Genomic DNA, 72,089 nt, shown 5'->3' with positions numbered 1-72,089 from the left:
TTTTTTTTGCAGCATCCCCTTAGCCCTAGCTGCATCTCTTTAAAGAATATCACTTGGCCATGCCCACAGCCTCCCCACCCCTTACTAACCTTCTCCCTCTTTCACGATATTACTCGTACGGATAACAACGTTAACCATGTCTTGAACCGGACTGAGATTATGATAATCATGCAAGACTCAGACTCTCATGCATTGATAGAGGAATGTTGTTGTTCGTTATCACCTATTCTTACCCTTTGTAGGTGACTGGGAGCAACCATACTTGTCGTTTCGTATTCACATTCAGCATGCACACTTAACTTCCATAAAGGAGGGTTGGCTCAAAATCCCTCCATATTTCATCATCAGGCCATCCCTAGACATACCAAGTGTTTACAATCTATTGCTCAGACCCTGCTTTTTATTTTTCTACATCTATTCAGTGACTCCTCTTCTCTCATTATACTGTTTATATAAACTCTTAAATATCTAAATGAATTGGATGTTTCCATTCTTCTTCTTTTTTATTCTTTAGACCACAGATAATTGGGAAATAATCCATAGAACATTAAAAAATGAGTCGAGAACACTATAATGAGAAAGATAGCGCTTTTAAAGACGTGTCATTTTCAATTGAACTGAACTACAGAGGCAGTGATGAGGATGAGCACTAAGTAAAAAGGTCTGAATAGAAAAAGATTTAAAGTAAGTAATGAATAAAATAAGTCTTAAAAAATAGAAAAGGATTAAATACAATATCTAATCTTTTTACAAGACTGTGCTCCTAGTGGCTGTATGTTTTTTTTAAATCCAAGATTAGTAAATTGCTTTATTTTCATTGTCACTGCACCATCAGTAATACTATGAAACTTTTCCTCCTCCTCCTTTTCCATTTTTGGTGGCAATATCTTTCCCATTTGTGGATGGGCAGGGTTGGGTGTTTGTACCATCTTGAGGTGAAAGGGGTAAGTTTTAGCTATCTGGATTGGCGGAAGGGGATGGGGTTTCCTTCCTTTCCTGTCTACTGAATTCCTCCCTGTTATGAGCAAGTTGCACAGAAAAAAATAACTTTGTGTTGTTGTGAAGAGTAAATTTTCAAAATTATGTTGATAGATCATTTGTACAAATTATAGCATGAGAGAGAGTTTTCTTTGACACATCTTTGATGAAATTCAGAACTTTCATGAAGGTTTCCAGTAGCTATGTATATTGTAGTTTTTTATGTTTGTAGTGTATAGATAACAAAGTTATGTTTAGCATAATATATAACTTTGGACACTTGTATTGCAAGTCTGCGCAGGTAAAAGAAAAAAAAAATACATTGAAAGAAAGTTAGTCTTAGTATAACATGCATACTCTACTAACATTGTTTGCTTATGTGAAAAATCAATTTTCTTAAAATGTCTTGCACAGTACAATAGCTTTCTTTCCAATTTATAAAGCTGGTGTAAATGTTAAAATATGTTGGAATCATCCTAATGTGTGCATAAAGAGTTCCATATGGCAGCCAAAGCTACACCCACTTTGATCACATCAGAAATAACAGATTTAGACATACCAAACTTGTTGAGGTTTAATAATTCCAACTAAAAAGTGAGCTGTTGTAGTATATTTTATGTTGTTTTTGAAGAGTTTAATTAGTTTATCAACGAATATTAGATGAATATTCCATATGACCCAATACCTGTGTGCACAGAATTCAGGTCAACTCATATTTATTCAAATTTTACTTGAATGTCAAAAATCAACCAGCAATTAACATTATTTTTTTGAAATACCCAGAAATTTTGTCTTATCATATGGAGTATCTCAATGATTTACTCGGTGTGGCTAAGTCTAATTTACTTGTAATAGCAGTCGATTTAGTTCCTCTGTAGATATTAAGTGTATAGTAGTGTAGATATTCCCACCACTTGTGTGCACTGATATTGCTCACCAGGCCACCTTACCACATGTCTATACGATTAAGCTAAATAATTTTAACATGATTAAAATGTCTTTATTTTAAATAATTTCTAAAGTTAAATTCTTTTGAAAGGTTGCGTAATGAGTTTTTCTGAGAATATAGACTCAACATTTATGAACATCTCAGAACTCTCATGACTGTTATTATAAGGAGCTTCTGTTATTAAATAAGATAGCTGAGAAAAATGAAATATTTCTGTAGGATTGAAAATGTGGAATTGAGGTTTGTTCCTACACGAATACAAACCATTTCAATGTACTGTATGTTAATTAAAGGACAATGGTTTGTATAGTTAGGAAAAAACATGTTACATATATATTTGTTTTTTTTTCCGTTCGTATCCGCTGTACTGTAGTTAAATTCTAAACTCTGTTTTTGTTCTCTATTCCAGGGTGTTACCGTCGACAAGCTCAGAGACTGTCTTGAAGTTCTTGGTTTGAAGGATTGTCTTGCTGTCTTAGATGCAGCATAAACTGGAATACATTTCTAGTTCTTTTATTAAGGGGGCATCTAGATTTAAGGAACTATATGAATGTGCTCAGAGATGGAGAAAGTTAGGTAAAGCATACTTGTCACAATAGGATTTCTCAGGTATGTGCTTTGTTGTGTAAAATGTTTGTGCTGTGCTATGTCAGAGTTGTCATGCCATTCTTGCTTAGGCAGATTAGATAACTAAGGTTGATGTAAATGCCTATTGGATTTGATTGTTGAGAATTGCTACATCAAGGTGTTGTCCTTGCCAAGGTGAACTAGAGAATGGACGTTAATGGTGGAGCATGTTTTGAGGGTATGGCTGAGAAGAAATCAAAAAGAAAGATCTATTTTCAATATGGTGTTCAGTACTAGTTTTTGATGTAGTACTAGCTTTTGATGATTGACCTTGCAAGTGGGAAGTGAGTGCCTTTATGCTTATATATCTGTGGTATATTGTGATCTTGAATAAGAAAGATGGGGTTTATTCCATTTTGAGAAATATTTTTGTAATTTTAAGGATTTTTTGTCCTTTAAGAATATCTAAGTTACATTGCCAGCTATTTGTCAAATGGTTTTGTGATGAGATTTTGTATATATATAAATAGATTTTATATATTTTTATTGGTAACTTTAGAGTAACTTCAGTTAATGGTACATTTAAGTTAGTCTTATGTTTTTAAGATGAAAGCAATCAGCTGATTAATAAGGTAACTTTGTTAGCTGATTATTACATTTTTTTTTTTAATGTATGACTATCAACCGAATAATTACTGTATATACAAAATTTCTATTGATTGTTGCTTTACAGCAAGGTTGAATTTATAAGGCATACAGTATAAAGTGAAGAGTTTAAACCATTAGGGTAATATTTTATAATATTTTCCAATATTTTATATCGGCAATTTTTCAAATATGTAGTAATATTTTAAAATATGGACCGTGCATAAAAATCATTCCATATTCATGTGTAACTGTTACACATTAAATTGTGTAATACTGAAAGTATTTTACATTTTTTATTTTTCAAGCTAATTTGTACAAACAAATACTTAGTTTATTCCTTACATATTCCAGAAAGAAATTTTTATTTATGCTTTGACAGTGTAGTTCTAGGCAGTACATTCATTTCCATTAATTACTAAATATAGTTCAATAATTATTTTATAAAATTTATGAATAGTCAGTGAATTTAGTAGTTTTATCAATTATGCATTTCATTCCACTTGAAGAAATTTGTCACTATGTTGATTTTATAATTGCAATATTTTTTCATTCCCTCTTAATTGTTTATAGTATATTCATTTTAGGTAGTTGTCAAATTCAAAATACCTATTTCATTATCTAATTGTTTTGAAAAAATATATCGTATATATAAATTCTTTGGTAAATGTTTTTATGGAGGACATTCCAAAAAGCTTTAAATGATTTTTTTTCTTTGTCTTCTCTTTTATATTAGTTTTTACTGTTGTTATACTGCTAAAAGTTTATAAGTTAAATTTAATAAACATGTTTTATGTGTTTCAAGTATTTTTCTATGCCTCAAGTTTGTTTAACTTACAATTATCAATTAACAAAAAATCTCAAATGATCAATAATTTCCTCAGCTCCTTGGCAGCCATATGAGAGCTAAACCCTATTAAGATTTTCAGCTTAGTGTTCTAGTTCACATTTTTTTCAATGTAAAGATATGTCTACTCTGTACAATATACACAATTCTGTATAACTCCGATGTTTACAAAACTGGTAATTTTTGGAGGGAAGATGAAGGACAATGAAGAACTGCCTTATGTTCAAGCTAGTAAGTTTCCTGCAGCAACTAGGGGCCCATCTACATGGCCGAGTTTTGTATGGTAAACTTTGACACTCTTAGGGGTAAGCTTGTCAAAGGCATTTATGCTGGTTGAGTAGTCAAAGCCTAGCAGTAATTGAAAAAGGATCAAGTACTGTAATAGACGGACACGAGTACTGTATACAGTACATGAATACTTGCTGCCCTAGAGTGGGTAACTCATAACCTATCAACTCAGTGCCCATTGCCTATGCATGGTCAACTAAAACATAAGAAACTCACTGTATGGCCTAATATTGTTTTTACTTGGAAATCTTTTACTTGGAAATCTATCTCGGTATAAGTACAATATTGTGTTAATGAATAACATATTTCAGTAAGTATACAGTGCATACAGACACGTGTACACATAACATGAGTCATTGTCATACTTATTTTTTCTTACAAGCTAAGCTACAACCCTAGTTGGTAAAGCAGGATGTTATACCCCAAGGGCTCTAAAAGGGAAAATAGCCCAGTAAGGAAAGGATATAAGAAGAGATATAATAGTGTACCCTTAAGCAAGAGAATTCTAACCCAAGACAGTGAAAGACCAGGGTATAGAGGCCATGGCACTAACAAAGATTTAGTGAACAAAGATTTGATTTATGAGTGTCCTCCTTGAAGAGTTTATGTCTCTTCTACCCTTTCAGTTGGAAAGTAGCCACTGAACAATTAGTTAACCCCTTGAGTGAAGAGGAATTTTTCGTTACCATAGTATTGGCAGGTGTATGAGGAAAGAGGTCAATGTGTAAAGAATAGACCAGACTATTCAGTGTATGTGTAGGCAAAGGAAAAATAACCCATAAACAGGGAGAGATCCAATGTAGTAATATCTGGTTAGTCAAAGGTCCTAATAAATCACAAGCAGTAGTACAAGGTGTATCTCAATGGATGGCTGATGCCTTGCCAACCTACTACTTACATGTACATGTAATAGGTAAAGTAACAATAAAACACTGTTGTTCCTATCTAAGAACACTCACTGATACTGTAGTGTATATTACTGTAATATAGGTACAGCACTACCACTACAGTACAGGTTAATTAGTTAAGGTAATCGTGAATGACCGTTGTGTTTGGCAGGTTGACTCGCACCATTCAAACTCACTGTACTTGTAGCCTATACAGCATTTACATTACTACAGTAAAATACATTATTTTGTATTCAGCACTGTACAGTACCAGTTAATATAACAATAACACTAATATTGTATACAATGAATACATAAACAACATAAAAACTAAAAGAAAAAGAATCAATACAACACCAATAACCATTCACGTACAAAGTTCTACCCTCTTAAGTCTAAAGTATGATACAACACTTGAGCCATTGACTGTTTGGCTCAGGGGGTTTCGTAATATACAGTACATATCACATTTTATATTAAGTCACTAGAAGCACGCTGGATATGTTCAGGTTTTTTACATGTGATTCTGCACAAAAGGACTGAAGCGGGAGATACACACTTGAGGGGAAACAATGCGAAACTGAGGCTGAGTCGGCGAGAGATGGTGTGTTGTGCTGCGTGAAGAGGGAAACAGCATGAAGCATGCCAGGTGCAAAAGGAGCGCAGTCGGCTTGAAATTGTTACACCATGAGAGTACTTATCACGAAACTGCGAAGAAGTGATTTACTTTTATTCAATAGGTTATACGATTCTCTGTAACGCAACTGACCAAATCTGCAAATAATGAGGGTGTTTTGAAAAATAGTTTTCATATCTAAAAAAAACTTGCCATTGATAGTTTATGACCATGATTTTGCAGACTTTGCCTGCTACTTTGCTTGATTCAACCATATTGGTAGCTATTATTGTACGCATACCTGCAGTTGTGCTTGCTTCTGTGGTAATAATAACTGTAACTCCTGCTTCTGAGACTTGCAGTAACACCTCAATTTGGTATCACTGCTTCTACTCTTGTTGAGCGATCCAGCTGGCTCACCTTACTTGAAATCACTTAAAAGCAAAAACCGTTTACCTTGGCATCCCCCACCATTCTTACCCTTAGCTCACTTTTCAGCAAAGGTCTGAGAATTGGGGCCAAAGAAATTGGACAACTGTCCCTCACAGAGTTTGGACAAAGAGAAACAATTCCATAGGACCAATGTTGCAAGCAATGCTTACCCTCAAAGGCATAGCTGCAGCCTTCTTAGTCATTTGAAAAATGTTGCATGGTGGATCGGTTTGTTCTGACCGTTACTATACGTACATTTCTCTTCAAATAGAACCAGGAGTACCCCAATACTGACACGGAGAACTATGCACTGCTTAAACCCTCCATACCAAACTCCTAGATCAATAAAATTGTAATGCAAGTGAAAATCAATCATGGCCCTAGAAAGGCTTGAACTCTAACCCTAGTGTGCGAGTCACCAACAATTCTACTGCTCTTACTCAAAACTTGCTGAGGATGACCACAAATGGCATTATGTCTTCAAAACTAACTTAGCCAACTGGTAAGAAAAGTCAACACCTGCTTTGAAAATTTCACCTTGTCCTCTCTGGAGTAAAAGGCAAATCTGTCAACGTGATGATTCAAAACTCCCACAGTGAAGACACAAAGGAGGAAACCATGGCAATTGACTCAGTATACCTGCTTTAAATTGGATTTATGAATTAGGGTCAGAAGGCTCAATACAGGGAACTGGGAGGCCATTCAGCACTCATACCTATTATGGAATTCTGAGTGGTAGAAATGTATCATTTCTACCTATTTTTACAGGTACCCACATAAAAAAATACTACCAAGATTATGCACCTTGGTATTATTTGAATTCATGTTTTTTAGGTAAAAGAATCCAATGGTAAACTTTTTAGTCACCTATCACTTTTAAGAAATTTGGAGTTTCGGTTGCAAAAACTCATGCACCAATTTAACACCCATCATTATCACAATCATAGTATTGTGAGAAAGCATCTTATCATCATCATTCCTGTCATATGGCAGGTCCTGGATGTTGATAAATTATTTAGGTAGAGTGCTACTATCAAACCACAATGGCTTCAAATTCATCAAGAGTCCAAGCATGACTCATTGGCAACAGGAACATCAGGCTTCAGAACATGAGATCGCTTCCATATACCCACCTGGTAATTAACCAACTTTATATGTTGCTTCAGGCTTTTGCAACATTATGGTACCTTCCTCATGTGCACGTTTTATGGTTTGCTGAGTTCTTCGCAGTTGTAGTCGTTCAGTTGCAGGTAGAGAAGTTCAACATGTTTGATGTCTGGTCTACCAAAGACAGCACAGGTGAAAGGATCCAGTTCATCAACCAAATCTGATGGCACTTTCTAGGCATCACCTAATCTGAAAAGGAAATTTCAAAGTGCACCGTCTTCTGAAGGAGTTCCAGAGGTTTAAACTTTACGATCCCCTTAAACCAGATGGTTAGATTACACCCTGTGAATGCATGTAGTGATAACAATGCTTTATGTATAAAAGACATGGCCTTAGCCAGTTCAGATACACTCATCAGCCATCTCTTGTTTCCCGTACCAGTGTCAAACAAAATACTGACATCTTCCATCTTCGATGCTTAGTACAACAGCAGGAAGACATCATTGTCCAGGCTCTTGACTCTGTGCGGTAACCACACCTCTTGCCATGTACACAGTATAGGATATCCAGAAAAATTAGAGATACTTTCAATATGCTGTGTAGTTATTAAAGTACTGTATGCAGAGTTTACATAAATTTATATACATTATCTATAAGTGCCAAAGATCACTACTTAATACCTCAAATCTGTTTCCTCTATGGATGATAGCAGTGAAGGCAACTTTGTTCTGATGATCATATGGCCATCATCTGTCTTCAGCAGGTAGGCATGTCCATCATACACTACAGTAACTTCTCTGCCACACAGTCCATGAGTGCATCCTGGCTCCATAGCTTGGTGAGTATTTGAAAGATGATGTTTTATTATATACAACTGTTCATGTTAATATTCATGTCAAATTAAAATATTACTATCCTAATTATAGTGATGTAATAGCTGCTTCATAAGTAGTATTAGACGAATGAACTGCTGCTTGTTGGAGTCATTGCTCAGGAAGGCCTTCTAATCCACAGGTCGTTTAGTCTTCTCACTTTGTATGACAAATTTTTCACCATATTCTCATCTGATGCATTCCTGTGTAGTGACAACTTCACATCATTTAACAGATAAATAGCAATGAATTAACATACATGGATAAATTATGAAATCATTGTTTACTGAAAAAGATGTTTCATTACAATGTTAAATAGCACATTTAATATAACTTACCTTCACAGACTGGAATCTACGTATCTGTGCTAAATACTCAAATACTGCATCTCCTTCCTTGTACATCATGCCAAAGACCTTCTGACATAACAGAAGGAGGTTACTTTGGATATCTTTCATCATGTAAAAACAGGCATTTCCATTGTATATTGCGAGTTTCTTTCCCAGTAGGTTCTGCTGCATCACCTACAGTACTTCTTTTGTCAAGTGATGAAATTAGATTTATCAGTTTTACAGAAGAAACCATTAGCAGTTGCTAAACTGTAGGGAACAGGCGTCACGGGGAATTCGACCAGCACTTCCAGCTTTAAAGTAATTCCCAGTTGTTAAAATTTCACGAATAACTGTTGAGCTACATTTCTTTGATGCTTGAACTGTACAACTTTTAAGTCCACTGATCTCTTGGTACTTTTCTTATGCATGGATCCAAGTGCCTTGAGGTTTTGTATCTTAACTGGCTCTAAGAAGTCTCTGTTGTTCAACAGTTCATCTTCAATGAAAGCGTCACATGCTTCTGCTCCGACCTCCTTTGCTCTAAATATGTCATGCTATACATCATGTGTTGCTGCCTTACTAGAAGACAGAATGAGCAGATATCCTGTCTACTGTGAATGAGTTGAGGAAACTCTGTACTGTCTCAATGTTCCTTTGGCTCCTAGCAATTTCTGTTGGTCTCCCACCTCTATATTCATGAATTTCTGATAGCTGCACATCTACCAGATTCAACATGGAGTTGACAAACTGAGGCCTTGAGTATGCTGTTCTGACCCATCTCTGATGTACTTTTTGGTTTGTGTGTATGCCTATGATGCCACAACTGCTACCTTCACAAGACTTAGCAGGTCGCATGAATGTTTTCTCCATTGTTTTGTCCACATCTAAGCAATTTCCTGGAATGAAAGAATGTGCAATACTTATTGCTCCTTGTATTATCAAATCTATTGCTCTCTCATGGCTTGATTCTATATTTCACAGAACCACTGAGAAGCTCCAGTTCCTTGCATAATTTTGTTCACCAAAACTGAAGAAAAGGGGGTGTCATGGCATGTATGCATGTAAGGTGAATTTGTGCTTGCCAGCAGGGATCAAAGCCAGAAGTACACGCGCATGATCCATGTAAGACAGCCACAGCTGAGCAGTCTTTCCAAGGGATTCTTTTCTGCATTCTCCATGGTAAGCTTGGAATCTATCTATGTACTGTTGCACTCATTGTTCATGGCTAATTCAATAATAGTGGGAGAATAGTTTGTTACAACAACACAGCATCTTCTGACCACATTATGAGAGTTCACCATTCTGACCCTCTTGGTACAGGCTCATGAGAAGTTGGTCCAATGCCTCTGTTACAACTTTGTGACAGTGAGGTCCAATGCCTCTGTTACAACATTGAGACTGTGAAGTGTCTGTCATAATGCTTCCCCAAAAGAACATCTTGATCTTGCAGTGAACCTGATCCAATGAGTCCAGCTTCAAGTAGGATATCTGAGAAACCACTTTCATCCATCTTCTTACCCAACATCCTCATCAATGCACATTCCAGATGGAATGTTCTTATGAGTATGATATTGTTTTGATACCAATCTGCCTTCACACACACTCCTTTGTTGAATATGATAGTGAATCTTTGCTGCACTTCACATGTTCCACACACTTTCAGCACATCGTAAGCATTCCTGTACAGTTTTGTATTCTGTGATGGGACTTGCAGTGACTAGGTAGTAATCACTGGACGTCAAGCTGTCGGGTGTCTTCCCATTTTTGGAGAGGAAACCTGTGATATCAGGAATTAGATTCTGTGTGGACTGGCCATTCATCCTGGCTAGGATCCATGCCATTTGCTTCAGACTACCTTTATAGAATGAATCCTCAACACCTGGATATTTCACATGAATGATAGTTAGTTTGGGATTTTAGCATAATGTTATGTAACAGTTTGCCAATTCTGTAGTCTTCAGATGAAGAGAACATTCTTTGGTTCTTTCTATTGATGGCATTTCAACACAGAGACCAGTATGAGACTCTGAAGGTCCTGCTATGTCTTGCAACATTATCCAATGTGCCCTATGAACAGAACCTTTCCAGTAATGGAATTCATAAGCTGTTCAAAACTGTCAAAGTCAGTGAAACACAGATTTGAATTCTGGAGCTCTAACAATTTGAGTTGATGGAAATTTTGATGTCTCTGTAATTACTTTAGCTAAGCCTGTCTTCATCTCCAAGGTGTAGTCATTATTGTAGCAATAATTCTCACAGTACCCCCATCCTATTGAGAAGAGTTACAAGTTGTTCACTACTATAGAGGAGCCTCATAGTCATACTCAACAGAATGTGTTTTGGCATCTTCCACTCACCACAAATTGTAGCACAGCAGATGTCCTGTCCAACAGACAGGATAAGTTTCTGAATCTTTGATGATTTGGGGACAGTCTCTTTTGTTAAAATAAGACTCAGAAACATTTAAAGTTCTGTTGGTATCTTTGTATTGCATCCCATATCAAACACATTAGGAGGCCACTTCAGCTCATCAGCTTTTTTAACGGTTTGTTAATGACACCATTTAGCTACATCCCTGACTCTGATTATAATGGATGACCATAGTACATATGCCTTATGAATAGCATCATCAATGCTCATGCTACTATTGTAAATGATGAATCTGTGGTACTGTGGTCCACTTTCACTCAGTTGACAAAATGACAGTGCAGATGAATACTTGAGTTGAATTTGGAGTTTGTTTTTCACCTTTGTGGCTCTGTTTTATCCAAATGTGCTATGTAAGTTCCTTCGAGTCACAAAGTTTCAATTCTATTTCTTAAGAGGACCTCTTGTTCTATGACCTTACGGACTTTTTTTAAAGCAAATCTGTGACCATCTTCCATTGGCAACTGTCAGTTTCTGTTCTTCACTTTGCCATCATTTTGTATCTTGAACACAGTATAATCTTCTCCATGATCAATAGTACTTTGCTTCACATGCAAACAGACCTTTGCCTCTGATCCTGGTGAATAGACAGTCATCATTCCTCAACTCAGCTTGTTGTTCCAAACCTTGCCATCCTCCAAATTCATATTGATACAGACTTTCAAGCAGTCCAACATCCCTGTACTTTTATCTTCTTGTGTTTATCAGACTTACAGCACATACAATGAAGTGTGAAGATTATACTTTCTCCAGATGTTCTTTTGGCCCTAGATGGGACACACTGTTCGTCGGTTTTCTGAGCAAGGCAATTCAAATTCATAATGAACCTTTTAGAGGATTTTTACAGATATGTAATTCTGTATGTTGAATTAACAGCTCAGCAAATCTACTGCTTTTTATTTCCTGCACTTTAGCAAATGTTTCCTCGCATCTTCTTTGTAAGAGAATAGTTTAATTTCACCATATTTGTCTGTTGTCAATCCTGGCACATTAATTACGCACTAGCTTCAGGCAGGCTGATGTAATACTGCTAGTTCCCTTACGTTTTTTGGAGGCTTCGCCGCCAGACGTAGAATCAGTCATGTTACTGTCTGGCATACTTCACTCTCTCAATCCTATTCTAGTCCCTGGGAAAAAGTTTAAGTGAGGTCAGACAATTTTAAATGACATGCTTTAATATCAGGCATAATTTTTTTTGTCCCCTAGACAGAAGGTGGAAAAGTGAATATAAAAAGGTTACATATACTGTAAGTCATAAAACATGAGTTTTTGCAAATGAAAACTAACATTTCTTAAAAATGGTTATTGATGGGGGAGACTAAAAAGTTGACCAGTGGATTCCTTGGCCTGAAAAACATACATTTATATACAAAGATTATGATGACATGAAAATTAGAACCAGAGTTACGAAGACATATAGTACAGTATATTGTTTTAAGTATCGCTTCAGAACAGCTATTGTGAATGAGGGTAGTTATAAAATTACATAAAAATGGTACACTGCATCACAGTTTATACACTGTTACCTCTCAGATTTCCATAAAAAAACATGTCAAAGCTTTAAAAAAATCAGTTTTGTTCTGCCATGGGGGCTTAGCGGGGACCCACTGGGGGCCTATGTGGTTTATTTATTCTATACTGTACAATAATTTAAAGTTGATTGGGATATTTTTTGAGTGGTGCTAGAATTAACAAACAGTTTTAAGACTGCTTACTTTTAAAAAACAAGTTCCTGTCTAAGAGCTCAATTATACGATAACGAAGGTGGAAAAGCTTGTTTAACGGAGACTACTGTCAAGAAGTAAGATTCAGTGTGAATTTGTGTTTTACATCCTGCCACACCTGTATAAAGGACATAAGCGTGTACTGTCTTCTTTCAGTAGAAGTCGTGGAAAAACTTTGAAACATTCAATGACTGGTAATGCTAGCACTTACAATATTGTACTGTACAACTAAAAATGGTGAGGAACAAAACTTTTCTTGTAAGGACAAATATTTATTAGATCTGAATTGCTCATATGGCAAGAGAGCATATACACAATACCTACCAACTAACATAGTTGTCTAAATGGTTTTTAACCGTTTCTGCCTATGATTATTTACTTCTTGACTGATATTTCAAATTGATGCATTTAACTTCAGACAAATGCAATGTTTGTCTCTAAAGAGCACTGTACTGTACAATGCTCCAGTCTCTTAGGTTGAACACTTGATCATCATACATGGTTAAGGAGGAAAGTATTATGCTAGAAAGGAAAAAACATCCCTGCTTATTATCTATTAAGTAGAGAAAACATATGAACAAAACAATACAGAAGCTCATTCTAATATAATGCATGTTACGAAGTTCTGTATACAGTATTAACAAAAATAAGGTTGAGTATTTATCAATGCAAAAGACATCATTACAATTATGTTAAAAGGTGAATGCAAAAATACCATACAGTAATACAAAATAAATTATCTTATTTCCTAAAACCTTGCAGTACACTGTAGCTAAATATCTGAGAAAGTGAGTTAAGTCTGGCAACCTAACTAAAAGCTATAAAAATCCCTAACCTTATTTCTTATTTCTATCATAGAAATGGATAGCAAATAATGATTAATATGCATTAAAATTGAGGTAGTATATATATATACACATTCCCTTAGCTATCTTATGGTACAACACCACTTGTGACATTATTTTATTCAAAACTGGTGTGTTCAACAATTCCTTAAATAAATACAAAATAGATAAAAACTCATTTAATGGGAACCAAAAACAAGTAAAGATTGAGAAGTAATAAGAAAGTAAGCAATAGTTTGGCAAATGCATTTTTTTTTTTAGAGATGATGAGCTTTGCTTTCTACATCTTAACAACCAACTGAATCCATACTACTTTGATAAAATAACAACAATATAACAATAAAATCTAAATAATTATCACAGTATCTACATTCAGAAGAATTGAGAAATTAGCCATTGCATGGCCTACAAAATAAGTGGAACTTTGGAGGCCGAAAATGTATCAGTTCATACAAAATAGTCTATAAACAAAATCTTCAGAGATATCCTCATTCCTGTCGTCAAACAAATTTTTTGAAGGTTGTATAGCAATCCCTACTAACTGGAACTTGTACAAGTCAAAAAGTGTATTGCCAGAGGCACAATGCCACTCAATCAAAAGTAGCTACAATACTGTAGACCATGTTTAAGCACAGGTCTACCAGAGCACATAAACAAAACTTTGCTACTGATATTTTCAATCATTTGTATTATCTTTTTTTTCTATTTATACAGTAACAATGACAATAATTAACCAAAAATGAAACTTGCAAAAACCCCAATAGAATTGAGAGAGATAATTTCAAAGTCAGAGTGGTATGCTTATGATCTTCCAATTAGGCCACTAACTCTCTGTACAACAGGTAAATTAAGGTTAAATTTAATTTTATATATTTTTTAGTGTTCTTATCAATGAAAGCATAACAATGTTGCGTAAAAACTTCAAGACAAATTATATTAGTGTCCTGGAGCAGGTCAATCCAACCTACATTGATTCTAAGGAGAAAATAATTCAGTGTTCGAACAGCTTTCTGAAACAAATGAAGTTAGACCTCTGAGGTTCCACTTTACAGTATAGCATTTAAAAACTGAACAAATATATTTTGAGAAAATCAAGCAAAAATATTCTTAAGAACTCCTAAACATCTGCATTATTGTATTCTACATTCTTCAATGAATAAAATATAGTATTGCAGTAGATATTTGTACATCAATGAAAGGAAATCATGAACTGTGTTCAAAATTTTCCTTTCATGTAACATACTCCTATCACTGTCAAAAGTATTTCCTAAGAATTTTAATGTGAAAATTATTGACAATGAAAGAAAGAGCACCAGCAATGTACCATAGTTACAAAAACAGTGCCAAGTAATAAATTGTGCTTCATTAACTTTGTATACAAATTGGCACTAAACTACCATTCCCAAAACAGACATTCCAAAGTAACAAAGGAGGCTTCAGTTAGTAAAGATAAACTTAGGTTCGTTAGATCACATCAGTTTTTATATTCTTTCTCTAATGACCTTGTACTTAATTAGTAACCATAAATTCATGTGATGTCTATGCATCTCTTCATCAGAGCAAAATAAATATTACATGGGTGAGGTTTGATCAACGCACTTCCCTTCAGAATATTTCAACATGGTACAGTACATATTCTACTAAACTCTGTATCAAGAGGTAGCTACAAACCTTAAATTCAATATTGAGGTATAGGTTTCAGTACTTTCCTGTATTACATATAGTCTCATGTTAAAAAAAAATATATATTGCCATACTTGTCTTCTTTTTGGCAACAATATGCATTGCCAAGCTCCTCCTCTATTTCCATCCTCTCTAAATTACTATAATGCACAGTAGGAATCCACAATAATCATCAACTAACTCTGTACTTGGAGTACAGATTCAATTACTATATACTGTATAACTATCTTTTTACACCTACCGTAAGTAAAATATAAAAGGGGTTGGTAATACACACATAGCTTACTAATAAACTTATTGATTTTTACAACTGCCTTGGATTATAAACAAAACTTGTATAACAATTACTGTATAACATGCAATTGGAAGTGGATAGCAATTATATTTGTAATTTTAACTTTGATTGAAATTTTCATACCGACTTCATAAAATTATTCTGCAGGTTTATAATAATTATCTTTCAAATCCTTTTCTAGGCTTAGAAATGAAATTTTTCACTTGAAAAGAATCTAGCTGCCAGAAGAATTAGGAGATATAGTTGAGCAGGAATATAGATGACCCACTGTTTTGAATGCAGAGGAGATGAATTAAAAAAATCATACATGAATGCATATATATATATATATATATATATATATATATATATATATATATATATATATATATATATATATATATATATATATATATATATAATGTATATATATATATATATATATATATATATATATATATATATATATATATATATATATATATATATATATATATATATATATATAATATATATATATATATATATATATATATATATATATATATATATATATATATATATATATATATATATATATATATATATTATATATATATAATGTATATATATATATATATATATATATATATATATATATATATATATATATATATATATATATATATATATATATATATATATATATATATAATATATGTGTGTATATATATGTATATATATATATATATATATATATATATATATATATATATATATATATATATATATATATTAATATAATATATAATATATATATATATATATATATATATATATATATATATATATATATATATATATAACATATGTAATATAATAATCACTGTTTATCACAAACGCGGTGAACACGATTTTCTATGGCTTATAAAATTAGTTTTCTGATCAGGCAATTTATAGTCAACAAGATTAAAATTGAGATGGGAACAATGATCAAAATCTGGTATTGCACCACTACAACCATCCCTATTTGAATTTACAAATACTGTAACAGTACTGTAATGACAATACCAGAAAGTAAGGTTCCTAAATTTCATAGTACAGTATAGTACTGCATTGTTGCTTTTCATTCTTGAAAGTGGTATACTATCATTTTAATTAAACACAAGAAACTGAAATATAAAATGTCTACCATCATCAACTACAATTTCTTTACCAAAACAAAATTACAAAATTTTTCAAAAGTAATTTGTATTTTTTCGTAGCTAAACAAACAAAAAATTCTTTAAAATAGAAATATATCTTCAGAGGTATTGGAATGCCCATTGAATTGTTAACAAGATAGTTGGTTAACAACAGGTGGTGTGAGGGGGAAGTACCATCCTCCCGCTAGTCACAGAATAGCCACTTTTGTCTTTGGGCCTTGGACTAAGAGATATGGTTGAAGTTGGAAGCTTAATTGAAAGGAATCAGATTTGTAAAGCTAGGAAAAATAAGGATTTATTTTATTAAAAATGTTTATTGGTTCCTAAATGTATACAACCCTTCAACCCTTTAAAAGAGGGAGACTGACTCATTGGTGGGAGGAAGTCCCGTAGAACCTAACTTAAAGGGTATTTTCTTCCCTTCCTTGTTCTGTACAGGAGTAAGGAGGGAGATTCCAACAACCTCCTAACAGCTTACCATAGGGATGTAGAAGCTGTTGGGGCTTCGCCTAGTATTGACTTAACAAGAAGACTAATAGGATCCAGCAAATCCATCTCCCTAAACAGGGAGATGGCATCAGCAGTATCAAATCAGGCACATCAATATAAATGCTTGGCAAGAAACCGACCCACTGTTCTCTTGACGGATGTAGTGTGCAAGAATGGTGCTCCATCGTGTGACACACCAGCATCAGACACAAAGCAAGTAAGTTGCGGTTGCAGCATCCCCTCAAGAGGAACAAGAGGTAGAAGAGTCAGACATTCCACTTCTTATCAAGACATGCTGTATGTGTCACTCTAGACGGGTTGCATACAAAGTCATGTGAGGAAGCTGGGACTGCTGCAAAACTATTAACCAGCCACTTCACAGCCAAACAAAAAAGGGACCCAGTATCTGTGGTACTGAGAAGCAAAAGTGGTCCAACACCATCAGATCCATCCTCAGCTTTAGAATTCTTCTTTGAGATGGTAGAGTTACGCATTGATCAAAGTCGCATCTGCAAGCAAACAACCTCACAGAACCAGACACATCATCATTGAGAAGGCTACGACACTTGTATGCAAGGCGTTGAGTCCTCCTTAAGTAACATATGCAGTGCCCTGATGGGAAAAGACGTAACTTCGTGCCAACTTACACGAGTGATAGGACCACGAAGGCCCTGAACTGGTGTTCGAGACCAACTAGTACTGGGTCTTTGTCACACATTGTGAGATAATAAAGGCAACTGAACATGAGGCACCTGGAACTCTTCTATTCTCTTTCTGATGCAGAAAAGAGACCCTGGGACCTCAGTCCTAGGACAGGCAAGACTGCATCTCAGTATAGGCAAGATTGCTCAAAAGTCCCCTCAAGCATTAACTGATCCCCCTAGGAGGAGGGTCTCACACAATACTGAGGAGCCTCTTCTCCAATCCCCTTCCCAAAAGCAGAAAAGAAAAACAGTATTGGGGGAAAGACTTAATGATACCCTCCTTAGGTCAGCAGGAGACATTTGTACCCATGCCCTTAGGATAAAGATCGTCCCACCTAGGGTGGGCAAGAGCATTTGAAACTCCCTTCAGGCATGAATCGTTCTCAAAGGAGGGATCCAAATTCTACTGAAGTGCTTCTTCAGCAGAGGCAGGCGAGAAAGTTTGTGATTTGCTTAAAAGTTCTTTTGTTAAACCCCCTCATAAAGTCTCTCTCAGGGCCTACTAAGACCTACAAGAACAGGACACCACTCGATAGCGGGCCACCCACAGTCCCATGGAAAGAACCAGGATGGTAGATGAACGCGTTCCACTCTACCTGTATGATGCGAGTAGTGTACTTGATCTCTAAAGGGTCTGTTACCTACTATCGGAGTATCTGTCATAACGAGCTCAGAGTCCAGGTAACCGAATCCTGGGGAAACAGTTGCTTCAAAGGCAGCGTATACCCTACCCTTATCTGACCTACAGTGCTGGTGATTGGTGCACATAGGACTGTTCACCTGAAACCAGTGCAACAGCGGTTGTTACCAAACCAGGCTCACACACTGTTTGATGGGTCCAGAAGGAATCAATCAGCAAGTGAGCTCTGTTATTCCTTCCAGACAGAGGAGAGCAGCTCTTGAGGGCAACAACACTCCTATAATGGCAGGAATGAGGAAAGTGTGTGAAATGTCTCACCTTCACCTGGCCTATGGAATCAGTGCTGGGTGCTAGCCATTAACCTACATCCAATCCAAGGAGAAAAATATCATAGCGAGCTCATAACCGTTCGACCATCCCTGAAGATTCCAGTCGAAGAATGACAGCCGATACTCCCTCCGGAAGAGGGAGAGTAATTTCCTCGAATGTCACAATAAGAATGATGAAGGTAGGAGAAATGCCCAGCCTCGCCCCCGCCTACTGATCCACCTGACCGAACCATGCGGAACAGTCAGTGGGTGAGATTTCTTACTCCCTCCAAAAGGGAAGAGAGTACACTAAAATTCCTAATGAACTTTGTGAGAGGCCTCCTGTGCAACTACTATTTCCTTCCAAGAGAAAAGATCTAAAGAAGAAAGTAGGAGGGGGAAGGAGGAGTTAGTAAAGGAGGAAGATGGCAGAGTAAATTAACTTTTCTCTCCTTGCCAACAGTTTTTTCCAGCTAAAAATAGGGGTTCAGTCATTTCTACTCATCAGAAACAGGTGTGCTACATCTCTCTGTTGATAAAAGTACTTTACAAGTAAAAAAATTCCAAGTCAAACAGCATTCCAAGGTATACCATGGGCACAAGATCACTCTCAACGAAAATCCTCAGATTGTAATGAGAGCGAGTAGCCTCGATCTTGTTCTGGAGACACTGAAGAGGTCATTCCATGCAGACAAACCATAAACATTTAGGAATGACTGAAGTACAGCATGTACTACAAGTCCAAGTCACCCAAAAGCATGAAGTCTTTTCCTATGGAAACTGAACGTGGAGCAAAAGTTCCAACTAAATATGGCCTAAAAAGTACCAGTTCACCCATTAGGAGTACAGACTCATGCTCAGTCCCAGCAACGTGTGAAGAGTTAACAGAAGACTGAAGGTCATACAAGACTTTCAACACAACTTCGCTTGGAAAACCATTCCTCCGTCACAGAGGAGTCATGGTCTGGACGACCAATAATGACTGTGCTCTCGATGATGAGGAAGCTACAAGAGCTTCCCTTCTCTGCATCACAAACCACTAAACTGGGTGTTTTATCACAAGGGAAGCACTTTGAACACTCATTGACACTGCAACACTGGGATCACCATCCAAGGAACATTGGCTGCACCAGGTAAACCCATCAGACGAATAACTTTCCCTATTGGACGACACGAAAGTAGGGCAAAACTCGGTCCAAACAGGTCACTGCCTACCGAAGCAGAGAAATTATCATGAACCAAGATGAGTTTCTGCTCTGATTTCTTCATCCTCCTGGTCAGAAGACCATGAACAACACTCCAAAGGGGGAGGCTGCTTGCAGTCACCCTTCACAAAAGTACACAACACATGGGGTTCTGAAGGATTGTATCATCATAGGAGCTGAATTTACTTCACTACATTCTTATCTTTGGTGCACTTCAGATTACTGTGAGGGAACTCTTGAATAAGAAAAAAACAGTTATCACAAATGAAAATAAGAAAAGATTCAATAGTAAAGACAGCAACACAACAGCATGTCTGTGCTTGCTGCTGCCAAAAACAAAAGTTCCTAATCTGTGAGTTGGGAGGGTGGGGATTCCCCACGAGCTACCTGTCATTAACCAATTACCTTGTTAACAATTAAACGGCCATTATAGTGCCGATGACGACATATCCCTATTTTAAGGACATTATACAGTATACGTGTGGGAACATTTATCCAGTTCCAGAAAGAAATCAGCGTAAGTTGATGAATTTGCCACATGCCAGACATTAAAAAACAGTAACACAACCATTTACTGACAATGTTCTTAAATCTCAGACACTAAAAATACAAAAGTAAAAATCATTCTTCAATAATGCTGAAACATCTAAGTTACTGTACAGTACATATAATGTGCACAAAGTATGGCAAACTAATAAAACTATAATTGAGTGGAATAAATCTAAAGAAAATATACCATGTAAAATAAAACTAAGATGCACTGATGGATATTTAAATTTCTTCACTAATAAAGTGAAAACCAGATCTGGTGCACTTTATCTTTTCCTATTCCTGATCATAGCTATTGTTGTAGTTTCTCATAGACCCAAATGTGAATTAAAGCTTTAAAATAAAGAGTAGCAATGGATCACTCATGATTCAGGTATGAGAGACATCTCCAGTAAAACTAAGACCATCAATAAGCCAAACTCCTGAATAGACCCCCTTCCAGAAAATATTGTGCAAAGGTAGCACTTTACTAAATGACTAAAATTATTTATCTAGTATTGTCTTTACCTTCAGTGCCTGAAATCTATGATATTGTTTACATGGACCCCAATCTACAGAGACAAAAGGATTAATGTTGCTAGCTTGATGTATTTTGATCAACCATTAAAGAATTGTACCAAAATATTGTTCTCCTATCTGGATATCAGCAAGTGCAAGGAATCATTAACTTCAAAATAAAATTGCTTTGGTTGTTCTTACACAAATGATAGTGATCTACCACAAATTCTATACTGTCTCAGTAGGAACTTCCAATAGCACCTCCAATGCCTGCTCCAAAGAGCTATCTCATTTTACAAAATTTCAGAAAACATTGCCAAAATGCTTAGCAACAGAGGATCAATAGACTTTTTGACAGTATTACTGGTGAGGGCCTTGCTATTCAACAGCACAATGTACCACAGTCTTTATTTTTTTTGCATATAGTATTTCTATCTATGAACATACTTGCTGCTTGATTTACCATCATAAGTTGCCTTACTTCCATACAAAGTACCCCTGTTATACCAAACTCTTCATGCCGAGACCATTACAATGCACATCATGTCCTCTCTCACACCTGTGCCAGTTGTTCTTTTTGACCACAGTGCAATACTTTCAAACTTTTCATAACTTTATCCAAGGTAGGTTTCAAACTTTTAGTGTAACTGTGTTTGAATGGTGAATTTTCAGTGAAGTATACTGTAGCTATCAGTGAGTTTTGTGAATTTTTCTTTTCTATTTTTCCTTGCTTCTCAACTTTGTTGCATTTAATTTCACTATTTTCTCTTATGTTAGGAGATTTTGCTTATCCTAATGATGTAATTTTGCTATTGCCAAGTTATTATATTGTTTTTATTTCATAAGCTTTGCTCAACTGTCAACAGTTACTCTACAATTATAGTTTTTGTGATTTTGATAAATACTTTCAAGTTTATTTGAACATGATTTTAAAGAAGTACAGGTATTGCAAATCTGGTTAATACTAACTTTAAATCACATATTTGCCAACTAAAAGTGTTACTGTGTAATCTTTTAATTTTTTCACTATGACCCAGCATACCTGCCAGAACTAACCTGAGCAAACTTGTGGCTCTTTCAAATCTTCCATGTTTAAAGAGTCCCATCTGCGGCACCCTTCTTGAAGGGGTCAACTGTGCTCGCCCAAAGTGACCTGCAAGTAAGACTGTCCTTGAACTATTGATAAGTGGCTCTTATTTACATAGAAGATATCCGATGAGCTTTATACATTAAAGTCTTCTGTTGTTTCTTCACACTCCTTGGTCTATGTTTCTCTTACTCCTGCTCTTTTATTCTCACTAAATCTCTTGAGAGTTTCAGAAACTCTTCAGGCAAGAAGCAGAAGTGATCAAGAAACTTTTCTATTCATGTTACTGTCTCCTCTGCTTTAGAAAATTCACTTAACTATAATACTCATCCAGCAACCTCATATAGGAATTTGCAGTCCTTCAGATGCTTCAGACTCCAAACTTTGTACCTATACTTCCTAAGCTCATTCCTCTGGCTGCTTGCTTTTCATACTCTAATGGTTGAAGTCTTAAGACACTTTTTGGAGCACTTGAAGCATCAAAATTTTTCCTTCACCTTGGTCAGTGACTGTGTAAGTAGATATCTTGCATCCTTCTGGAACTTCATCAATAGTCCCTTCTCCTTCACCTATTCCCCTAGTATTTGCGATGCCAGCTGGTTCTTAACTCTCCTCATCTTTCTTCCATTGGCTGCACCTGTTCATATTTTGGTTGATGTAGCCAAGTGAAAGTGTCAAGAGACTAGCTTTCTGTGAGCCCAGGATTCGGGAACACTCACTATACAAGTTTTCATTAGTGTCCACAATATTGCCTGCTTGGGCGAGCTATAGGTCTTCAGAGTCATCAGTACCCACTTGGGTGGAAAGGGGACTTGGATGCTGATCATATGTGCATATGTACAGTCCCTTAAAAATTATGCTACACCACAATCACCTGTTCCTTGCTTTTGGCTATTTTTCATCTCTGTTTTCTTGTTGACATGAATATTCTATTCTGTGGAAGCTTAACTGTCAAGATATTGACCAAGCTTCGGCTCATTTTTTTCATAACTATAATAATTAGAGGGCACTAGTACACAGTTTGCCTTCACAATGCCAAGCAGTCTTATTTTTTGTTCTTAAATCCACAGCATACATGCTTTGATGTATTTTCTTCAAAATCTAATGGATTTGTCCTTGGGTCTTACTCCATATATCCACCAACTTTCGCTGAAATTGGTCCTGTAGTTTTTGCATAATGATATTCACTAACAAAAGTAAACTGATAAATATATGCCATTTATTTAAAATTGCTACAATTTTCAAAGTAGCGCTTTGTACTTGTGCTTTGATGTACTTATCCAAAATGTCAAGATTCATCCTTGGGTCACAGTCAACATGACTACCAAGTTTGGTCATAATCGGTAGAGTCGTTTCTGTGTAAACTTGCTCACAAACAAATAAGTAAACTAACAAATAGACAAAACACATGGGTGAACACATAACCTTTGCAAAATCTTCCACTTTGGAGAAGGCAATAAAAATAATAATCTCTTCTTTACCACTGTTATCCATACATTAAGGAATAAGTTGCCTGATCTGTGGTAATATAAATAAATAAAGATACAGTCTGCATTAGAAGGTTAGTTTTATTTTATAATTCAAGTTCTTTATTTCACTTATTTGGCTATTCATTTCTGTTTGCATTATAAATAATTTTGGGGTTGTCGTCCTATATGCATCTTGGTTCATTCATTAGATTATAAAGTGACTACAGTATATACTGTATGAGCATCTAAGGCTTATAATCATATCACTCTGGAAATTGATAACATAACAGAAATGATTAGAGAGATCATATAATTATGAAGCTACCTTTTGAAAAAAAGATGTGAAACCACTAGTATATGGAAATTGAAAGGAAAAATCACCAAATCTCTGATTATTCATAAATCAAAATTACTCACTCAGACTCTGCAGATGGCCCAGCAATATCCAGTAAGGAGATCCAAAAAGCTGTTTGAAGTACCAGAAAAACTTATTGTTATACCAGAACAGCACATGGTATGTACAGTACTCTACTTAACATATATTTTGTTCAATTATAAAGGAATATTAATAAAAAAAAAATAAATAAATAAAATAAAAAATAAAAATCCTATTTGCTAGAGCATGTCTCTTTACACTACTAAAGGTAGGAAAATTCTATTTTACTAAATAACTGGAGGATATTGGCATGACAAGAGGAACCAACTGTCAAAACAATATATGAAGATTCAGAGCACTTGGCGTAACAAGAAGGGGAAAAGTCAAGAACAATAACATGCTATTTCCTAAGGGAGCTGAAGAACTAGTTAGTATTGAGCTGACTACAAAACGCTACTATACAGTAAATTTTTAAAAATTGTCCTTAACATGTTTGATGAAGTTGGTATAAGCATTCATATCGAATGACTCATGAGTTACCATTTTTGGTGTTTAGAAAGGAAACATCCCTTAATAAAATGTCTTTAATACTGTAGTACGCAATGAAATTATACATAAAAAGTTTCCAGTCTATATTTTCAGTGAGGTTTACAAGCAATTCTAAGAACTTATAATCTCTCTTTCTTTCACTCATTATATTTCTATGAGTTTTCAAACCTTATCATGTGTTTACTTTAAGTTTGCTTACAAGGAATACTGTAAATACAGTACTACAGTAACAAAAATTCATAAAAATTTCAAGTTAGGAACTAAAACTCAACCGACTAAACACTACTAACCTTGCGAGGCCAAGTGTTTTGGTCGGGGAAGGAAAATTTTAAAACTGGATATTACATCTTTGGTATTGGAATAGGCTATGCCCTATGATCACAGAATGCAATACTATAGTATTCAACATTAATAGGTAGGGTAAATGACCGAGAGACATTTTTAATACACATACAGTGCATCTTGATCATGATTACATAACCTAGTCTATGTATCGTGATATCCCTAATCGGTGTTAAGTAAAAAATTTTGCTTGCTAAAATCTGTACATCACTCAAATAATGCAGCGCTACCTTATCCTTATTTTCATGGATTCGTCAAACTTTATTGATTTTGTGTGTGTACTGTACACACAAAGACTATGTAAGATTAGAGTACAATCTTAGATTTGCCTAGCATTAAGTTGAGCATAATACTCAATTTTATTTACATTTCGCCGATATCCATAGCCCTCTTAAACATATAAGTACAAATAAAAAAAAGTTACTGTATGAAAAAAATTGATAAAAGAAAGTATAAGATCAGAAGAGCAGGAAAAAAGTATAAACACATCAATACTGTACTGTATACAAGAGAAAAGTGGATGCATTACATTGTGGAAAGCATAAAAAGAATAAGGCTAGAGTAATTAAGCTCAGAATGAAAAATGATAGTGGGGACAGAGTAAAGATAAAAAAAATTCTAAATTAACAATTGGTAAAAAAATCTAAATTAACCCTTTTACCCCCAATGCTATTTGGAACTTTCCAACCCTAAACCCCCAGGCGTTTTCCATTTTCAAGCCATTTCGCAATATTTTTTTTTTTAGATCGCGCTGACAGCCTTAATTTTCGTCATAGAGAGGTTAGGTTGGTCTCATTATTTTGGAAAATGCTTGAAGTTTCTCATAAAGTTATCAAAAATATGCAAAAAAAAAAATACAAATAGCAGCTTTTTGCAACAACGTACCGGTACGTCCATGGGGGTTAAAGGATGAGTTTTGTGAAATGTACCAGTATGTCCATTGGAGGTAGAAGGGTTAACAATTCATATTTTAAATTTAAGCCAGAAAAATCTTATAATGAAGCAACTACAGAAGTACCCAGTAAGGAAGCAGCAATTATGCTACAAATTCGTAATCTCAAAAAGGCATTCAGTATTTGTAGATCTTGAAAAGGCATCTGGCAGAATGCTTAGTATAACATGCTAAGTAAAACAAGAGCAGGGGGTACCAAAACAGTAACAGACACACTAATGTCACAGTACCATAACACAAGATAGGCCTGGAATAACTTAAGACAAATGTTGATATTTAACAAGAGTCATCACTGAGATCTTTGTTGTTTACCACAATGATGGAAGAAGCTACTACAGGTATAGAGAAAAGAATTGGATTTTGGGACTGCTATATGAAGGGGAAATGCAAATACGAAAGGTATGCAGCTGGAGGGCCCAAAGGAACATTACAATGAAACCCTCAATGCAATAGTTAATCATTCTCAAAGTCATAATGTAAATTTTCCATAAATACAATGATACTTCATTAACAAACTGTAAACTATATTACGTAATCCTCTGACTGAAAAGGGAGTCATTCCCATCTGTGATACAAAACAGTGTTCACCAACCACAACTAATCTCCATTTAGTTCTATAGAATAAAAAAAAATTACCAGGCCACTTCCAACCGCTAAGATACAGGTAGCAAAATTTTCAGATGTTGTGAAACCCCAACTACGATAAAGTTACTCCTGAGAAAAAATAAATTACAGCAAATTCCCATATTTGCTGTTAGTAGCTGTGGCAAAACCTTTTCAAAACTTAAAGAAAGTACTCTACCTCATTTACAATAAGAAACATTTACTAAAGCCACAAGAGCATCTCTCACTAAGTTTAAGTAACGAAAGTCCTCACTGATGGTCTGTCCTTAAAATTATACTACATCATATGATAGTGGTTAACTAAAAATGGATTTGTATAACAATTATCTGCACTAGCCATGACTTGTTTACTTAGCAAACTCATTTCCTTTTGCGCATGTTCCATCTGAGCTTTATGTGCAGCTTCCATACTCTTGGCAAACTCAGCTCTTCTTTGGTTTTCAAATTCAACTCTGTTCTTTTCTGCCTCTTGAGCTAAATCATTAGGTTCTTCCTTAACAACATTAACATTTTCATTGTTCCCAATTTTGTTGCCATACATGTCCTGCTTATTACAAGGATACATATTCTGCTCTTTGAAGTGACAACTTTCATTATACTTCCTCCCACATTCGCCAGATGTACCTGGCTCTGGATTATCCGGATTGTATTCTTCACCCCCATATGAATGGATAGCCATATGTTTTTTGAGGTGGACATTCTGAGTGAATCGACTGTAGCACATTGAACACTGGTATGGCTTTTCTCCTGAGTGTATTGCCATGTGTGTTTTCAAATTTCCATTGCGCGAAAAACCCTTATTACACACTTCACACTTGTACATCTTTTCTTCCTGATGCATCTTTGAGGAGTCATGCATGAAACTAGAAGGAGTGTAGTCTGCAGCCTCACCTGTGACTACCTCCCCATTACCAGTGTTGCCTTTCAATGCATGAATACCCATGTGAGATTTCAAATTTGTTTTCTGAGAAAAGGACATGCCACAAATAACACACTGGAAGGGTCTTTCTCCAGAATGAGTTCTCATATGTCTATCCAAGTTGCCACTTTGTGTAAATTCCCTTCCACAAACACTGCATTTATACCTTCGCTCCCCTGAGTGTACTAACATGTGTGTATTAAGGTTCCCACTTTGAGTAAAGCTTTTATTACACACACTACACACAAAAGGTTTCTCACCCGAATGTATTCTTAAATGTGTCTGCAGAGTGCGGTTTTCAACAAAACCCTTGTCGCAGACATTACATTTAAAAGGTTTTTCACCTTTGTGAATTAAAAGATGACGAGTGAGGTGAACTTTCTGGGTAAAACCTTTGCCACATTCTGGACAGTTGAATGGCTTCACCCCCATATGAATCAGCATGTGAGTCTTGAGATGGCCCTTTTGAACAAATCCCTTCCCACATTCAGTGCATGTGAAAGGCTTCTGTCCTGAATGAACCAGCATATGAGTGTCAAGGTGCACTCTCTGAGTGAACTCTTTATTGCAAATGCCACATGAATGAGGCTTTTCCCCAGAGTGAACCATCATGTGCATAGTAAGAAGAGCCTTCTGCATGAACTCTTTGCCACAAACTGAGCATGAATGTAGTTTCTCCCCAGTATGAATTGCCATGTGAGTCTTTAAATGAATCTTCTGAATGAATGCTTTACCACACTCAGGGCAAGAATGAGGCCTCTCGCCCGTATGCTGCATACTATGAATCTTTAGATGACCTTTCTGTGTAAATCCTCTTCCACAATCAGGACAAGCAAAGGGTTTTGCTTCCTTTTTAGAGTCTACGCTGAAAGTAGAGTGAGAAGTGGTTGCTGGAGAAAGTGAAGATTCTCTACCATCTTTGACACCTTCGAGGTTGTATGCTGAATGAGAACTTCTTGCATCTTTGGCACCATCCAAACTGAAAGCTGAATGAGGACGATGTACTTCTTTGGCCCCTTCCAAGTTAAAGGCTGAATGAGGACGATGTACTTCTTTGGCCCCTTCCAAGTTAAAGGCTGAATGGGGTCGATTTATTTCTTTGGCCCCTTCCAAGTTAAAGGCTGAATGAGGTCGATTTATCTCTTTGGGAGTGTCTAAACTGAAGATTGAATGAGGCGTTCTACCATCCTTAGCTGCCTCTAAGGTGAAAGCATTATGAACATTCCTACCATCTTTTACAGCTTCCATAAAGGCATGACTCGGATTTCTTACATCCTTCAAAGCCTCTAAATTGAAGCCACCTGTGCCATGAATACCACCAGTGGCCTCGTTCATATTCCTTGATACATCATGTAAATTCCTGGAAACATCATTCAAGTTTCTTGACATTTCGTTCATGCTTCGGTCATCCCTTGCTGCCTCCATGGTCATAGTTGCATGGAGAGCATGGGAAATACCACTTATATCAGGATAAAACATTTCAAAAAAGCTATAAACTGAATTAATGCTGATGCCGTTGCACTGGCTACCATACCACTGAGATTTAATAAGGCTTCCAATACGGCACTCGATACTAATAACGGACACCTCACAAAAAAATTAAATTACATAAAAGTAACACTCCTATAGAATCCAAGAAAAATTTTTCAAAATTAATTAACTAAAAGCACTGATGATAAACAAAATACTTAAACAACATAAAAGTAATACAGTATATGTTTACTGTAATTTCATAACAGCTATTCTTCACACCTCCATATGCAACATTTTACAAGTGTACTGCATATCATAAATCATCTTTCTTAGGAATACAGTGGATTGCATTTCCTTTCTTTGTACATCCATATCCCATATAAAATGAGAATTTTGGAACTACAAGCTCATGTAAATGAATATTTTACCATCTTCCAAAAACACGACTTGTCACTTTTGCAGTATTCTGACGACTCCATGCACCTGAGGCTCCGATTATCTGTGGCGACACGCACAAACCATCACCTGCAAAATAAATATCAATGCTTGTGTGTATTTTCATAGTTAAAAAATATTCACACTATGACAAATTCATAGATAATTTGTATTTTTCCTAACTATACAAACCTTAGCTATTTATTAGGGGTTATACTTTCGGCGGAGCTGAAATGACGACCCATTAAAATTTAGTAAGTGTTAATTAACCATACTGCTAGTTAGCAGGGGTATGGGGGAGGTAGCTTGCTACCACCCCTGTTCACACACCTGTGATTTAGTCACTTTGCTTGGGAGTAGGACTTCAAGGGGGATAGGGTTGGCGGACAAGGGTGTATAAATAGCTAAGGTTTGTACAGTTAGAAAAAATACAAATTATCTACGAATTTGTCATTTGTTCCGTAACTGGAATACAAACCACGCTATTTATTAGGGGTGACTCACCCATTAGGAAGGGCGGACGTCCCTGCCAATCTAGCTTTTGGCTTTGCCCAGGGCCTCCTTATTTGAGTATGTTAGTACTAAAAAATAAGGAGTCCCTGCCCTCGCTAAAACCTTGCTACGCAAGGTCCGTGGCCTAAGCAAGCTGTGTGTTGAGACATGCGGAAGTGTGACTGTCTAGGTAAAGTTATTACGAGTCTATGTAGGAAAAACCTGATGTAACCAAGACTTTCCCAATACCACCTCGCCAGGGTATGGGGACGCAACAGTACAGTATTAGCTTAATACTAGGTACACAAGGGAGCATGGTTTACCTGCAGTGGTTTGAGGTCAGCTTATACAGAGAACCCAGGATGCTGCTTTCCCCTCGAGAGGGTAGGATGAAGAAAAGAATAAGAGTGTCAAATCTTTTCATTCACGCAGACTAAACCCGGGTAACAGTGCCCTCAACCTTCTGCTACTTGTCCAATAAGGAGCTTGAGGTATACAACCAGCTGTTGTGCAGCCACCACTGGACCGATAGAGATCGTATCGAGTTCCAGTGGGTCATGTCTTGCAGGAGAAAGGTTGTGAAAGTCACCTGGAGCATTCACATCCTTTCTTGTAAAACCTGCGTCACAGAGTAATCTGCTAAGAAGGACCAGGGGCATAGCTATGCCCCTGACACTGTGAGTCGTCATGTCGAGATGATGTTTCGATGATCCTCCTCTAGTCTCTCCCAGTGCGGATGACCAGAGAAGAGACCAGGGTGGGCTGTTGCCGTTTTCTTTAGGTAAAGTATCAAACCTTACACTACAGTAACGGATGATCTGGATCGTCCGTTACCGAGTGGAGACTTTTGTAGGAACCGTCATCTCTGGAGACTGTGTCTGGCGACATGCTCAGGGACGAAACTGAATATTGTCTTTCGCCCTTCTCAATAATGGGCGATGTCGAAAGAGAAACCATGAAGTTCCTTGACTTGTATGGCTGCTGTCCGAGTGTGTAGGAACATTGTCTTCTTAAATCAGGAGAAAATTTGTTGCCTGGTGAAGTGGAACATAAGGAGGTCTCTTTAGAGATAGAAGAATTTGAACCATGTTCTGAGAGGAAGGTCTGAATTCCGACTGGAGAAAGGCAAGTTGTAAGTCCGTATGAGTTAGGAAAGGTCTATCGATTAGAGGATGTCCCTTTCTTTCAGTTTGAAGGTGAAGAATCAAGGTTGAGTGGTCATCTTTACTTGTCAAAACTGAATAGGGGGTCTTTTCCTCTTGTAGGTACTCGAGGATTCTGCTATTGCTGGAATAGAGGTATCGAGTGGAGAGAGACACTTTCACATGACACCAACCACACAAGACGTTATACTACCTGGTAGACTGATGCTGAGGAATTCCTGAGATATCTCGACAACCTTTTCGCAAAAGAGGTACTGGGTAGTCTCCAGGCGTACAATCATAACAAAGCTATAGCTTGTGGTAGGTGTCGAAGTGGGTTGTCTGTGATGAGAAGATGGTTCTCTTGGAGACTCTATCAGGAGCTGCAAAAGGTTTGGAAACCGTTCTGCATAATGCCATAGAAGAGCTAGGAGAGTCCTTGAAAGATTAACTGATGTTCTAGCCTTCTTGAGTGTCCTTCTCCAGATAAAACAGGGACGAGACGTAAACGTCATTGTTGTACCCAGCGTTGTTGCCAGAGCGCCTTGGGGTCTAGGACTGGGGAGTAACAGCAGCCTGAGATTCAGGAGCGTTGCGAACAGATTCCTAGTTGGGGGACCCCGTAAAGTCGGGACTTTGTCGGCTACAAGGCGATCCAAAGACCATTCAGTATACCTTATCTGAGATGCTGTGCACAGATTTTCGGCGAGCACGTTCTTCTAGTCTGGAATGAAGCGGGCTGATAGTGGTACCGAACGGACTTTGGCCCATCTTAGTATTTAAACTGTTAGATGGGAAGAGGCTACGAGCAAGTTCCTTTTTGCTTGCCGATGTGAGTCTATGTGGTGTGTGGTGTTGACGTCCATCACATCACTGAGTGGTCTGTTAGGAACCGATGAGGCTGCTGAAGAACCGGAAAGTTGGCCTTTACCTCTTAAGAGATTTAAGTGAAGGTACTTTCGGACTCTCCAGAGGGCTGAGGACGTGTGGTGCAGCACTATAGTCCCTCCTCTCTTCTTTTTATGTGTTCTAAGCACAACATCAAGTCCTAGGGGTGGGGAAGGATGAGAAGGTTATACCGCTCTATAGATTCTCGACTGACACCCATCCCTTGAGGTTCGTCCAAACTTCTGGTACCATGGGGTCAGAATGTTTGGGGGATCGAGGGCCTGATTCCAGTCCGACTCAAGTCACTTTGGAGTGGGAGTTGTTCTCATTTTCAAGAAGGTTTTGTGGAGATTGGTGTCTAGAATCATTCCCAGATACACCAGTCTTCTGGAAGGGAAGTAGGGAAGACTTCCGCAGGTTTACCCTGGAGGAGGCAAGTTCGGAAAGCTGGGCTTCGACCTTGTCTCTGGCACTCTTAACCCTTGAGACCAGGGCACAGCCACACTGGCCTTTGAGTGTTTTTGATTCCCAAAGACTCGGTCCAAGACCGTGTCTTTGCCCTCACGAGGAGGAATCTCTGGATCCGCAAACCCATTAAGATTCCTCTTAAGGGTCAGAACCTGCCAGAACGCATGCTCTGACTCCTGCAGCTCCCCTCCTGAAGGGCTAGCAGCGAAGTCTACTGTCCCCAAAGGCTCTTCTTGGGGGGACTCGTGGACGTTCTCTGAGTGCTTGGCTGGCTCTGGTCTAATCCTTGAAGATGACTTTGGCAAAGTCTTGGAGTCCTTCAATTCCCTCCTCGGAGGGATGCAGGACTCCAACAACAATGGTAAGAGGCTCTTCTCCACCCCTACCCGAGACGACTTTCCAGCACGAGGCGGGGTTTCCCTCATTGGTGCGATGGGGGAACGCCTCAACTAGCGTGACTCCCCTGAGGACGGGAAATCTTCGTCTGAAGGGGAGGGAGTGAAAGTCTGGGGGGGTGAGGAGGCCTTCCTCAAGGACTTACGAGGAGTCAGCTTCGCCCTTGGAGAAGTTACCACGTTAGACACTCCTCTCTTCCTCTTCAGGGGAGTAGAAGCTGCCAATGATTTGTGGCCCAGCTCAGAGAGAACAGGCTTAAAAGCCTGCATGACCTCTCTGACCAGGGACCCAAACCAAGGCTGCTGACTGATAGCTGCGCTGTCAGAAACTCCCTCTGGAGGGAAGGGGATCGACCAATCCCTAGGAGGATTTACCAAAGGGGAGTTCGCCTGAAAAGATGAAGGAGAAGAAAAGTCCCTGGACCTATCCGGAATCCTCCCTCCCATCGGCGAGCGCGCTGTTCTGCGCTTGCAGGGGGGGGGGACACGACGATGATGACCTGGCCGTGCATTGTCCTGCAGCCTCGAGCGTGGGATCGTGCTGGGGATCGCGCTGTGGAGCGTGCTGGCGCTCGCGCGATGGGAATTGCCCTGGGTCGCTCACGGGCGGGCGATGGCGCGCGGGCTGGAGATGGCAGAGGGCGCGCTGAAGTATGAATAAGCACTCGCGCGTGCGAAGGCGACTGTTCGCGCGCATGCGGGCGCGCAGGGTCCGGCCGAAGAGCCTGTGCAGGTGATAACGTTGGGCGCGCACGCAGGAAACACATCCTTTGCGCACGGGTGCGCATGAGAGCACACATCTGGCTGTGGTCATGGGCGTGGGCATGCAGGGCGCGCGAGGGCGCGCTGGCAAAGGATGGCGCGCAGGCGGGGACCAATGGCGCGTTGGTGAGCGCTGGCGAGCAGGGGAAGAAGTTAACTTTCCCACTGCGCCCAGATCAGAAGATAGTGGGCGCACAGGAGATCGTTGGCGCGCAGGCGAGCGCTGGTGCGTAGGCGAGCGCTGGCGCGCAGGAGAACGGAGGTGCGCCTGGCGCGCGGCAGGATGAGGGCGCGCTACTTAGCGCGCTGGCAATTTGGAGAGCGCTGGCGCGCAGGTGAGCACTGGCGCGCAGGTGAGCACTGACGCGCAGTTGAGTGCTGGCACACTTAAACAGGAGCAACTTCTGTCGATGAGCGCTAGCACGCAGGTGAGCGCTGGCGCGCAGGTGATCGTTGGCGCACAGGGGAGACCTGGCGCGTAAGGGACGGATGCACTAACTTGTGCATAAACCCTTGATGCCCCGAAGGGACCGTTGCCAGTTTTACAACGGGATGCGTTAGCGCCCACAGCGCGTCAGCAGCCAGGAACGGCGACGGCAGGTCAGCAGGTCTGACGGGTGGAAGGTCGGCGTGCCCTTTGTAAGGACGACCTTCCACCGAAGGAGATCGCAAACGATCTGCAGAGAGGTCCAGGGTTGTAGCTGGGAGAGTCAGAGAACGACGGCGAGGTTCCTCTGCGGCAGACTGCGGTGACGATGAACCGAAGAGGCGCCTCCTAACACCCTTGTGAGGAGAAGGAAGGCCTCTACGGCGAAGAGGAAGGCGGGCTTTACACCTTATACGCCCTCTGGGGGCCGTGGGGTCAGCAGGCTGACCATCACCAGTCCTCCAAAGAGGAGTCTCTGTGAGTGAACTCCCCCAAGGGGGAGAATAACCGGCAGGAGACACCGTTGGACTTGGTTCCTCCCTCGAAGTATGTTCAGAGGGGGGAACTAAGCCTTCAGCTACATCAGGATCATCACGAGCAGAGGTTTGATATAACTCATCGGAAGCCCCTGCCACGACAACGTCGACGATAGACAGAGGATCAACCTCTGCTAAAGTCGGCGATTGTTTGACAGCTGCCCCCAACCTGATCATGTCAAACAAGGTTTCCTTGGAGGGCAAACCCTCAAGCCCCAAGGAAGCCCAAAGCTGAAACAAATCATTATTAGTCACAGGCATATCTAAATCCTCCCCCGGGGAAGGAGGAGGAGCTGCCTCGCTATGGGAGGCAACTCCTCTCCCAAACCCCGAGATCGGGCAACAAAACTATGGCGTACGCTACCACTCGACAGTTTCTCGGAAGAAACCGATCGAATGGGAGCTTCGGAGGAGGTTTGGGCCACAGAAGAAGAACCCTTGGGATTTTCTCCTTTCAAAGAAACCTTCGAAGGAGAAATATCCCGTCTGGACTTCTTCTTCCGGCGCCGAGAAAACCTCTCCCACTGGGAGGTAGACCACTCCCTACACTCACCACACACTTTATTTCTATCACACCGCTGGCCCCTACAATAAGGACATAGGGTGTGAGGGTGCATATCAACCGCCGACATATACATGCCACAAGGGCGGTCGGGTAATCCAGGACACTTTCGCATAGCAGAGGCCAGCTTCATGCACACCTGGTGAAACTCCACAAGGCACCAGAACCTGAAAGCCTGCTTATGTAGGTGCAAGGACTCCTTGCTTCTGATACATACTCCCCAGGAGCTCTAGCCAGATGCACCCAATTAGTGGAAGGAAGAAGCAAAGCTCTCTTCCTCCCCCTCAAGCATTCAACTGACACCGCAATAGAGGCCATGACCTACACTCGGCACACAGGGATGACTGTGAACAATCATGCCCTTAGTAAACAAAAAGAGAGAGAGAGAGAGAGAGAGAGAGAGAGAGAGAGAGAGAGAGAGAGAGAGAGAGAGAGAGAGAGAGAGAGAGTGTGTGTGTGTGTGTGTGTGTGTGTCCATCCTCCCATGATAAAGTGTCTTGCTTCACATTATAACAATCAACAGACAGTAATAACTTCCTGACAGAAAATGAAAAGATCGATTAAGGGCACATAGGTAAGTCTGTACTAGATGCATTGAAAACATAAATGAAGAGACTGTGAGAGGTGAAGGGGTAGGATCCTTACCCTTGCTCCCACCTGTTGCTTAACTGCTCTTTTAAAACATTTCAATGGCTGTCCAGTTCGTGTTATGAAAATATTCCCTATCTACAAGCAGATGATTTGTACTTTGTGTAGGAACCAAACATCTTCCTACCTTAAATAGTTCTAGAGTGCCTTAAAAATGTAATTATTTTGTCTTATCCTTTAAGAAATTATTGACAATTTTAGATTATGCAAAATTAATAAAGTCCTAGAGTATAACTGTACAGTACACTAGAAAAATTTGCTTTGATTGTAACATTTTATAGGTTGCAAATATGAAAATATGCATACATGAAACACTATTTTTTCTTTCTTTTTTTTTTTGGCAATTTAAAAAAAAATTATGTTAGAACATGTTATTTTCATTAGTAAAATAAATTTTTGAATATACTTACCCGGTGATCATATAGCTGTCAGCTCTGCTGCCCGACAGAAAAACCTAAGGACGAAATACGCCAGCGATCGCTATACAGGTGGGGGTGTACATCAACAGCGCCATCTGTCGAGCAGGTACTCAAGTACTCGATGTCAACACAGAACCAATTTTCTCCTCGGCCCACTGGGTCTCTATTGGGGAGGAAGGGTGGGTCCTTTAATTTATGATCACCGGGTAAGTATATTCAAAAATTTATTTTACTAATGAAAATAACATTTTTCAATATTAAACTTACCCGGTGATCATATAGCTGATTCACACCCAGGGGGGTGGGTAGAGACCAGCATAGATGTTAACATTAAGAGCTAAGTATTTCGTATTTCATTTTAGCAGTTATTCAAAATAACAAACATAAAATTAATAAGTACCTGGTAAGGAAGTCGACTTGAACAATTACTCTGCCTTTTTTAAGTACGTCTTCCTTACTGAGCCTCGCGATCCTCATAGGATGCTGAGCGACTCCTAGGAGCTGAAGTATGAAGGGTTGCAACCCATACTAAAGGACCTCATCAAAACCTCTAATCTAGGCGCTTCTCAAGAAAGAATTTGACCACCCGCCAAATCAACCAGGATGCGAAAGGCTTCTTAGCCTTCCGGACAACCCAAAAACAACAATAAAAAGCATTTCAAGAGAAAGATTAAAAAGGTTATGGGATTAGGGGAATGTAGTGGTTGAGCCCTCACCCACTACTGCACTCGCTGCTACGAATGGTCCCAGGGTGTAGCAGTTCTCGTAAAGAGACTGGACATCTTTAAGGTAAAATGATGCGAACACTGACTTGCTTCTCCAATAGGTTGCATCCATTACACTCTGCAGAGATCTGTTTTGTTTGAAGGCCACTGAAGTTGCGACAGCTCTAACTTCATGTGTCCTTACCTTCAGCAAAGCATGGTCCTCCTCATTCAGATGGGAATGAGCTTCTCGAATCAAAAGTCTGATATAATAAGAAACTGCATTCTTCGACATTGGTAAAGAAGGTTACTTAATGGCGCACCATAAAGCTTCTGATTGTCCACGTAATGGCTTAGTACGTCTCAAATAGTACTTAAGAGCTCTTACCGGGCATAGTACTCTTTCTTGTTCATTTCCAACCAAATTAGCAAGGCTTGGAATATCGAACGATTTGGGCCAAGGACGAGAAGGAAGTTCGTTTTTGGCTAAAAAAACCAAGCTGTAAGGAACATGTAGCCGTTTCAGATGTAAATCCAATGTTCCTGCTGAAGGCGTGTATCTCACTGACTCTTTTAGCTGTTGCTAAGCAGACGAGGAAAAGAGTTTTCAAAGTGAGATCTTTTAAAGAGGCTGATTGAAGTGGTTCGAACCTTGCTGACATAAGGAATCTTAGTACCACGTCTAAGTTCCAACCTGGTGTGGCCAACCGACGCTCCTTCGAGGTCTCAAAAGACTTAAGGAGGTCCTGTAGATCTTTGTTGTTGGAAAGATCTAAGCCTCTGTGACAGAAGACTGCTGCCAACATGCTTCTGTAACCTTTGATCGTGGGAGCTGAAAGGGATCTTTCCTTCCTTAGGTATAAAAGGAAGTCAGCTATCTGAGTTACAGAGGTACTGGTTGAGGATACTGATTTAGACTTGCACCAGCTTCGGAAGACTTCCCACTTCGACTGGTAGACTTTGAGAGTGGATGTCCTCCTAGCTCTAGCAATCGCTCTGGCTGCCTCCTTCGAAAAGCCTCTAGCTCTCGAGAGTCTTTCGATAGTCTGAAGGCAGTCAGACGAAGAGCGTGGAGGCTTGGGTGTACCTTCTTTACATGCGGCTGACGCAGAAGGTCCACTCTTAGAGGAAGTGTTCTGGGAACGTCTACTAGCCATTGCAGTACCTCGGTGAACCATTCTCTCGCGGGCCAGAGGGGAGCAACCAACGTCAACCTTGTCCCTTCGTGAGAGGCGAACTTCTGCAGTACTCTGTTGACAATCTTGAACGGGGGGAACGCATAAAGGTCTAGATGGGACCAATCCAGAAGAAAGGCATCTATGTGAACTGCTGCTGGGTCCGGAATCGGTGAACAATAAATTGGGAGCCTCTTGGTCATCGAGGTTGCGAACAGATCTATGGTGGGCTGGCCCAACAAGGCCCATAGTCTGTTGCATACATTCTTGTGAAGGGTCCACTCTGTCGGGATGATTTGACCCTTCCGGCTGAGGCGGTCTGCCATGACATTCATGTTGCCTTGAATGAACCTCGTTACTAGGGATATGTTTCGATCTCTTGACCAGGTGAGGAGGTCCCTTGCGATCTCGTACAACGTCATCGAATGAGTCCCTCCTTGCTTGGCGATGTACGCCAAGGCTGTGGTGTTGTCGGAGTTCACCTCCACCACCTTGCCTAGAAGGAGGGACTTGAAGCTTCTCAAGGCCAGATGAACTGCCAGTAGCTCCTTGCAGTTGATGTGCAACTCGCTTTGAACCGCATTCCACGTGCCCGAGCATTCCCGACCGTCCAATGTCGCACCCCAGCCCGTGTCCGATGCGTCCGAGAAGAGAAGGTGGTCGGGGGTCTGAACAGCCAGTGGCAGACCCTCCCTGAGGAGAATGTTGTTCTTCCACCAAGTCAGTGACGACTTCATCTTCTCGGAAACAGGAACCGAGACCGCTTCTAGCGTCTTGTCCTTTCTCCAGTGAGCAGCTAAGTGAAATTGAAGGGGGCGGAGGTGGAGTCTCCCTAATGCGATGAACTGGTCCAGTGATGAAAGCGTCCCTATCAGACTCATCCACTGTCTGACTGAACATCGGTCCTTCTTCAGCATGGACTGGATGCATTCTTGGGCTTGACTGATTCTGGGGGCCGACGGAAAAGCCCGAAAAGCTTGACTCTGAATCTCCATTCCTAGGTATACTATAGTTTGGGATGGGACGAGTTGGGACTTTTCTATATTGACCAGGAGACCCAATTCCTTGGTCAGATCTAGAGTCCACTGTAGATTCTCCAGACAGCGACGACTTGACGCAGCTCTTAAAAGCCAGTCGTCCAAATAGAGGGAGGCTCTGATGTTTGCTAAATGCAGGAATATGGCAATATTCCTCATCAGTTTGGTAAAAACTAGAGGTGCCGTGCTTAGGCCAAAGCACAGGGCTTGGAACTGGTATACAACCTTCCCGAAAACGAACCTTAGAAAAGGTTGGGAATCTGGGTGGATGGGGACGTGAAAGTAAGCGTCCTTTAGGTCTAACGAGACCATCCAGTCTTCCTTCCTGACCGATGCTAGAACCGACTTTGTCGTCTCCATGGTGAACGTCTGCTTTGTGACAAAGACATTCAGAGCACTGACGTCTAGCACCGGTCTCCACCCTCCTGTCTTCTTCGGCACTAAGAAGAGGCGGTTGTAGAAGCCCGGGGATTGATGGTCCCGAACTATGACTACCGCTCCCTTTTGTAGTAAGAGAGACACCTCTTGCTGTAAAGCTAGTCTCTTGTCCTCCTCTCTGTACCTGGGAGAGAGGTCGATGGGAGTTGTTGCTAGAGGGGGCTTGCGCAAGAATGGAATCTTGTACCCCTCCCTGAGTAACTTCACAGACTGAGCGTCTGCGCCCCTGTTCTCCCAGGCCTGCCAGTAGTTCTTGAGCCTGGCTCCCACTGCTGTCTGAAGAAGGTGGCAGTCAGACTCTGCCTCTAGAGGACTTGGAACCCTTCTTCTTGCTCCCACGTTGACTTCCGGCACGAGCACCTCCTCTGCTGGAGGCTCTGCCACGAAAGGGCGGAATGAACCTTGACGCTGGAGTGTCCATCCTGGGTCTAGGCACGGAGGGCAAAGGGGTGGCTTTGCGTGCGGATGACGCCACCAGGTCATGGGTGTCTTTCTGGATCAAGGAGGCAGCAATCTCCTTGATCAACTCTTCAGGGAAGAGACACTTCGAGAGTGGAGCAAACATAAGCTCCGACTTTTGACATGGGGTGACTCCAGCTGACAACAAGGAGCAAAGGTGATCCCGCTTCTTGAGGACCCCAGACACGAAAGAAGCCGCAAGCTCACTAGAACCATCCCGTATGGCTTTGTCCATGCAGGACATAATGAGCATGGAAGTTTCCTTATCAGAAGGGGAGGTCTTCCTGCTCAACGCTCCCAAACACCAGTCCAAGAAGTTAAAGACTTCGAATGCACGGAAAACTCCCTTCATAAGATGGTCCATATCCGAAGGAGTCCAGCAAATCTTGGAGCGTCTCATAGCCAGCCTGCGGGGAGAGTCTACCAGACTTGAGAAGTCGCCCTGGGCAGAGGCAGGAACTCCCAAGCCGAGAACTTCTCCCGTGGCATACCAGACGCTAGATCTGGAAGCAAGCTTGACCGGGGGAAACATGAAGGATGTCTTCCCAAGTTGCTTCTTGGACTGCAACCACTCTCCCAGTACCCTTAAAGCTCTCTTGGACGAGCGAGCGAGTACGAGCTTCGTAAAGGCAGGTGCTGCTGACTGCATGCCTAAAGCGAACTCAGAGGGAGGCGAGCGTGGTGCTGCAGACACAAACTGATCCGGATATAAATCCTTGAACAGCGCAAGCACTTTCCTAAAGTCTAAGGAGGGAGGCGTTGTCTTGGGTTCTTCGATGTCCGAGTGTTGGTCGTCAAGATGTGCAGCTTCGTCATCATCAGAGATTCCATCGTCTGAATGTTGAGGAGGAAGAGGCAACGGAGTAGGTAAAAGCTGGACGGCTGCACTGGACCCAAAGTCATGCCACTGTTGGTCAGTCTGAGAACTGGCAACAACCAAAGCTGAGTGGGTGCGCAAAGCGTCTACTCCCGACTGTGGAAGGATAGCGGAGACCACCGTGGGTTGCGGAGGCTGACGCACCGCGTCAAAACACGGCAGCTTAACTCCACCCTCCTGTTGTTGTGGTAGCTCACGAACAGCAACGGAGGGTTCCGTGCGTCTGTGAACGTCAGCATGCGTCTGGCAGGGTCGACTGCGCATGGGTGGAGGAGCTCTCACAGCTGGAGTGTGGGAGCAGGCAGCCTCAGCGTCTGCTGGGCGCACAACCGTGGCAGGTTGTAGGCTAACGGGTGCAGCGTCAACCTTCTCCGCACAAAACTCCTGCATAACAGCAGCTAACTGAGTCTGCATAGACTGCAGCAAAGACCACTTAGGGTCTACAAAAGCGGGTGTGGCAACAGACGGAGTTACAGTACTGTCTGTTGTGACTTAGGGTCTAAAACAGCGGGTGCGGCAACAGACGGAGTTACTGCCTGTTGCGGTACCACTTTGCCTCTCTTAGGAGGTGTGCAGTCGTCGGAGGACTGCAGCGAGTCCGAACTGACCCAGTGGCTACACCTGGGCCGTTGGACTTGCTCGGAAGGGACCTTACGTTTAAGAGGCCGTGAGACCTTGGTCCATCGTTTCTGTCGAGAAACCTCTTCCGCAGACGAGGAATGAACGGGCTCACTCGTCTTCTTGTGGGTGGGACGATCTAGGAAAGATACGTCCGAAACCACGGAGGGAACGTCTGTACGCTGATTAAAGCCTGTCGAACCCTTTGGTCGTACGACATTGCTTCTCCCCTGGGCTTGGGAGCTTGCAAGAGGTCCCGGACTGGGAGGACGACAGGCACGAACAGACGCACCCTCATGCGTAACACTGACACTTTTCACTGCACTGACACTCACTTCACTTCCCACTGCACTTTTACCTTTCAACTCCCTGACGTCAGCCATGAGTTGATTGCGGTCATTCGCCAATGACTCGACTCTCTCACCTAGAGCCTGGATGGCACGCATCATATCTGCCATTGAAGGTTGATGAGAGCTAGCAGGGGGGTCGGGTGCAACCACTACAGGGGAAGGAATAGGTTGAGGGGCATGGGGAGAGGAAAAATCAATTGAGCGAGACGAACTCCTCCTGATCCTATCCTTCTCTAGCCTACGTGCATATTTCAGGAATTCTTGAAACCCGAATTCCGAAAGCCCAACGCATTCCTCACATCGATCTTCCAATTGACAGGCTTTACCCCTACAATTGGAACAAACGGTGTGCGGATCGATAGAGGCCTTCGGAAGACGCCTAGAACAGTCCCTAGCGCTACACTTCCTGTACTTGGGGACTTGAGAAGGGTCAGACATCTTGAATTAGTCAAAGGGGGGAATTCAAAGTCTATCCAAGTCGTCAACAAATAATCCAAAATCCAAAAAAGAATGCAAGGAAGTATTGAAGATAACTTCTGCACAGCGATAGCTAATAACCAGAAATGAATACTTCACCAAATAACGTGAAAATCAATCCAGAAAACAACAGCGTATTCAATAGGTCTTGCCGGTGGCACGACAGAGAGAAAATTGGTTCTGTGTTGACATCGAGTACTTGAGTACCTGCTCGACAGATGGCGCTGTTGATGTACACCCCCACCTGTATAGCGATCGCTGGCGTATTTCGTCCTTAGGTTTTTCTGTCGGGCAGCAGAGCTGACAGCTATATGATCACCGGGTAAGTTTAATATTGAAAAAACTGAAGTAAACCCCCCTCACACATAAACTCGCAATCTTGTCTTACATCACACGTGAACATTTTCAATACGCTAATGCTAGCCAATTAAGAGATACCCTACCCTCCTGGCTAGTACAGTGTTAACACATTCACCTTGCATTCCCAGGGCAGCAGATCGATCCCAGCCTGGGACCCTAAGTTTAAGCTATTTACTGGAGAGGTTACTGCTATATTTGAGCACCACAGTAGGGGGTTGGGGTTAGGGTTGCCCGTCTAACATTATGGTGAGCGTTTCTGAAGATGATTATGGAACTGAAACCTGACACCTTATGTCAGTAAATATTTAACTGTACTGTACACAGTCACTTATGAACCTCAAAGCCTGACTTAGGTCCCTATATCTTTGTTTATCATGCATGGCTTCACCTTCCTTAACTGACCTATAGTGTCAAACGATTTGTCAAACATGTTTTTGAAGTGATTTTTTAACTTTTGTGGGAGGGGTTTTATTTATCCACAAACTGTTGCATGTGAGAACAAGCATCAAACATCAAACATTCCTCGGTATATCTATACAGAATATGTTTCTTCATCCATCCTAAAATAATTGTGTCAGTCATCTGGCTCTAATTTCAAATCAACAAGCAAGTTTGCACTTTATGCGAAAATTTATCTTTTTTTTAACAGTCAGTCCTTCATTCACTGATCTTTTTTTCCTTTGCGCCACTGCTAAGCCAATGGCAATCAAACCGTCCTGGATAAGAGGCATATTTTTCCTTAAAAAAGTGAGAGTCTCACGAGTCGAGGACTGAGGTTTGATGTATGTTTGGTTTGACTGTTTGACAACCAAATTGGACAACTGGGTTTAACGAACCGTTTGACTGTGTAAAAGCACTTTAAATGTCGTCTTCTTATTCCTAGAACATTCAAGTACCTCTTGAATGGTGCACACAGGTAAAACTAAACTGATACGTTGGTAATATTAGTCTAAACAATGGAAGGATGTTGAAATCTTTTCACTATTAATACAATAAAACAATATTAAAATCTATCTAAAATTTACAATTACAGTGAACCCTCGTTTATCGCGGTAGATAGGTTCCAGTCGCGGCCGCGATAGGTGAAAATCCGCGAAGTAGTGACACCATATTTACCTATTTATTCAACATGTATATTCAGACTTTTAAAACCTTCCCTTGTACGTAGTACTGTTAACAAACTACCCTTTAATGTACAGAACACTTAATGCATGTACTACAGTACCCTAAACTAAAACAGGCACAAATATTAAAGGTGATTTTATATCATGCATTTCCTAAACACGCTAAAAAGCACGATAAAAAATGGCAACCAATGTTTTGTTTACATTTATCTCTGATCATAATGAAGAAACAAACTGGAGGTAGAGCTTTGCTTATTACCCAGACATATTTCCCATACTTTTCCCTTAGAACTACATCACATCTTCCTACTTTAGATATATATATATATATATATATATATATATATATATATATATATATATATATATATATATATATATATATATATATATATATATATATATATATATATATATATATATATATATATATATATATGTATATATATATATATATATATATATATATATATATATATATATATATATATATATATATATATATATATATATATATATATATATATATATATATATATATATATATATATATATATATATATATATATATATATATATATATATATATATATATATATATATACATGTAATGATAAATTTTGCACATTTTTACGTGTTTTTCATATTCAAATAAGCCATATATATTTTGATATATTAATGTCTGGATTCTCTTAACGACCTCGGGATCAGAGCCCCAGGCGAAATCTCACAAAGACAAGAGCTTGGCTCCGGCCGGGAATCGAACCCTGGTCGGCAAGCTTATATAGACAGTGACTAACCCATTCGGCCACGAATGGGTTAGTCACTGTCTATATCTTGCCGACCAGGCTTCGATTCCCGGCCGGAGCCAAGCTCTTGTCTTTGTGAGATTTCGCCTGGGGCTCTGATCCCGAGGTCGTTAAGAGAATCCAGACATTAATATATCAAAATATATATGGCTTATTTGAATATATACATGTGTGTGTGTGTGTATATATATATATATATTTATATGTATAAACATATACATACCTACATATATACATAAATACATGCATACATATATATATATTACTGTATATATATATGGGTTATGGAAAAAATCCGCGAAGTGGTGAATCCGGGATGGTCGAACCGCGAAGTAGCGAGGGTTCACTGTACGTAAATATTTGCCAACAAGTACTTAGCCTCGGATATTTTCTATGGCCTAATGAGATCTGACCGTTTTCACATAGAGGGGCTCCCAATCATATTCTATTTTTAACAACCTATCGTGGATAAGAAGGCTAAACCATATGTCGTATTTCAATTTCAATTGTGGATACATGGAAAATGCTGAAACAAGATTCAATTCTTTTGCTAATTTCATACACATAAGATTGGAAATTTTGGCAGGCAGTAATTTCAAAAAACCAACTTCAGTTGACAGTAATGACTTCTTGTGCGTAGATGTTAGATGAGTGCTTTGTTGATTCTTCCTATATCAGTAAATTTCACAAGGTTGTTAGTTATCTGTAGTATTCAACTTCAGATGATAAATTTGTTTAGAAGTGTGACGTGTTGACTTTTCCCATATTGGTAAATTTCTGGGTGGCAGGTGAGAGTACTCCACCTCTTCAGTAAAGATTAGACATCCTAGGTTAGGTTAGGTTGGCATGACTATACTGTACTCTATCAAAAGCTCTATGGCCATCAGACCAGGGTCTTTTTTAGAAAATTTCGTGTCAAACTCAAAATACTGTGGACATCTCATCCCTCTAAGGAAGGAACCTAATCAGTTTATCCCCAAAACTAACCAATGTATTGTCACTTTTTAAGAAAGTGACGATAACCTCAAATAGAAAAGTTGATGATAAATGATTTCATATTAACAACGATAAACTAAAAATAAAAACAATTGTATCATGCAAATAGTGTGTGTACCTTTTATTTTCAAAACTTTTACTTTTGATATGGAAGTAGGCCTATAGTTTGGAATTAGGCTACTACCACGAAAAAGTTTTATACATTAATCTTATTACTTATTTAATTTTGTCTATGTAATTTCTTAGCAGACTGATTCTCCTTTTGGTGCGTATAACCTCTCAACTTTTTCCATGAAGGTTATCAGCTAAAGACTGAGTGTGTGAGTGCGAGATGGCCAGGTATTCCGTTAGAATAAAAAAAGAAGACTAGAGCAAAGCTGTAAGATGTGCCAAGACTTTGCAACATGAAGATGCAAAGGAGGATATTGCCACAGATAAATTCTTCGACTCATCTGTCATTGATCTCGACTCATATAACAATGACGATGACGACAACGATTCGCCATAAAACCAATGTTTTTATCAAAAAATTTATTAATGTATTGATGAAAAGTAGATAAATAAACAAACAATTATTTTTGCTTTCCTTCAAAAAATAAAAAGCAGTGTTCACCTTATCCATTAAGATAAAGAATGATATAAAATATATGTAAATAATACATGTATTGGAAGGAATAAATAGAATAGGGAATGAAAATAAATAAGGATATGGTTGTAGGCCAAGCTTTTCCCATGACTCCCAAGGTCTGAAAAGCAAATCTTCTCCCCTCCCCCTGTGTTTAATACAGCTGAACTTCAGGTGTGCTTCTTTTAAGATTTGTAAAGACAAGGAACCCTTCGCTAAGTACCGGTATTTTGAGAAAGGCAGCCGCTCAACGGTAAGCTTCGATTGAAATGACTATAGATTAAGATGCAATAACGCATTTCATTCGTTCTTTCATATGCGATACTGCCCTGTAGGTCAAGTTATAAAGGCATCCTTGTATTTCACTTGTTCGAGTAATGTGCAAGTAATACGGCAGATGCAGCCTATTACTAGACCCTGTAGAAGTAACTAGGCGATCGCAATGTGGGCGTTAGCCCCGCGACAGCTACACGTTAGCATAAGTAAGGTTAGGTTAGGTGGGGTTACCTTAGATTAGAATTTATCCCTTTCATCTGAGAGAGAGAGAGAGAGAGAGAGAGAGAGAGAGAGAGAGAGAGAGAGAGAGAGAGAGAGAGAAGAGCTATTTAAATCGTATAGAGGAACTACATGATTATAACTTCCTTTGTTCCGAGCGTGAGGCAGCAAATGTTCGTTGATCTACAAACCTTCTTGGCTCTGTGATTCTGCCCCCCCCCCCCCCCTTCTCTTGCTACAGTACTGATTACCAATAGTACGGATGGCCTGTTTTGTTTTAGCACGAACTTTAATTGTAGATTAATATCACATCAAGCTCCTGTATTCAGTTATAGTATAAACCGTGAATCGACCCCCTTAATTTTGGCCATAGATAAACATGGCCTAGCCTAACCAAACCAACCAGTTTAAGCCTATGCCTACCCCTAGGCTACCCTTAATAAGTTTCATTTTCACCATCCTAGCATAAGCCTAAAATAATCCTAATACTATCTTCGGACACACCTTAGGCCCCGTATATAATTAACCGTTCACAGTTAACGTTAAAACAACATGCCGTATTATAGCTTAGCAAAGCTTACGGTAGCCCCTAAGACTGACTAGGATAAGTCTTCTGTACTGAGCCCACATTATCAACAGTAACCTTGATTGGCCTCCCTTGAGTTCCTCCCCAAGAAATAACACAAGCCCTTTAATGTTTAATATATAGAAATTCAGTCACCAAAAGTATCCCCTCAAAAGTAAAGGTCTAGCCAAAAAGGATAAGCTATTAGGGTAAGGTTTTTATCTCCCAGATGACAACTGGTCAACTAATCATGTGTACAAACTGAACAAAAATCCCCTTGACACAGCTTTATTCCTTACCTGATTCAGGATCTATTCTCATTTAAAAAATATTTTTTAGTATATATAGTAAGCAGATAAACAACAACAACAACAACAATAATAGGGCAGACAAGCGCACAGCGCCGTCAATGTAATCTTGACACCAGCAAATAAAACTATCTCAGATCAAATTGGGTTCGAACACTTTTTTTTTTACATCAAATTTATCAACATATGAGTCATTGTTTCAATAAATTACATGTAAGAGAAGTTTAGAATTATAATCTAAATTATTCTGCAATAAGCACTTTTTAAGGAACTTAATATTGTGTGTTTAAACTCCAAAGAAGATTTGGTTCGAACACTGGTGGTTCATAAGTATTAAGTAGACAAATCTCGAGTCGACTCAAGACGTGCAGCCAGCTTATATTTTTTATCAAAATGATAGCTAATAAGTATTATTGTTGTTAAATTGTAAAACATGGTGATAAATATTTTATACATATGCCCATATTATCTTTCAACAATTGATTCCACAACTTATTACATAGAAGGAATATGAGGCATGAATTATGTTGACTGAAATTACTTAGTCTTCCTTTTAAGAAAATTACATATTCTTGGGTCCAGGAGGACAAAGAGGATGCTACCCGATATCCTTTCCAGATATCAGTAGTTCATCATTAGAAAAATGTCATGCAACTTAGTAAGTTAGCAATAATATCATAAAATTATTCTTTTTTTTTAGTTTACGCTTATATTAAATACCTAGAAAAAAATATATTTTCTGATTCAAGATACATGCAAGAAGAAAAAAAATATAATCATGCACAGTTCCACTGTACAATTTAAAGTCTCTCTCTCTCTCTCTCTCTCTCTCTCTCTCTCTCTCTCTCTCTCTCTCTCTCTCTCTCTCTCTCTCTCTCTCTCTCTGTTGCTTATGAAATCTACATTATTATAACGCTTAAAAATCAAGAACGTCTCTAACTTAGTCTCAAAACGATTTTGTAAATTCACCACATATGGCATATTTGTCTAAATCTATGTCATGAATTGTCTTTCATCCTAGGTAACATATAACCATATATCACATTGAATTTAGTTTTTAAAAAACCACAATTATAGGCTTAAATGGCACCCTCTATCGATGTAGGGACAACACCCTTGAGTTGATGGATGCCTGTGCAATCTATTAATTTAATGATTCAGAATGCCATTTAGGAAAATATATTGGATGTACAATACATCCAGTATTTTGAAAGTGCTTATTGACTCTCACACGGGATTAATCATAGAGCTGGTAATACTTTGAATACCACGACGAGCTTTTATGCCAGAACATAGAGTTTTAAATGTAAATGCAAAATTCAGTATATACAGACTTCAAGGTCTGTGCCCAGTCCCCCAAGTGAATATTTATCGCTTTTAAACCATTTTTATTGATTAATTTAGCCCCTCCCTCAATTGTTCCACTGTTTCCATTAATATAGCGTAGATGGAAATTTGGTGTAGAGTAATTTACTTTTGCCTTTCTAGTTACCTGCTTCCTCTTGAGATGGTAATGGCTCTTGAGCATGTGTAAGATTTTACTAGCATTATTTCCTCATTATATATTTTATTTCTTAACATTATAAATACTAATAATCCCATGTTTTATGTCTGAGCCTGGATTCCTATATCCATTACTCTATAGATTTCTATATACATTAATAAATTTTAAAAATTCGAGGACATGAATCGTTCATGATTTATAAATAATGAGGATTTTGTTTCTCTAAAATGGAGTGCAGCTAATTACGTCCTAGGTGAGAATGAGCCACCTCTAAAACTAATTACATTTATCTCAGTAGGCCTACTCCCTTATCCCAACACACGATTTGATATAGCATACACTGCCATGGGAAACTTGCAGGTAATTCTTACCTAATTAGACTGATATTCGTTACTTATGATGAAGCAGTAGGCCTATTGCGATTTCCGAATCAACTGATACGACCGGAGGAAGTTAACAATGTAGTACTTTGCTTTTGCTCATTTCACATGACAAAAGTTTCCTTAGGATATCTTGGGTGACATTTAAAAGGTAGTGGAGCAGATAATGTCATGGATTCTGTTTTGAGTGGGGGAAAAAAAAAACTATGTCAGATCACTGAAAGGTCTACAGTTACTGATGGAGTCCTTTCCAAGGTTACAGTGGGCAGTATTCTTCCAATAGGCTGACAACAGAAAAGTATTCAGGGACAATTGAAGAGAATGTTGCACATTTGAGATATAAGATTTCACAAAAGCTAAGAAGTAAAGTTTGGAGCAACTGAAGGAAATTGAGGCTAGGATCGAGTGTGGTATGAATACTTTGATGATTTTGTTTCAAAGAATTGTGAGGAAAGTTAAACTATTAGATTTTGGAGTAATTTCCTTCATCTTATGTCAGGTAACAGTGTGTAAAACGGCAGATCACCTGAGAAACTATATGTAGCCTATCATCGTTCCAAGAAGTCATATTTTAAGAACCTATCACCTACTAGGGCTTTCATTAACGCTGAAGTTTTAACATAATCAAAAGCTTTCTCAGTCTATAAATGCCATTCATAGTGGTCTGTCCTACTCTCCTGATTTTTTTTTTATTCTATGCAACAAAACAACATATGAGAAAGCCTGATTTGTCACTTATTACATGATTTCTGTTTTATTCAAACCTAAATGGGAACCATATGATCAAACATTACATGGTTATAATGTAGTGAACGATTTCTTAGTGCAAATTATTGGGAAGAACCCACTGCATGAGGAATTCACTGTAATGCGCAGTTGTACAAAATGTGGAACACATCACTGTTCCTGTCATAGCAATCACGTTCCTTGCTGCAGCTTTTGTAAATGTCAATATGTAGCGATCCTTTGGGTATAGTATGGGATGAGAAATTTTATCAAAAGCACAATCATGAGAAGCAAATACTGCCATTCGTCCATTAGAACTTATCTAAATTTGATTCCTTTACGAATGTGAGTTAAGCATTAGAATATTTAACCATATTTAGCTTTGAATTTATCTTTTGATATTAAAAAGAAAATGTAAGCTCAGTGTTATTCAGAAAAGTTCTTTTATACTTCGCGTGATGGAGGGAGAAACTTGATGCATGTATTAGAACTAATATGCTTGTTGAACAGATTAAAAGTTCTCTGACTTCCCTACTGAGACTGAGTGGATTAATTTTGGTTTAAAAGTATTGTTATGGATCCTTGAATTAGTTTAATGAAATCAATACAACTTCTTGATTTGCCCTGTCAGTAATAAAACCACATCATATGTCAATTAAATTTTCTTGCTATAGCCAGAATTTAGTCAATAATCAATTAAGAAAATTGTGCAAGCTATATATTCTTTTATGATTTTATTCACTTGAGAAATTTTTCAAAGTACGTTATCATCAAATATTAATCTCCATATCACGAAGTTAAGGATGACCGTGAACTACAATTATGAAAATAGAGTTTTTATGAAAAGGTACAGTCAGCTCCATAAATCCCTAAAATGTTATAAAATGTTTATTATGTTAATTACATATTGTTTTACTGCTGATTATTATCAATCTTTAATATTGTTTGATTCTGATTATTTTCCATCACGGGGTAAATCATTAATTTTCCTCGATTTCAGGTAGGATTTTGGGAATTTATGACCTAATATAGCCGCAGATGCTCATTGATTTCGGGTAGGATTTGGGGAATTTATGACCTAATATAGCCGCAAATGCTCATTGATTTCGGGTAGGATTTTGGGAATTTATGACCTAATATAGCCGCAGATGCTCATTGATTTCGGGTAGGATTTTGGGAATTTATGACCTAATATAGCCGCAAATGCTCATTGATTTCGGGTAGGATTTGGGGAATTTATGACCTAATATAGCCGCAGATGCTCATTGATTTCGGGTAGGATTTGGGGAATTTATGACCTAATATAGCCGCAGATGCTCATTGATTTCGGGTAGGATTTGGGGAATTTATGACCTAATATAGCCGCAGATGCTCATTGATTTCGGGTAGGATTTGGGGAATTTATGACCTAATATAGCCGCAGATGCTCATTGATTTCGGGTAGGATTTGGGGAATTTATGACCTAATATAGCCGCAGATGCTCATTGATTTCGGGTAGGATTTGGGGAATTTATGACCTAATATAGCCGCAGATGCTCATTGATTTCGGGTAGGATTTGGGGAATTTATGACCTAATATAGCCGCAAATGCTCATTGATTTCGAGTAGGATTTTGGCATTTATGACCTAATATAGCCGCAAATGCTCATTGATTTCGGGTAGGATTTTGGGAATTTATGACCTAATATAGCCGCAGATGCTCATTGATTTCGGGTAGGATTTGGGGAATTTATGACCTAATATAGCCGCAAATGCTCATTGATTTCGGGTAGGATTTGGGGAATTTATGACCTAATATAGCCGCAAATGCTCATTGATTTCGGGTAGGATTTGGGGAATTTATGACCTAATATAGCCGCAGATGCTCATTGATTTCGGGTAGGATTTGGGGAATTTATGACCTAATATAGCCGCAGATGCTCATTGATTTCGGGTAGGATTTGGGGAATTTATGACCTAATATAGCCGCAGATGCTCATTGATTTCGGGTAGGATTTGGGGAATTTATGACCTAATATAGCCGCAGATGCTCATTGATTTCGGGTAGGATTTGGGGAATTTATGACCTAATATAGCCGCAGATGCTCATTGATTTCGGGTAGGATTTGGGGAATTTATGACCTAATATAGCCGCAAATGCTCATTGATTTCGAGTAGGATTTTGGCATTTATGACCTAATATAGCTGCAAATGCTCATTGATTTCGGGTAGGATTTTGGGAGTTTATGACCTAATATAGCTTCAAATGCTACAAATTTATACATCAATGAAAAGAACTTACTAAAAGGAACATTTTGATTTGTAAACGTTCATTTTAAGTTAATCTGTAATGGGGATATGGGCATTTTAATGTCAGGTACCAGAATTTACTGATCAAAGTTATTGCCTGATATAATGAAATTGAACCTAAGTTTCTCACTTGGTGCCAAGTTTCAGAGTCCACCCTGATTTTCCTGATAATTCAAGGTTCTTACCATAAAACCCAAGTGGGTGAATTAGTTCGTTCGTTCGTTCATTTTAGATTGCCTTGCCTTATGCAAGACACATGCTCTCGCGTTGGCAGCCCGTAATTTGCACGGCCTCTGCCTAGAGAGATGAATTATCTTTTTAGATATTGAAAACAATATGCAGCGTACCAAAAGATGGATAAGAAGAGGGACCTTGTGTCCTTACCTATTATGAAAGAGACGATCAAAAATCTAGTGTTCAAAGAGACACGCATGGTGCATACGCTACTGGCTTTGGAGAATTGAAGAAGGATTGTAATATTTTTTTCTAATAACTTAAAATATCTAAAGTAATTATTGAAGAAAATTGGATCTCATGGGAAAACTGTGATTCGACCACTTTCCGAAGTACACCTTTCTTGAGATATTTTGACCAAGATCTCTTTCCTTTATCCCAACCAAAACTATTGCCCGGTTTTCAGGGACCATTTGTGCCTTATGTATGTTTAGGGGAGGAAGAATTTGGTGTGCATTGTACATAATGACGACATTTCTTTTTTTTGTATATACTATGCATTGTATCTTCGATCTCCCCTCGCACTGATTGGGACCTGAATGAACATGTCTGTTTTTCTCACCGTTAACTGTTAACAGCAACGGTTGTCGGTTGAACATGACACCAATGTGACGGGCCGAGAGAGGCTATGACTAAGAAGGCAGGATGAAAGCAACTGCGTAACTTTATTACAGAACATCTGTTTATATATACATAAACTCTAGGCAAAAAGGACATAAGAACATAACAGGCAATTTCATGTTCAACCGACAACCGTTGCTGTTAACAGTTAACGGTGAGAAAAACAGACATGTTTATTCAGATCCCTATCAGTGTGAGGGGAGAGCGAAGATACAAAGCATATTGTATACAAAAAAAGAAATGTCATTACTATGTACGATCGTGTGATACACGTTTGGTACAGCATGAACACTTTATGTGGACATATGTAGGAAGACAATTAAGTGAAGAAAAGGGAGTATTCAATTAGCGTTTAAATATAGAGGAAAAAGGTATGTGGAACATATATTTGGAATTCTAAGTAACAAATGAAGGATATCCCATCATCCCCTTAAAGTATCTCTCCATCTTGTTATGAATATTGTCAAAGATAGCTGTGTTCTTCATAACATTGTAAGAGAACGCGATGGCTTTAATTTTGAAAACACTCTAACAATAAATGGTTCAGAAGAGATAGAACATCCTATAAGTATACAAGCTGAACTAGCAGCAGATGACATCAGAAACACATTTATTGATTGCTTCGTGAGTGAAGTACGGCGTTTGAGTTGGCAATATATTAAAATATGTCATTGAAAAAAGTATGCAAACTTTCATCTATCTATTAGTAAGGGCTTTTATGACTAAACATGTGTATTATCTTATGAACGTCGTATTATCAAAATGATAACAAATGGTTAGCCACTTTTTACTTGATAAAAACGCTTGCAACATCAAAGATAAATAAATAATAAAAAACTCACCATATTCATATATCTCCTTACCACTAAGATTCTTAAACTCTAAATTCAAATCACAGCATACTTCTCTCTGAGCAGATGTAAAGAAATTACGACTTTTTACACCTCCATACTTCTATCTTATGAAATCGTTTCGACTAAAGAAAGAAGTTCTATATTGATATCTTGATCCATACCCAAATAATTCACGGCATGTTTTCCTGATGAAAAGTAATGACCTATTGATACTCACTGCTTGCAAAGGCGGAAAAAAGCCGCCTGGTGTGAAGACGAACATTGAACATGATGGCCAACTACAACCGCCAACGGGAGCGGCACCGCTTCCATCCGGTGGGACAACGCTCATGCAAAGCGGCACCGCGACGGCAAAGATATCTGTGCCGCTATAATGTGAAAGGCTCCATGCGTTTCAGAAGTCAACCAGACGTCAGCTGGGGATTTCAACCAAGCTGACCGACCTTTCTCTCATACTAAAATCGCTCACCCAATATCTCCCTCTGTGATCCCTCATGCTATGATCAGAGCAGTGCTACTATAGCGTGATATCTACCAGCCATTTTTTACTATAGCATGATATCTACCGATCTGTTTCTGCCCAAGGAGGTAACGGATGATCCAGAAAACATTACGATAGAAGCAGCAGCGGATGCAATGGCCGGCAATCCTGAACCTGACACGTAGAGAAACTAAGCAAAGGGGTCTGCCCCCTTCTATAATACTCTTACTTCCTTCATCCTTCCCCCCCCCACTTTACCTTCCCCTACTCCCCAACCAGAGGCCTGATGCCTCTTCATATAAGAAAAATTTGACTTACCCCTTCACTCCAAAATCCTACAATAAAAGAGGCGGATTATCCTTAACCTCATCCCACCTCTTACTTATCTGTCAGTGATTGCATTCCATCAGTCAACTTATAAGCGCAGTGCTGCTCCACTGGCAGAGCCAGATTTAAATAGTATAGTGTGAAAGGGCCCTTGGGGATCCAGTGCAGGACAGTCTAGTTTTAATTGGCAGCCAGTATAATTCAATTAGGATAGGAGTAATTCTTTCTCTGGATGGGGCACCTTTTATCAATCTTGCTCCTCTGTTTGGGTAGATTGTAATAGATAGGATTACAGTAGTCAATCCTGGTAATGGCACAGTTAATCAAAGGTTTCTTTACAGAATATTCATCCAGATACTTTTACAAAAAGAATGTTTCTAAGGTGATGGCCAGCGATTCTTGCGTTATTTATTTGAGCGAAGAGGGACAAATTAGAGACAAGTGATATACCAAAGTCGCAAAGTTAATTAGATATCGGGACCAGGTTAATAATGATGTCTATTTGGATGTCAGCCAAGTTTCTTTGGGTAATTTTTTCTTACCACCATAAACTCAGTTTTATTCAAATTTAGTATTAGTTGTTTAACTGTCATCCATTCCATAGCACCAGTAGGAGCGTGGTTTAAAGTTTCAACGGTATCATCAATGTCATTTGCGGAAGATAAAATTGTGTCATCTGCAAATAATTTAAACTTCACTGCATGTCTCTGTATAACTTTTGATGGACCTATAGTACAGATACAAAACAAGATTGGTCCTAGTACGCTTCCCTAGGGTACCCCACTGCTTAATGGTTTATATGATGAGTAATAGTTTCAAATTGGTACACAGTAGTTTCTGTCAACCAAATAATATCTTCTTCTTCTTCTTATTATTATTATTATTATTACTATTATTATTATTGTTATTATTATTATTATTACTATTATTATTATTATTATTATTATTATTATTATCGTCTAAGCTACATCCTAGTAGGAAAGAGAGGATGCTGTAAGCCCAATAAGGGTTCCAACAGGGAAAATAGCCAAATGAGGAAAGGAAATAAGGAAACAGATAGAATAGTAAGCCTAGGTGTATCCTTAGGCAAGATCATTCTAACCCAAGACAATGGAAGACCATGGTACAGAAACTATGGCACTACCCTAGACTAGAGAAAAATGGTTTGATTTTGGAGAGTCCTTCTCCTAGAAGAGCTGCTTACCATAGCTAAAGAGAGAGATTCTACCCTTATCGTGTGGAAAGTAGCCACTGAACAATTACAGTGCAGTAGTTAACCTCTTGAGTGAAGAAGAATTTTTCAGTTATCTTAGTATTGCCAGGTGCATGATGAAAAGGAAAATGTGTAAAGTATCAGTATGATGTTAGAAAGAAAATTTCAGGATAATTTCTTCAAATCTATTACAATTCATTACATTCTGTAGACATCTTTAGATTACCTTCATCAATAACCATGAACTATATCATGGAAGCTTATAAACTGGCCATGGAATGTAGGTGTTGCAGGTCCATTAATAGTGAAGTGAACCCGAGCCATTTCACTAAAGTCTTGTGCATTAAGGATGAGAAGAACAGTATGATTCAGTTCTTCTTTGTGAAGCAAAAGTGTTAAAATAACTCCTGAATCTTCATCCTCTTTGCCAGGCTCAGAGAGATACACAGGTTCAGACACAAAATAACTGGAATCACTCCAGACTAATTCTTTCCCTGATCGCACATCCAATTTAATAAGCGATGTAAAATCAATGCTTCCGCTCTCACTTCCAACTCCATAGACATACTTATAGGATTTGCCATTGTGAAAGTAGTTAATCCTGGGCATCTCCAAGAACATGTCATTTATAATGACTCCTTTCAGGAATATTTCATCGTCACCAGTTTTTACGGCAGAAGGTGATCTGGATGGTAATGATGAATCCTCTGGTACTATTTTGATTTCACTGTAGTCAGCCAGTAGCTCTTCATTGTGTGGAAGAGATTCAATATTTGCCAGTGGCATAACATACCTAGTTGCAACGGAATCAAACTTCTGTTTAGTTGGATCTGAATCCTTTTTCCTAATATTATCCAAATACAAGCTTTTGATAACTTCTCCTGATGAAATAGCGCTTACATCTACTACCAGTACGTCGGCAGTTTCATAAGCATTTATTTGATGGAAGGTGAAAAACTTGTCAGACGTAAACTTAGTGTCAATCTCTTCACCGTTGCTTCTTCTGATGACCCTAAAGCGGGTATTTTCCTCTGGGTACCAGACTAAGCCTTCCTCGGGAGGTGTATTCAGGTAATTAGAGGCCAGCATTGTAGGGACATTCATTGCCAGTGGAGTTTCAAATAGAATATAGTAGTTCTCTGTAATAGCAAAACTGTGCATATAGCCGGGGTTGAATCTCCAACGGGCGGGAATAGTGGCTTCTACTGAAGCATCTTCAAGAACTCCTGCTTTGTGGGAGATGATTGAATATCCTGGTCCTCGGTCACTGATTGTAGCAGCTAAGTTGTAAATAGTACCATCAGTTCCAACATGGGGATGTGCGCTCGCCCTTTGCACAGGTACAAAATCTGGTATTTTTACCTGCAATGCATACAAAAAATAAAAAATATGAGAATGAGAAATATTTCAATAATTGAATATTGCATTGTGGGTTTTCAATACTCACTGGCCACTGTATCAAACCAAGTTTATTCAAGTTTCTGACCAAAACCTTTAATCTTTTTCTTTTTTTAATATTTTATCTGCTCTTCTAATGATGTATGAACAGTCAAGTCTGAGATTCTTAGTTACCAAGGGATATACTTTTTATTCCTAGAGAACTATGAAAGTCTTTAAAGATAAAAAAAATCATAGCAATGAAGGCATAATCTTTTACCAAATATGAATTTAACAATGAAAGCATAATATTTTACCTGAATTTAACCATCCTACTTATCTACCATAATAACATATAATAAACTGCACTTACACCATCGCCTATCACTTGCAAATTACTGGGATCCACCACTCGCACAGTATCAGTTTCCGTCATGGCAATGAGCTGGTCATTCGCTTGCAGCACATTGACCAGGCAGTTGTCACCCATCTTTGGAGCTTCAAACCACGCTGAGAACTTCCCAAAGAGTGTTTGACAAGGATCAGGGTAGGCTGTCGTCCCGAATTCTGTTTCTGCTATGCGCTGTTCCCTCATATTAGTTTTGTAAGTGTCACTCTCCAGGATTCTAAAAAAAAAGAAAAAGAAAAAGGAGATATTTCCAATTAATTAGTGAAGCTCAAGAGGTCGATGAGATAATCGTTAGGCCTATCCTATATCAGAAAAAGAGGATGATTAACATAACTGTTTTTCTTTCAAAGTAAAATTACTTTAGTTTGATTGAATAAGAGTGCTGCCTAAAACTCAAAGCAAAGAGGGACACGTATGCTTTGGTTTTGTGCGAATAGAGCAATCTTTTAAAAGAAGCTTTGTCTACAGCATTAATGACAAAATCCTTATGTTTATTCGACTGAATATCCGTTCTGTTACTTAGTTGTCCATTAGATGAACTGTCCGCTTGTTCCCGCGCCTCCTATCTGGCCACCTACATAAGATACCTAAGGTTTCAATTGGCCGCCATAACCTCTTGCCGCTAACCTCACCGCTAGCCGCGCTTGGTCTGGCCGGGCCCTAACAGAATGCAATGATTTTCCCTCAACTATTTTCTATATTGTTTTCTTTTCTTCGAATTTTGGAATATTGTTAATTATTTTCACTTCTTAACTTTTGGCTCTGAGGACAACGCAAGGAAGTTTTCACTGGGTCAGTGGAAGTCTGAAATTTTTCAAGAAAAATCTCGCATTGAACACACAGTGGTCTCTTCTCACCTTGAAACGTAAGTAGCCTGTCCATTCTGTATTTGGACCATGTGAAGTAAAGCCAGTGGATCAAATAAGTGTTTGTAAGATGTATTTCCTACATGATGTACACCTGGGCCAACTCGAATGAGGCGTCCTTCCACCCATTCAGGGATGTGTCCTTCCAATTTACCCTGGACAGGGTTGGGCGTGTCCTGGTCGCAGTGACGAAGCCATGAAGACTGCGTTGTAGAGTGTTCTGATGACGCGGCCGCTAGGCCTACTAAGGATAGCAAAACCACCTGAAAGAGATAAGCATCTTGCTCTAAAAATTTCTCATTAAATAGGAAATAAATATATATTATGATAACTTCTTTGGTAATATAGCTCGTTAGTCATTACATTTTTTACATTTTAAGAGCAAATAAAAAAATAATTTCTTTAGGTACAGTTGGACACAGGAATTCCTGATACACCTCGCTACGAAGTGCACCTTCTGACAACTTTACTGTGCGGCAACTATCCAAACAGTAGGGAGAAATGGCAGAGGTGGCGGGCTGGGCTACATACAGAATCTAGCCATCAGTATTGCCAGGTTTTCCAAGTAAGAAAAGGCCAATTTCTAATCAACTACAGCTTTAAAAGGCCAACTCATTGGTAAAAAAAGGTAAGAAATATAGCATTTAAGGGCACCCTTTGTTCATGATATTGCTAAAGGCCAACCAATTTTGCAAAGGCCAAATTTTAGGTTTTTGGCCTGAAAAAGGCCAACTGGCAACCCTGCTAGCCATGCATTAGGGTGTGACTGGGTGCACTGCTTCAGAACGAAGTGTGCCAGGATATCCTGCGCCCCGCTGCACATATGTGCAATAATCATAATTACACGAGAGATGTAAGTAAGTGCGAGGGTTTAATATATAGTTAAGTCTTAAGAATAATCAGTTAACAATTTATGAATGTCCACACAAATGTCCATAATAGAAAAGGTAAATGCCAAAAGAAATTCACTTTACTGCATATAGCGTATACGCTGTATTGTTGCTAATGGAAAGATGTATAGTTTTTTCCTTTAGAACTAAAGACATATTGGAATATCTGAAAGATTGGAAGAAGATGGGAATAGATGATAATGAAAGATATGAAGTTTGAACTAATGCGTGATGCAAAATTGATCCCTTTAATAGAACGTACAACTGGTTCTTAACTATACACGCCGTAAAATAAGTTTACGGGCACTCTATCAATTAATAAGGTAAAGGTGTTTGGTTTCAGTTCGAGTTTCATCAAAATAGATGCTCACCAGAACGTTAGTCGGGAAAGCCCAAACCCCAACTGTGGTGCCCAACCACAGGCACCACAGTAGTGGCCTCCTCAGTAAACAGCTTAAACTCAAAGTCCCGGGCTGAGATCGATCTGCTGCAATGCGAATGCTAGGCAAATACGTTATCACTGTACTAGCCAAAATAGGTGCAAAGCTTTTAAGCTTATACCCTATATTATAATTGAGCCTTTGCCTTGTAACCATAGAAAACCGCCTTATGAAAATCTTAAATTTGACTTTGATCCCAGTCTACCTTGAAATTAGCTGGGATAATGTCAACAGCTTCTTATGCAATGAATGCAACATTGTCCCGTTAACGGAAATACTTCAGGGTTTATGGCCGTATAAAATGAACCATTTGACGGAATTTTCTAGATTTTGAAAGGTAGACAGATAAAAATTATATCATGCGCATGGTCTTGTCATGTGATTTGGATTTGATTGCCGGCTTAGTGGTCGGCATAATATAAAATTCTTGCTCACTTTTTTGAGTTCATTAGGGAAAGTTCATTCGAAGACAAGTTCTCAGAGCGCTAAAAAATGAAACGAATAGGCTAGCTCTCTGTTGAGGTCCACGTCAGACACATTGAATCCGTTTCTTGTTCTTATCTCACTGATTAGACACTTTAATTTCAAATGTCCTTTAAAAATTAAAGACATTTCCGTTTAGAGAGTTTTCTTAATATTTCCTCTTTGACCTAAACTTAGTAGCTCTCAAATACGGTGCCTACTGCCCTTGTCTTACTTCAATTTGGTTTCCTCATGCAAGGTGAAACCCGGAATTATCAATAGAGTAGGGGTTTATAAATGGAAATAAATCTGGTTAAACTACCTTCGAGTTATGAATATAATGTTTAAATTCGATTCATAATTAAGTTAAAACCGACTTACTTGAAATTGAAACGTGTAGGTGAACATCTCTAGTCTAAAGGCGCGATCTTCTTCCTCCCCGAATTCAGACGCTTACTGAGAGAGATAGAAGGCAGGGAAGAAGGGTGGGAGAGTGACTTACATAAACAACAGATTCAATTAGTCATCTTCATGTAACATTATGAGTCAACTCTTACGAAGATAGAATTCACTAGAATTTCCACTCGGTAAATGCTTCTTGGTCCCACATGTGATGACAGTTCACAAATATAAGATTTAGAAAAAAAAAAAAGAAAAAAAAAACGTGACCAAAGGCCCTAAGCCCAAATTATTTTATAACTAAAAATAATGATCAAGCTTTTTTTACACTTGTAATATCTATACAACTTGACTTGTGGTAAACAGTTTAATCAATGACCGATTAGATAAAGGAAAACCTTGTGTTCTCTTCTTTTTTTTTATGGAAGAAAAAGTATTTTAGGAAATTTTTAAATCAGCTCAAGTTGAAGAGTGATGGACTTAAAAAGTGGAAATGTGTGTGTGGGTTTTTTTTTTTTAATATAAAAGGAAGTTAAAGGAAATTTATGTGTAATCAGTCGCAGCTGACCTGAATCTATATCACCCAACTTACCTTGATACAGAGCATTTTTATTCATCTTTCTTTCTCTTTCGTATCTTTTAAATTTTGTCTTTTTTCTCGTGTTTATTTTATCTTTAGCCCAAAAGCTTTGTAAATTTTCACATCACAAAGACCTCCCATTTGTTTATGATTCATTAAAAGATGACGTTGCAGCATTCATAATCTGAAAAGAGATGGCGATATAATTCAAGTGTGATTTTATTCCAAATCCCTGAAAATAGGAATGAAAGACTATTGGGTACAAAGAGCAGTAGCCGGAAAAGGGGTCAGCTAACCTAAAACGTGATGAGATGTTTAGACCGCCTTTGTCAACAGGCGTATTTGTTAATTCGTTTGTTTCCATAATATTCGTTCGTTCGTTTTAGATTATCTTGCCTATAGCGAGACAAGGGGTCTTGCACTAAAGCAGGTAAGAATGAGAATGTCAAAGCAAGGGGAGATGAGAAAAGCTTTCATAATGTGTTCTCAGACCGGCGGCGGGGAGGAGGAAGTTGATGACTTAACGTGCCTAGGCCTAGGGACAAGCAAAGTCTAAAGAAAGATCTTGGGGACAAGCATGCTCTAGTCTCAGCACGAACCGTCAGGAGGAATAGGACTGTAGGAGTTCTTGTTGCGACCAAAGTATATAGAATGCCTTACGGGCGTAGGAGCATATATTTCTTCAGGGAGTGGGGACTAAAGTTTGAAAAGACACTGATGCTGGGCGGGTCTGGGGCCCCCTAAAAAGAAAATACGAGAAAACACATTTAGATGCGATTTCCTGGCATCTGACAGCTGATTGTAAAAAAAAAAAAAATAAAAAAAAATAATAATAATAATAATTTTTTTATGTGACCAATTACAATTTGTACACAATGACCATCATAAAATACCAGTCGCCCTACTTAATGAATTTACCAAAAACATTACTTTTTTTCTATTAACTCATTCCAATATCGATCAAGTTGGGGCTATCAGTTTTCTAAGCCTATTGTATTTTTACTTAGGACTTATATCTATCATTAGTTTTCAATTTCCAATTTTCATCACCATCTCCTCCTACGACTATTGGCGCAAAGGGCCTCGGTTAGATTTGAGCTTTTAATTGAAAGATTTTCCATACCTTATCTACTTCACGCTTCTTAGTCCTTAGCTAAGTAGGCCTAGGTCTTCCAAATCTTCTAGTGCCTTGAAGAGCCCAGTTAAACGTTTGGTGAACTAATCTCTCTTGGGGAGTGCGAAGCGCATGACCAAACCATCTCCATCTACCCCTCACCATGATCTCATCCATATATGGCACTCTAGTAATTTCTCTTATAGCTTCATTTCTAATCATGTCCTGCCATTCAACTCCCAATATCCTTCTGAGGTCTGTATTCTAAAAATCTACAAAATCTGTTAGATTTTGTTTCATTGTCATACCACTACTCATGTCCATACAGTAACACCTATCTCACTAAACTGATATATAGCCTGATTTTTATATGTAACTTCAGGCGATTTGATTTAATAGTAGATGGAGGATATTTCATAGTAAATTTCGCCAAACTTTAAACAAAATGTTTGTTTTACTGCTCTACATATTCAGCTCGGAAAAAAAAATATATTATTCCACAAAATAAGAGAGATATAAAAGACCTGAAATAATTACCGCCTATTAAGTTTACACTCAGATATATATGAAATATTTACAAAGACATGGGCGTAGGGGTGGGGGGGGGGGGGAGCCGGGTGGGCTTTAGACCGTTCCCCCTTTTTGCCGACAGTTCACTTGTTTACTTATTAAACTGCATACTTTTGAAAGCACAAGAAAGATTAAAATATATTACACTACATAAACTTAGTAACACATTCTTCATAGAAATTATCATTCAAAACCAATTTCTCGAAAAGGTTTTTGTTAATTTGCATTTCCAAGTAAGAGTAAGGAATATATATATATATATATATATATATATATATATATATATATATATATATATATATATATATGCATATATATATATATATATATATATATATATAAATATGTATATATATATATATATATATATATATATATATATATATATATATATATATATATATATATATATATATATACATGTGTGTGTACATCAACATAAAGTACATATATGCATTATATATATATATATATATATATATATATATATATATATATATATATATATATATATATATATATATATACATATATATATATATATATATATATATATATATATATATATATATATATATATATATACATATATATATAAATATATATATATATATATATATATATATATATATATATATATATATATATATATATATATATATATAATGTACATGATTTAACATATATACACATGAATATAATTATAGATGTACATAATTTGGTATATGCATATATATGTTATAATTATATATATCCACACACACACACACACACACACACACACACACATATATATATATATATATATATATATATATATATATATATATATATATATATATATATATACATATATATATATATATATATATATATATATATATATATATATATATATATATATATATATATATACCAGAATGCGTGAAATATCACAAGAGGTTGGGCTTAAGATAAATAAAAGAAAGACAAAGATGATGAAAACGGAATCTGCAATGGAAGATGAAATATCATTGGAGAGAGAAAGGATTAATGAGTTAGAATCATTTAAATATTTATGAACTATGATATGTAATTCAGGGTCTTTAGTATTGGAATTTAATGAAAAATTGAAAAAAAAAAGAAAATCAGACAATGGCTAGGTTGAATAAAATTTTGAAATAAAATCGCCTGAAATTAAACATAAAAATCAGGCTATGTATCAGTTTTGTGAGATCGGTGTTACTGTACGGACATGACAATGAAACAATATCCAACAGATTTGGTAGCTTTAAGAATAAAGCCCTCAGGAGAATATTGGGAGTTAAATGGCAGGACAGGATTAGAAATGAAACTATAAGAGAAATTATTCGAGTGCCATATGTGGATGAGATCATGGCGAGGGGCAGATGGAGATGGCAAAATTTGGTCATGCTCTTCGCACTCCCCAAGAGAGATTAGTTCACAAAACTTTCAACTGGGCTGAACAAGGCGCTAGAAGGGTTGGAAGACCCAGACTTACATGGCTGAGGACTATGAAGTGTGAAGTAGGAGACAACGATTGGGGAAGTATTGATTTAAAAGCTCAAAATAGAGAGCACTGACGAAATCTAACTGAGGCCCTTTGCGTCAATAGGCGTGGGAGGAGATGGTGGTGATGGTGATATATATATATATATATATATATATATATATATATATATATATATATATATATATATATATATATATATATATATGTGTGTGTGTGTGTATATATATATATGTATGTATGTATGTATGTATGTATGTATGTATGTATGTATATATATCAGAAATTTGGGCTTTAAGACGAAAAGAGGAAGCAAAGCTTGAGAGAACAGAGATAAGAATGCCAAGGTGGATAATGGGTGTATCATTGTGTGAAAGATTAGAAAATGGTGAAATAAGAAGAGTGGCAGGTGTAGTGAAGATTACTGAGATGATAAGAGTGTCACGACTGAGATGGTGTGGGCACATGTTGAGGAAAAGTAGGATGCTATAAGCCCAAGAGCTCCAACAGGGAAAAATAGCCCAGTAAGGAATAGAAATAAAGAAATATACGAGAGAAATATTGAACTACTAGAATAAAATATTTTAAGAAGAATAACCCTAAAATAGACATTTCATATCTAAACTATAAACTTCAAAAAAAAAAAAAAGGCAGATAAATAAGCTAGAATAGTGTGCCTGAGTGTGCCCTTAAGCAAGGGAACTCTACCTCAAGACAGTGGAAGACCATGGTACAAAGGCTATGGCACTACCCGAGACTAGAGAACAATGGTTTGATTTTGGAGTGTCCTTCTCCTAGAAGAGCTGTTTACCATAGCTAAAGTCTCTTCTAATTGTTTCATTGCGAAGATATGTTGGAAAATATCAGTTTGAAGCACTTGTACGGTGTTCACCACCAGTGTTTACACTGAATAATTAAAGTATAGAATCATTTCTTTTCTTTGTTGTACAGTACACACTAATTAGGAACATTGTACGGGCGATTGAACATCTGTCGTACACTCTTCACTAATGCAGTTTTCATTATTATTTATTCAATGTTCGACAGAAGAATAAAACTAATATGTTTGTACCCATCATAAAATATTCAACAATTTACTTTCACATCATGTGGAACAAACATCACTTAATGATATGTAACTTAACCAAAAAAAAAAAAAAAAAAAAAAATTTCCTTTTTAGAATTTTGGAAACTTTTGATGTTTTCAACAAAGATCACCAAGAAAACTGATTGACAAATAAACCAGTAAAAATTATATTAGCCATATATATATATATATATATATATATATATATATATATATATATATATATATATATATATATATATATATATATATATATATATATATATATATATACACACACATTTCAGTGTAGAAAAAGTGCCGTTTATTAATGTTAGGAAAAGGCTGAACGTATCATGAAATGTACTTTTGATTAACAGAGACAATGTGAAGTGTATAAGGAAGCTATGGCCAAGAGGGGTAGATGTTGAGAACGATTAAAGAATTGGATGTTTTTTTTTTTCAATTAATAAAATTTGTATGACTAAGAGACGTAGACGAAACCACAAACATATAACTGGAAAATAAATTGAATGTTTCAAGATTGAGTCCTCATGTAACGTATCGATCAATTTAAACAGGAGCGAGGTTAGCATGAAATTTCAACTCGGGTATTCGTCAGTGGTGGTTAACGGCTTCTCAGCCAATATTCAAGTTCCGAAACTTATTTCAAATTTGTTTAATGGTAGTTTACGATGGGAATCCTAAATTACCATTAGTTTTACTAGTGATCAAAATAAAACTCTTTAGTAAGTATCAAGATTAGAGAGCAAACGTGAGGTTATGGATCCCTTTGACTCAGAAGAAAGAAAGCACCACTGTCCTTATTAAGAATTAGCGTCTCAAGGTGGCATAAACGTAGTCCTTCAGTATATAATCTTTGGTACGTACCACCCATTTACTTTGGGTCCACCCACCCACGATCCCACCTGCGCGTGACTCAATTAACTCAATGCTCAGCTATCATTCTCTTAGCATATCTGTACTCCGCTGGGAGCGCCAATACGCGTCTGGACTCAGGAGTGACTGGCATAGCTTACTTTTCACAGATTTCTTAGTTCCAGTAACAAAAATAGGAATTGCTTGCGTTGACTATAATGCATAGCTTAAATGTCATTTTAGTAGCAACCTACTCTTGTTTTATAATGACTGACATAATACGCGCCATGGAGGTATGGCGATCCGTAAAAGTTTCATATTCTCGACTTCAAACCGGATCACTCCAGCAGGATTCGGCAAGAGTGTTTCTACTGGGTCCAAGCAGGATGTTTTCGTTTCTTTGTTCTCTCCAGTGCCAGCAAAGGGAATGGTGCAATCTCTGGTGCCCAGATCAGTCTCCCACCAATACCTGCCTTCTCTTCGAGATGTTTGTTGTCAGTGGATACAGTGAAACCAATCTTATTGATGTTCTCAACTGTTATACCAGGAGACCTCGCGACTTTGCTGTAGGGGCAGTTGCTGAAGGGGTACCACCGATAGCAGCAGTGATAGAGAGAAATATAGATCATATGATTGACGGGATATATGAATATGGGCAGATGAGCAAATGTTATTATAGTGGCGATTTTTCCTACCCCTGGCTCAAGATAGACATAGGAGAGGTGAGACCCATCCGACGGGTCTTGTTTGTGTTGCAACCCAACATATATGCTAGTGATTACTACAACTTCGAAGTTCGCATCGGACAAGAGGATTTACCTGAGCAAGATTTTCCCAAATATGAATATTTCGGATATTTCCCCGGTCCCTCGGTTACCAGCCAAGTAGTAACCTTTAGTCGAGAGACTCCGGTGTGGGGTAGATACGTCACCTTTCAACGCTTTACCGCGAGTATCTGTGACACAGATCAGGGTTATGGATTGAGAACGTGTACGCTGCAGTTCTGCCATATTGAAATCAACTGAGACGAACGTCGAAATTCCGTTGACGAACGTGACGGCATTAACAGGCCATTATTCCTATGATATTAAATCTATAGTAGATAAAGTAGGCTGGAATGTGTGGAAGAAAGAGACTTGACAGTGTGAAGCATTAGTATTAGAGTGAAAGTAGTGGATACAGTTCTTTGTAAATTGCAAAATTGGTTTGGCACGACTGTAAAAGACACTTCATGCAACGTTGAAATATTTGCTAGGAACTTTGAAAGCGAAAAGACTCACAGTTGACAACATGCAATTTTAGAAAACTGTCATATTTCATATATACGAATGTAGAAACGATTGTGTACATGTTTGAGCAGCAAAACTGAACGGCGTTTTCAATTGCCAGTTGAAACCAACAACACAGTCGGACGCCATCGAACGGCCTACAGTTATCAAACATCCAAGACTTAAGGTGTGTGGTTGTTAACCTCACCTCATAAGGACTTTCTCAAACCTGGAAAGAAAACACTAAGAGATAAAAAGATTATGATAAAATATATTAAAATTTTGATATTTGTTAACAGCAAGACAAATAAGGTAATGCCGTCAGTATTATTAGCTCCAAAATTCACAGGAAACATTTCATCGTTCTTTAATTAGCTCTTTCAATTAAATAACTGTACTTTGTATCTAATATTTTAACATCAAATATGTTGAAGAGTGATTTCTCTTTTTACAAGAGCCTAAGTTTTCACATTTTTAGTTATTTTTACATATGAATTTAACATCTTTAAGTCCTTGTCAATTTTCATCTCCATAGAATAGGCCTATTATGCTTTTTGGGTTGCCATCAATCTTGACCAATCGCACCTGCATTCACATCTATTTGTAATTATTGTTGATATCTGCTGAGACTATACGCATTAAATAAAAAAAACAATAATGAAAAGGTTACATTATTAGAAAATATCATAAGTCAATCGTGTAATTTAAAAACTAACATTTCCGGAAGAAACATACATAATTCTGGCTTAAATTGTTATTAAACGTATTATCCTTCGAAAAATTAATTTGTACAGGAATGAACATATAATAAGATGAATGACAAATGAGTGAAGAAGAAAACTTTCAAGACAAGTGAAGGACATAGAAGGTTAAAGAGAAAGGTAGGCCTATACTCATGGAAAAAGTCAACACGTCTTGAGGTCTCTGCTTTCACAACTGTTATTTGTGTCATCTAATTTTAAGTTTGCGAGTGCATTCTGATGTAAAATAGTAATATTGATGATTCAGTAAAGTTAACGATTAATATATATATATATATATATATATATATATATATATATATATATATATATATATATATATATATATATATATATATATATATATATATATATATATATATATATATATATATATATATATATGTACATATATATATATATATATATATATATATATATATATATATATATATATATATATATATATATATATATATAGAAAGAAAGAAAGAAAGACCGAGAAAAAGGTTACCTTAGTTGGAAATAGGCAGTCTCGCTGTCGAATTTTCAATGATAATGCTATTATAGAAAGTATATAGGTTTAGGATACATGATTTTTGATGACTAATAAGAATAATAATGATAAACAGAATAAATTTTCTATATTTTTCCTGTGATTGCCGTATGATGTAATTACATAAGTATCATCAAATAACAGTAATGCAGTACGGGATAATTTTTTAGAGGAACTATTCTCATGTTGGTACGGAGTAATATTGTAAAAACTGCCTAAGTATTTTCCTCAAAATGAGGAAGGGCATAGGGTTTAATATAAGAGAATCAAATATTATCACAGTTCAGAATTCTGAGGCTGTGAGCGGGGTGTAGTTGTTACAGTGTGTACTTCCGTTTTACAGCAGGCAGTCCAAGTTAACGTCTTTGTTACATTCAGGTGGAGCACAGCTGGTCTGATTTTGAAAGGGGAATAAACCATTTTTTGGGGAAGGCAACTTTGGTGGGGGCGAGGTGAATACATGTAAATAGGGACCCCTTGTTATTAATTTAGGGTTGTGGTAGCCTGTTAGTAATGTCCTTGCCTGGTGATCTCGAGACTGGGGTTCAAGTCCCGTTAGTTCCTTTAGTGTCTGCAGCCTCACTATCCTTATGAGCTAAGGAGGTGGGCTTTGGGGTGCTTTTAGATTTACTGCTGAGACAGCAGCAGCCATTATGGTCAGTCTCCAGGGTTTTGTCCTGCTTTCCAGAGCAATGTCACTATCCCTTGCCTCTGCCATTCATGAGCGACCTTTAAGCCAATTGTATACTCTATTTATTGGTGATAATGTAGATTATTTTGTGTTTTTCTGTTACAGAGCTCTATTAAAGTATAATATAGCCAAATCAGAATATACTTTTCACTTGCAAGATTGATATTAACTTATGCGCACCAGTCGTAGCACAGCACTGTGCCAATGATACAAATTTTCTTGCCTTTGAGAATAAAGCATTGAGAAGGATTTTGGGAAACAAATGGCAGCAGCATATAAACAAATGCAGCTATTCACGAGGTGGCAGGGGTGCCCAACGTGAACGATATAATATGGCTATGAAGATAGAGATGAATGTACCTGAATGGAAGCCGTGGGGCAGGAGAGGACGTGGTAGACCAAGAGAAACATGGCTGATGACAATGTAGAGGGAGGTTGGAGCCGAGAATTAGGTTGAGCTCGGAGAGATGGCACAGGAAAGAGATATATGGCTGAAATTCATTGAGGCCCTATGCTTCCCGTGGGTGCCAGGGGATTAAATAGTAGTAGCATATCTTTATCTACACCAAACCTGTAGCTGCGGTGAACTGTTTATGCTACAGGATGTGATTAGGAGCACAAGATTGTAATACACACTATTTTATTTCACAACTAAATATTCATCCTCAACCCTTTCCTGTGTAAACTTCCTTAAGTGCACATTCCGTTGTACTGCTTACAATAATATTCAAATAAATGTTGCATAATGATAGCCACCCACACTTGTCTTTAATTAACCTCGACTAATGCAATGTATGAAACTCGGAATTAGTAACTGCATACCGGTGGGCTTCAAACATACTTTAGCATTGCTTGTAGATACTGTACGGTATATGTAAAGCCCTTAAGAATCACCATTATTATTATTATTATTATTATTATTATTATTATTATTATTATTATTATTATTATTATTATTATTATTATTATTATTATTATCACAAGGTAAGCTGTAACTCTAGTTGGAAAAGCAGGATGCTAGAAGCTCAACAGCTTATAACCTAGTGAGGAAAGGAAATAAGTAAACTGCAAGGAACGTGATACACAATGAATATAAAGTAGGCCTCTTTTAAGAACAGAAACAACATTGAATTTGATCTTTCATATATAAACTATGCAAACTTGAAAACCAGAGGAAGGGGAAACAAGACAGAATAGCATGCCTGAGTGTACCCTCAAGCAAGAGAACTCTACCCCACGACAGTGGAAGACCATGGTACTGATGCTATGGCACTACCCAAGCCTAGAAAGCAATGGTTTGATTTTGGATTGTCCTCCTAGATGATCTGCTTACCGTAGCTAAAGAGTCTCTTCTAGAGGTTTAATTGCTGGTAATTAATTTTCGGTATTTCAAACACCTCTATCCTATTTATTAGACTTTCATGGCAAGCGCATTTGTTACTGCCAATATATTCCGATTGGAAGAGGCTCTATAATATATCGATAAGAACAATAGAATATCATTAGTCCTATCTTAATGCATTTGGGAAAATATACTCTACTTGATACACAAGTTTCAAAGAAAAGGTAAAAAATACTGTTGAAAAATAATTCAAACTAATTTCTTCATCTACGACGCAATATGTCTGATCGTGGGTAGGAAGGGTGTTTAGGACGCTATATTCATAATTGACCCGTATTATGACTTATTGCCGGGTTTCACAATGTTCTGAGATCTGATCAGATATACGTCTGTATATCTCGATGAAGTCACTGGCAGCAGAGTGACGGATGTGGTTTAAGGCGATAGGCAAAATGTCGCTTCGGCTTTTACTCTTGATGCCTGGCGGTTAAGGTTACTAGAATTAGTATGGACCGGCAAGGGTCACTTGCCTTCAATAGGCACTGCGCATCAGAAGGAACTGGCTATCTCTTGATGTATATAGTCAATGAATCTTCTATGGAATTAGTCAGCCACGGAAAGAGAAAGTGAAAGAATGGCCCTTAGTCCCAGGCGTAACGGGGTGCTAAGAATCTCCTGGTTTATAATTACTAAAGAAAAATAGAAAATGTTAGAACCATGAATCAGATTGAGAAGTTACAGCAAGTGGAGAGTGAATTTATGAAATAGTTTGGATATTTTTCCCCTTAATGAAACACGTTGTAAGGGGATTGGTAAGGAAATTTTAGACCAAGGCAATATATATATATCTACTCAGGAAGAACAGATG

The 72,089-nt window shown here is 38.2% G+C and overlaps 3 protein-coding genes across 11 annotated transcripts in view; 1 reads left to right on the top strand and 2 right to left on the bottom strand.

The window, feature by feature from the left end:
• LOC137640163 (nuclear factor NF-kappa-B p105 subunit-like) overlaps window positions 1-3,937 on the top strand; it is a 53,350-nt gene extending 49,413 nt beyond the window's left edge. For all 9 annotated transcript variants that reach the window (XM_068372680.1, XM_068372682.1, XM_068372678.1 and 6 more), the window contains exon 25: window positions 2,337-3,937. Coding sequence is in view for 2 of the 9 variants with exons in the window: in XM_068372687.1 (XP_068228788.1) it covers window positions 2,337-2,417 (81 nt within the window). In the remaining 7 variants the exon portion in view is untranslated. The remainder of the gene's footprint in view (window positions 1-2,336) is intronic.
• A 21,860-nt stretch (window positions 3,938-25,797) lies between these two features.
• LOC137640162 (endothelial zinc finger protein induced by tumor necrosis factor alpha-like) lies at window positions 25,798-47,565 on the bottom strand. Its single transcript, XM_068372676.1, has 2 exons — window positions 47,424-47,565; window positions 25,798-29,366 (listed from the first exon to the last, which is right to left on the bottom strand). Exon 2 carries the CDS (start codon window positions 28,845-28,847, stop codon window positions 26,727-26,729), a length of 2,121 nt encoding a protein of 706 aa, XP_068228777.1. The 5' UTR covers window positions 28,848-29,366; window positions 47,424-47,565; the 3' UTR covers window positions 25,798-26,726.
• An 8,668-nt stretch (window positions 47,566-56,233) lies between these two features.
• Window positions 56,234-61,133, bottom strand: LOC137640161 (carotenoid isomerooxygenase-like). Its single transcript, XM_068372675.1, has 4 exons — window positions 60,888-61,133; window positions 58,706-58,977; window positions 57,813-58,065; window positions 56,234-57,424 (listed from the first exon to the last, which is right to left on the bottom strand). Exons 1-4 carry the CDS (start codon window positions 60,912-60,914, stop codon window positions 56,294-56,296), a joined length of 1,683 nt encoding a protein of 560 aa, XP_068228776.1. The 5' UTR covers window positions 60,915-61,133; the 3' UTR covers window positions 56,234-56,293.
• Window positions 61,134-72,089: the final 10,956 nt, after the last annotated feature.

This window comes from Palaemon carinicauda, chromosome 4 (genome assembly GCF_036898095.1).
Source record: "Palaemon carinicauda isolate YSFRI2023 chromosome 4, ASM3689809v2, whole genome shotgun sequence".
Classification (NCBI taxonomy): domain Eukaryota; kingdom Metazoa; phylum Arthropoda; class Malacostraca; order Decapoda; family Palaemonidae; genus Palaemon; species Palaemon carinicauda.
Note: the sequence above shows the minus strand (reverse complement) of the source record. Positions and strands in the feature narration are given on the sequence as shown.

Bases quoted from the DNA above. Each gene is read 5' to 3' on its own strand.
- LOC137640162 (XM_068372676.1), bottom strand. From the start codon at position 28,847: ATGTTTTATCCTGATATAAGTGGTATTTCCCATGCTCTCCATGCAACT.
- LOC137640161 (XM_068372675.1), bottom strand. From the start codon at position 60,914: ATGTTCACCTACACGTTTCAATTTCAA. The intron at 58,978-60,887 runs GTAAGTCGGTTT...TATCTCTTTCAG, and splicing joins CCTACACGTTTCAATTTCAA to GTGGTTTTGCTATCCTTAGT. The intron at 58,066-58,705 runs GTGAGAAGAGAC...CTTTTTTTTTAG, and splicing joins CAGGCTACTTACGTTTCAAG to AATCCTGGAGAGTGACACTT.